The sequence below is a fragment of the Vicia villosa genome, linkage group LG7 (assembly GCF_029867415.1).
Source record: "Vicia villosa cultivar HV-30 ecotype Madison, WI linkage group LG7, Vvil1.0, whole genome shotgun sequence".
NCBI lineage: Eukaryota > Viridiplantae > Streptophyta > Magnoliopsida > Fabales > Fabaceae > Vicia > Vicia villosa.
Genome location: NC_081186.1, coordinates 24,077,371 through 24,149,459, shown reverse-complemented (window position 1 = coordinate 24,149,459; position 72,089 = coordinate 24,077,371). Strand labels below are relative to the sequence as shown.

General features: G+C 35.4%; 1 protein-coding gene and 1 pseudogene across 1 annotated transcript; one reads left to right on the top strand and one right to left on the bottom strand.

Moving 5' to 3' along the window:
• The first annotated feature begins 41,241 nt into the window (after positions 1-41,241).
• On the top strand, positions 41,242-52,772 carry LOC131620396 (probable leucine-rich repeat receptor-like serine/threonine-protein kinase At3g14840; annotated as a pseudogene).
• Positions 52,773-59,897: 7,125 nt separating this feature from the next.
• On the bottom strand, positions 59,898-62,631 carry LOC131617037 (large ribosomal subunit protein uL13c-like). The gene is made up of 4 exons (XM_058888425.1): positions 62,286-62,631; positions 61,863-62,048; positions 60,363-60,533; positions 59,898-60,262 (listed from the first exon to the last, which is right to left on the bottom strand). The coding sequence occupies exons 1-4, from the start codon at positions 62,541-62,543 to the stop codon at positions 60,146-60,148; spliced, it is 732 nt and encodes a 243-aa protein (XP_058744408.1). The 5' UTR covers positions 62,544-62,631; the 3' UTR covers positions 59,898-60,145.
• Between the last annotated feature and the right edge of the window lie 9,458 nt (positions 62,632-72,089).

The window sequence follows — 72,089 nt, the reverse complement described above, 5'->3', positions numbered from 1 at the left end:
AACCTAAAAAATAAAGGTACTACCCCAAGTCAAAAACCTGGTTCTTTAGCCCCTAAACCCCACAAGTTTAAACCGAAAAATACTAGTTCCAGCTATGATAGCAATAGCCAAAAAAACCAGAAAATCATCTTCACCTCAATTCAACCCACTGTCCTTACTACAAGTAACACCAAGCAATCCCATTTTGATGAAGCTGCGGATGAACAGTATGAAGGGCAATTGGAGCGAAAGCGGCGTAGGGAAATAATTACGCAGAGTGATGGAGAGAAGGAAGGAGCGACACAGTCTTTTTTATCGGCAAGTCCTGGCGGTCAGGTCTGCCAGGACAAATGAAGATTCTTAGTTGGAATTGTCGGGGCTTGAGCAACCCGAGAGCAATTCCGAACCTGCGACAACTTGCTCAATCGCACCATCCAGATCTCATGTTTCTATCCGAAACGCTGTCGAATAAACAGAAGTTGGAGAGTGTCCGTGTGCTCTTGAAATATGATTCTTGTTTAGCTGTTGACGTTATCGGTAGAAGCGGAGGTTTGGCGGTGTTATGGAAGAATACAGTGAAGTGTAGTGTTGTGAATTTTTCTAGGAACTTTATTAACTTCGTGGTCCAAGACGATTCGAAAGGTGAATGGCGTCTCACGTGTTACTACGGTTTTCCGGAGAGAAGTCGAAGAAGGGAAGCGTGGGATATGTTACGTAATCTTAGTTGTATGGCCGATATTCCTTGGTGTGTAATCGGTGATTTCAATGATTTACTCTCTCAAGAAGATAAAGTGGGTATTCATCAACATCCGAATTGGTTATGTGCTGGATTTCGGGAAGCGGTTAGTGACTGCAACCTCAAGGACATCCCTCTAGAGGGACATCAGTTCACATGGATTAAAATCAGGGGTACCGAGCATGCGATCGAAGAGCGTTTAGACCGTGCACTGGTGACGCAGGAGTGGCTGGATGTCTTTCCAGACGCAAAACTTGTCAACTTGTTAGCTTCTCATTCTGACCACAGTCCCATCCTTTTGCAGTGTGAGCCGGTTCGACGTAATCGTCGTTCCAACTATTCCTTTAAGTTTGAGAATGCATGGTTACAAGAAGAGGATTTGGAAGAAGTTGTTAATAAAGGATGGAAATTGGATGTTAGTGGAGATGTTATGCAGCAAATTCGTAACTGTGCATCAGAACTCTCTCATTGGAACAAGCTAAAGTACAAGCAGAAGCATAGTAATATGACAGTGCACATGGCAGCCATGGAAGCTGCCCGTCTGGTTAATGATACAGCTGCTGCGAGGTCTTTTCTCGATGCGCAGAGAGAGTATAATAAGATTCTACTTCGGGAGGAAATTTTCTGGAAGCAGCGGTCAAAAATGCATTGGTTACGGCATGGCGATTCGAACTCTAAATTCTTTCATAGATCTGCCACGGTTAGAAAGAAGTTCAATCAAATTGATATGTTACTAGATGATGCAGGTACTGTGGTTCATGGACAAGAGGGTTTGTGTAATGTGGCCAAGTCTTACTTTGAGAAGCTATTTGAGGAAAAGCGTGGTTGTTATGATTCAGTGTTGAATTGTATACAACCGGTTATATTGCAGGCTGAAAATAATAATCTGATTTCTTTAATTTCCAAAGCGGAACTGTATGAGGCTCTTCTCCAAATGCATCCTGATAAATCCCCGGGTCCCGATGGTTTCAATCCGGCCTTTTATCAGAACTTTTGGGAATTATGTGGTGATGATATTTTCCTGGCAGCGGTCACTTGGTTGGATAGAGGTTTTTTTCTGGCAGAGTTGAATGAAACAAATATTTGTCTTATTCCTAAATGTGCAAAGCCTAAAGATATGAAGGAGCTTCGTTCCATCTCTCTCTGTAACGTCGTCTATAAGATTATAGCTAAGGTTTTGGCCAACCGTTTGAAATGTGTTCTTGATAAGTGTGTTTCAGAGGAGCAATCGGCATTTATTGAAGGACGTTCTATTATGGACAATGCTATGGTGACTACGGAGATCATTCACGCCCTTAAGAGGAAAACTAGTGGTAGCATAGCCCACTTGGCTCTTAAAATCGATATCAGCAAAGCTTATGATAGAGTTGATTGGGGGTTTCTTAGAGGCATCCTCCTTTGTATGGGATTTCATGAGAAAGGGATTCATTGGCTTATGATGTGTGTGACTTCGGTTCATTATTCTGTTCTTGTTAACTCTGATAGAGTTGGACCCATTATTCCAGGAAGAGGTCTGAGACAAGGAGATCCCTTATCGCCATATCTTTTCATTCTTGTTTCTGAAGGGCTTTCGGCTCTTATTAGAGGCGCTGTCTCTCGTGGTGATCTTCACGGGGCACAGATATGCAAGGGGGCACCTAGTGTGTCCCACTTGCTTTTTGCTGACGACTGTTTTTTATTTTGTAGGGCTAATCTTGTGGAGGTGATTAATCTTATGGGAATCCTTAATATTTATGCTGAGGCGACTGGTCAGGAGATCAATTTGTCAAAATCTGAAGTTTATTTTAGTCGTAATATTAGTAGGCCAGCACAGGAGGATTTAGCCAAACTAATGGGGGTGAGGCATGTTTTGGGCACAGGAACCTACTTGGGATTACCTTCCATGATTGGTAGGAGTAAGAAGGCGACTTTCTCCTTTCTCAAGGATAGAATTTGGAAAAAAATCAACTCGTGGAGCGAAAGATCCTTATCTAGAGCGGGGAAAGAAGTTATGATCAAATTTGTGCTTCAGTCGATCCCGACCTATATTATGAGTCTTTATTTGATCCCGGATGGTGTGGTGAAGGATATTGAAAATATGCTGAATTCTTTTTGGTGGAGGGGCGGTCATCACAACAAAGGTATTAGGTGGATGTCTTGGGAGAGGATGACTAGCTTGAAAAGCGAAGGAGGGATGGGTTTTAGGGATTTCAAAGCATTTAACTTGGCAATGATTGCAAAACAAGGGTGGAACTTTTTGTCGAAACCAAATTCTCTTGTGGCTAGAATCTTCAAAGCAAGGTATTTCCCTCGTTCCACTTTTCTCGATTCAAAGATTGGCAATAATCCAAGTTATGTGTGGAGGAGCTTGTGGAAGGCAAAGGATGTGTTAAAGTTAGGTAGTCGGTGGAGTATAGGGGATGGTAGTAACATCAAAGTTATGCATGATCTGTGGCTCCGTGAGAAGGATGGTTGGTGGATTAATGGTCCTCAGAAGCAAGGCGTGTATGATCTCTTTGTAAAAGATCTTATGCGTCCCGATATGAAACAATGGGATGTGGGTAAGGTGCTACAAGTTTTTGGTAGGGAGGATGCGGACTCTATTCTTAAAATTCCATTAGTGGAGGAGGTGGTGGTAGATAGGTTGATTTGGCAAGAGGAACAAAGTGGTGAATATAGTGTGAAGTCGGGTTATAGACTATGGCGAAGGATGCAAAACAATATTCGGCCCTATGGTACTGAAGGTAATTGGAATCATCTTTGGAGTACTCTAGCGCCAACTAGGGCAAAGCACTTGTTATGGCGGATTTGTAGGGATTACCTCCCGACCCGCTCAAAACTCCAACAATTTCATGTTCAATGCCTGATCTTATGTCCTTGGTGTGAGTTAGAAGATGAAGATGATTGGCATATGTTCTTCGGTTGTCCTTCTACTAGTCAAAGTTGGCGGGCAGCGGGTTTGTCATCTATTATAGAACCCCGTATACATATTTTCCACGATGCTAAGTCACTAATTTTTGATGTTTGTAGTCGTGAGGACCGTAGGGATGCGGGTAGATTTGCGGTTTGTCTTGAGACGCTTTGGAGAAGTAGAAATAATGTGGTATGGCAAGATACTCGTGATGATCCTATGCGGATTGGTTTACAAGCCTATCACAGTTGGTACGATTGGTTTTTAGCCAGAGATAATCGGAGTTCTCTCGTTGATACTAGTAGTTCAGAGGTGTGGGTTCCGCCTATGGTTAACAGAATAAAGTGCAATGTTGACGCCGCTTTCAATACGACTTGTGGTACTTCTAATAGAGGTTGGTGCTTTAGGGATCACGTGGGGAGCTTTATCACAGGTGGAGTGGCTTGGGATGTGGGTGCTCTTTCCGTCATTGAAGCCGAAGCCACCGCTTTGAAGGAAGCAATTCAAAATGCCATCTCTTTACATTTCTCCCATGTTACCTTTGAAAGTGATTGTCAAATTGTAACAAAGGCTATTCACGCTAAGCATGTAGGTAACTCTGAATTTAGCCTTATTGTTAAAAATATTCAGAATTTGTTGCTTCTTTTTCCGAACTTTGAGGTAAAGTTCATTAAGCGCCAAGCGAATTCGGTTGCCCATACTTTAGCTAAGGCGGCCAATTCTTGGTCTAGGCGTAATTTTTTTAATATGATACCTCTTTGTATTGATCATTGTTTAAGTAATGAAAGTCGTTAAGTTTGTTTCTGTCCAAAAAAAATAATAATAATTATAAGTATAAGTATAATAATATCAATGATTAATAATCATAATAATTAGAATTAATTAACAATGATAATAAAATGGTTAGTAATAATCACAATAATAATAAAGTGTTAGTAATAATAGTAATTACAATAATGATAAAATTATTAAGATTAATAATAATAATAGTAATAATAATAATAATAATAATAATAATAATAATAATAATAAAAAGTATAGTGATATTAAAATTAATTAAGATGAAAAACTGGTTAGTAGTAATAATTATTATAATAATAAGGGTTAATGAACTTTTTGGTCCCTCTAAATATTGCAAATTTCGTTTTTAGTCCCTCCAAAAATTTTCTTTAAGAAATCGTCCCTTCAAGATTTTTCGTCTAAACTATTGGTCCCTAACGTCAAATTTGCTAGAGATTAGCTACGACTTTAGCCACCGATTAGCTACGAAATTTGACGTTAAGGACCAATAGTTCGGAAGAAAATTTTTGAAGGGACGGTTTCTTGAAGGAAAATTTTGGAGGGACTAAAAACGAAATTTGAAATATTTAAAGGGACGAAAAAGTTCATTAACCCTAATAATAATAATAAAATTAAAATTGTAAGATAAAATGAATAATGATGAAACCTAAACCATAAAACTAAATTAGGGTAAACCTAAATTTAAAGAGTCGCCAGCTGTAGCAACCTGCTTAAAAATTTACGTTTAAACGAGCCGCCACCCACATTTTAGGGAAAAGTGGGAAACCCATAAAAAAAGAACAGAGATTTGGGCAAGTAGGTTAATTAGGCAGAGATTTGGGCAAGTAGGTTAATTAGGCAAAGGGAAGGTGTTAGGCACCCTTTGCCTCCCTTGTACTCAAGGGGACCCATTTAGTCTTTAGGTTTTATAAAAGGGTTTCGACAATTGTTGACTAATAAAAAAATGCCTTTGGCCAAAAGGGCAAAAACCATGTGACCACATGTAGTGAAAAAGAGCAAGCAATTAATAGCAACTACCCTAAGTTTAGAAATTTGTTCTTTTAGCTTTTCAGGGCGAAAGGGTCTATCCATACCATGAGAGGGCAGGAAGTCTTTCAATTGGATGTGAAGGGTCATCGAAATTATCGTTCGCCATAAGACTGTCCCATACCATAAAGAGGGCCGGTAGTCTAAGGGAAGGATATAATAGTCATTTAATCTTTAGGCAACATGCGAGGATACCTTAGCAATTGGGACAATCATTTTTTATAAGGCAACCTTGAGGGAGTTTCAATAACTTTAAAGGCAACATTGCTTTAGGTATCCTCGGAATCGAGGGACTTGACTATTTAGTATACTTAGAGGCAACAAGGCAACAGGCAACAAAGGCAACAAGAGGGATTACCCTAAAGGTGTGTGTGTGACACAATCATGTGGTTAACTTCGATGACATTTATCTTGTAATTAGGTGATCTACGTTCAATTCATGGTTACCACTCCCTAAATTACTAACCACGCAATTAAAATAAAATAAAAGCAGAAATAAAATTTCCTACGCTATTACAATAAACACCTGCGGGGATGGGGGAATTAAAGCAAAAAATAAAAAATATGAATAATTAATTTAATTATCTTTATCTTGAGCCTTGATTTTCCTCGAACCTTCGATTGACTCTGATCATTTGAGAATTAAACGAAAAATAAATAAAAGTTAGTGTAGGAGGGATTCATTGACTATCCGAGGCAAACCCTATTGTAGGCAAAGAGGCAAAATAAAAATTAAGATGATAATTAAAAAAAGAGAGAGTCAAAAACTTAGCTTTTTGATTGATGGCGCGTGGCTAAAAAAATCTTTGATTAACCCTGAAAAAATTAAGAATGAAGAAAAGAAAGGTTAGTGTATTAATTGATCTAAACCCTAATTGGTAAAAGATCTACAAACCCCCTAAAAGGGTTATTTAAGAAAACTTATTGTGACCCAAAACGTTTAGGGTTTATAAATGAATCGAGGTTAATAAACCTAAAAATTAATTATTGGTTTTCAACCTAATTAATTTTAAAATTGGCTAATCCGGATTAAAATAATTTTGTGAGCCCTAAATTGATTTTAAATTAATTAATCCTAATTTTTTAAATTAATTAAACGAATTTTTAATTAATTAAAACTAAATTAAGTATTTACTAAAATCAAATATTGAAATTAATTAATAAAAACATTAATCTAAGTTTATTATGTAAAAAGGTTTTAAGTTGAAAAGAAAAGAAATAAAGTGATTATATTTTAAAACAAAACAAACAAAAACAAAATAAAGAAATTATGTAAAAATTAAAACAAAATAAAAACTAAAACTTAGCTGGATCTGGTGTGTTGAGGTCCTGAGGGACTATGGTGGTCTTGTATCCTGATCCTTTTGATTTAGCTTTGTGTGGATCCACAGGCTGATATGTGAGAGTGTATGGCGATCATACATGATGGAGCTACATGAGATCTGTAAGCATATAAACACAAAGAAAAAATATAGTATACCCTGGGATCGAACCCAGGTGTGGATACTCACACGCCTTCACACCCAACCGTCTACACCAACACGCTTTGTTGTTAGAGAAACCTGGAATGAGTATTATATCATAAAACATGGTCAACAAATTAAATGAAGTGGTATTTTCCACGCATGGGCCCCAGATGCGTTTTGACTTACCAACCAGAACATCCACCAGGGACACGTCGATGGTCAAGTTTTTCCAGAAAATACAGATCCGCCGGAGACGGCGACAACATCTTCTTCTCCGGCGGCCATCCGCCCTATCACATGCAAAAACGCGTCAAATCGAGCTACAAAAGGGCCATTCTTGATCGAAGTTTCTTACTGGATCCGAATCTCCACTTAGTTTCTCCTGAAAATGAGTGTAACTAAGAGTTTCGAAGAACACATCTTTAAAGCCCTAGCCATGGCAAGTTGTTGTTCTGGCCTCGTAACTTCACAGTAACGGTACTAAACGAACCCAAGCATTATCAGGAGCATACATATGTGCATAAAATTCATTTAAATGGCATGTACATGAAGATTTAATTTCAAAGAAACTAGAACAAACCGGTGTTGCTTGGAGATGATGGTAGGGGACGCTGCAATCCTTGAAGATGATTGGAATGTGTTCCTGGGAGTTCCTGGATGATGATGGAGTGCTTGCAATTGATTGAAACTTGCTGAAAAAGATCTTTGGTGATGCCCTAGTTTGGAAGGATTTTTCCTTCCTTGAACCCTATTCTTTTTGCTCCCAATTTTCGTCCTCCATGAAGCTGAGATTGTTGTGTCTTTATATGTGATGAATTAGGGTTGGATATATGGACACAAATCATGTGATTGATGAGAGAAATTTTGAGAAAATATTTGAATGGGATTTGCACAAAATCTTGCTATTTTGGATGCTTCTCTAATTCTTGCATTTTTTCCACGTATGCATGATGATTTGAATCTGAATAATAATTGAGATTATTCCATATCATCTTCTATTATTTAAATTTTGATTTTATTTGATTTAGTTTGATTTAATTTGAATAAAATCAAAGATAAATGAAATAATATCATAAGATAAATAATATTTGGATCTTGGGCCTCCTATAATCTTAAAATTTCGTGGGTAATCCAAAAGTCATGGCCCATTAGTCAAAAATATGAAATTTGTCAATTAAAGCTTCTTGCATTGCTCAAATTTTGCCCAACTTCGACAAGGCATATATCCCTCATTATTTATCGTATGAAGATGTTCTAGGACTTTTTGAAAAGCCCAAGATGTCCTCTAAAAGCTACTTTGGAACATATTTTTCATTTGGAAAATTTATCTTGATGATATCGCTCCTGACAAAAAATAGCTTTTTGCGATCTTCTAGAAGGACCTGTAATGTTTTGGCTCATATCTCTTATGCGGAAGCATTTATTGACCTTGGGCCCAACATCAAAGTTGTAGAGAATCAAATTTTCTTGAGAATGAGCTTCGGTTGAGGAATTTCTGAGAAAGCATGAGAAAGATATGGCTGGTCAAAGTTCTGTTGACTTTCACCTAGAAACCCTAAATTAGCAACTTTGTACTTTTGTGGATTTTTGGCCTTTTCTTGATGAACCATGATCAATCCTTGATAAAATGGTGAATGATACTTAAAAAATAAGGATGTTGACAAAAAATCAGGAGTTTTGATTGTACTTTGACCACAGTTGACTTTTAGGTCAAACCAGTCGATTGTTGATCTTTTAAGCAGTTGACTGTGCAATCTTGGGAGTTAGGGCTTGAAAATTGGCATAGGGATTCTTTGGATCATATGATAGGCCATGGGATCTTCTTGAGGTATCATAACCTGACCTTTCTTTGAGAAAGGCAAAACCCTAATCGGAGAGTTGTTGTTTAGGAGAGTGTATATTCAATCAAGTATTGAGACTTTGATATTCAAATGAGCTTTAGCATGAAAATATGGTGGGAAAATTTTGGGGTATGACAGCTGCCCCTGTTCAATCTTCTTATACCTGAGGATGTAGATTGGCTTGTGTGTCTGTCGAAATCTGAAGGTAGAAGAGGATTGAACACTAGAATACCCAGGAATTTGCCCTGGCTGAAGCATGGACTTTTGCCGGAGACGGGCTTAAAGATGCCGTCCAAGTGTTGGAAAAGATGTATGAGACGGGCTTAAAGATGCCATCTGATCTGGATAAAATAGGAAAGTCAGAATAAGTCGTACGTTAGACTATATCCGAGCTTGAAGTATTGAGAAGAAATTGTGGAATGTTAGTCGTGTCGGCACCGTTCGTAGTAGTTGAATTAGACTTTGGAAAGGATGATCGTGTCTACACTATTTGTGATGATAGATTTAGATCTTCAAAAGTTGATTGTGTCAGCACCGTTCATAGTAACTGAATTAGACTCTGGAAGGTTGATCATGTCCACACCGTTCGTGATGATGGAATTAGATATTTGAAAGTCTCTTGATTATCTCTGAACTATCTCTGGAGGATACCCGGATCAAAGTATCAGAATTAAATCTCTGTCTTGACTACCTCTGAACTATCTCTGGAGAATACCCAGAACTAAGTATCAGAATTAAATCTTTGTCTTGACTATCTCTGAACTATCTCTGGAGAATACCCGGAACTAAGTATCAGAATTAAATCTCTGTCTTGACTATCTCTGAACTATCTCTGGAGAATATCCCAAAATTAAGTGTCAGAACTAAATCTCTGTCTTGATTATCTCTGAACTATCTTTGGAAGATTTCCAAAATTAAGTGTCAGAACTAAATCTCTGTCTTGATTATCTCTGAACTATCTCTAGAGAATATCCGGAACTAAGTATCAGAATTAAATCTTGGTCTCGATTATCTCTGAACTATCTTTGGAAGATATCCAAAATTAAGTGTCAAAACTAAATCTCTGTCTTGATTATTTTTGAACTATCTTTGGAAGATATCCAAAATTAAGCGTCAGAACTAAATCTCTGTCTTGAATGAGTGTCAGAATTAAATTGTTGACATGATTATCTCTGCACTATATCTAGAAGACAATGTTCATTTGATTGTAGAAATAGACTGAAAAAGGAACATTAGTTTTATGCAATGTCGTGATGCATGTATTGTAGTGTTTATTTTTGACATGAATGAGAGTGTTATGCATATGCAATGAGGCGTATGTATGTTATGTATGAATTTACTATGATACATGATGTATGAACATGATTTATGCTATTTGGAATATCTCGATTGAGAAAATAAATCCATATGTCTTTGTGATTTTGATGTCTGATCTTGTTTTGAAGATGCTCAGCTGGGGATTTATGATTTCTGCTTGGGGATGCGAACCATTCGAATGATTGATCCTTGGTGCACCCTGAATGGGGATAAGAGAGATGAATAACCCTGTTTGACGAAGAGAAGCGTGTCGGGGAACCGGCAGTGTCGAAGATGTAAACTCCGTTGAGGAACTAAGTCTTTGTCGGGACGAGAACATTTAAAGATATCTTCTTAATGATTACTCTGTGGGGATATGACCTTGTGAACCTGGCTCCTGTGGGAAGACATGGATGTCTTAAAAGTTGTCCCCAATATTATAGTAACGGTCGTTCCTGGACTTGTATTGATTAGGACATACCACTGAGTATTGATCAAGATGTCAAACTGGACTTCCATAGATTTGCCCCTGCTAGTAGGGACTTTGGAAAGATTCGCCTCGCAAGGACCTTATGAAGTGTGTACTCTGGGTGACATGCCCCTAGTACTTAATATGATGCCTCTGACTGATCGGGAAGTAGCTTCGGACCCACTTGGGTGCATGCCCCTGATTGTTGATGCTTCTGAGATATTTTTTAAAACTTGACCTGATTATCCCAATTGATCGGGAAATAGTTCGAAACCCACTTGGGATGTATGCCTTTGATTATTTAGCATTTGAGAGATTCTTGGAATCTTGACTTGATTGCCCCAGATTGATTGGGCAAAACGTGCCATGCCCCTTGTATACATAAGAGACATTACTTCTGAAGTGATTTTGTCTATCGGGATAACTTTCAGTCATTAGTTGTACCATGTGCAAATTCTTCCTGATGCTAACATTTGAAATTATGTAGCAAAATATGTTTAATAATGAATTCATGAGATGCAGTGCATATGCCTGTCTTGAGTTTTTTTTTTTGAAAAACATTAAAACTGGAGATGTAATAGCGTGATGTTTATAAAAACGTGATATTTGTAAAAACGAAATATCAACTCAGCATTTGTGAAAAACCTTAAGGAGTCAGGATACCCTTTTGGTGACAGTATGCTTTCGAACTAACCATGCTTCAGTTAGGACTTTCAAGGGTTATAACGGGGCTTGGTTCACGGTTTAAGAAACAAAGGATAAAGGCTCAAAATTTTATTTATACCCATCCCAATCTTCGTGATGTTCTTCGACCCTATGCTCAGTTAACTTCTGTGTTTAAGCTTTTTTGAAGTCGTAACATTGATATTTGATGATGGATAAAGCAACGGGAGTTTATCTGGACAGGTAGTCATCCCTTTTTTTGTAATACTTTCTTTTTGTCGAGGATTTATGATGACCTATTTTGAAATGTTTTCTTTTGTCAAGAATTTGTAGCGACCTCTTCTTTGATTTTGTTATCCCTAACTTTTGCCTGAACTGTTTGTTTTGAGATTACAGTCAGCGGGATGTAAGTCTCCTTCGTAGGTTTTGACTAAACCTTTTTCTCTCTCTCTTCTTTTTTTTTGGATATTGACTATCTGACTTGATGATTATAGAACTCCATCATTGACTATGTAAAACAAGCTGTTATAATTGAGTTAACCGAGTAACTACCCTGCCCCGGGTTATGATTAAGGGTTCAATTGAATATGAAAGAAAACTTTTACTCCTTAGGCTCAAAGGGGTTGACGAGGGATTATCATCCTTATATCTCCACTGTTTAGGAATTGAAATAATGCCTGTACATCGTCAGCATAGTCCGTTCAAAAGCATATTGTATGAGGTTGTGGTATCATTTTCGTCATCCTCCCTCAAAAGGCTTACAGCTTAGCAGGAGTTGAATAAACACAAAACATATGCAAAGTAAAAAATACAGTTTAAAACGAATAATAGCGAAATAATTTATTCAAGACAAACATATGCAATGCACTAATGATGATTATTAAAACAGATAGTGTCTATCATAAGTCGAATGTTCAAACAAACAGGAAAGAAGTTGCAAATGAAAGTAAATCTAATGATCTAAAAAGTTCATCTTTCTATCCATCCGCAGCATTAGGAATCTTGTTGCGATTAGGCATGGGAGCAGTGATCACATTAGGAGCTGCAAGAGGGTCGAACTCAATTTCGCCTGCGTCGATCATATCTTGGATCTTATTCTTCAACGGCCAACAATTCTTTGTGTCGTGTCCAGGACTATTAGAATGATACGCGCACCTCGCATTGGGTTTGTAGCTAGGAGCAGAGGTGTTAGGATTCTTAGGAGGATCCCTCAGTGTAACCAAATTTGCCTTTAGCAAATGTTGTAAGGCTTGGGCTAGTGACACATTGATCTTCTTGAATTGACGCCTGGGTGTGTCTTGTTTGTTTTAACGACCTTGTTGAGGTGCCGGTGTGGAGATCATAACTGCCCCAATAGATTGGTCATGGTTTCTCCTTTTCTGCCCATACACAGCATTGGAATCTGACTTCCCATTGAAATGCTTCTTTGTGGCTCCTGAGGATGTAGCCACTTGAATCTTACCACTTTGAATTCCACTCTCGACACGTTCCCCAATCAGTATGAGTTCAGTGAATCCAGATGATGAACTTCCCAGTAAATGACTATAGAAAGGACCGGTCAGCGTAATCATAAACATATCGACCAATTCCCTGTCAATCAATGGAGGTTGAACTCTGCCAGCCAAATCTCTCCATTTTTTAGCATACTCTTTGAAACTTTCATTAGGGCCCATAGACATGCTTTGTAGTTGCATGCGGGTTGGTGCGAGGTCGGAATTGTATTGGTATTGCTTATAGAAAGCAACAACCAAATCTTCCCAGGTACGGATGTGGGTACCTTCTAGTTGATAGTACCATTCGAGTTGAGTTCCTGATAAGCTCTCTTGGAAAAAGTGGATCCATAGCTTCTTATCAGCAGTATGAGGTTGAATCTTCCTCACATATGATTTCAAATGCAGCTTGGGACAGGAAACTCCGTCATACTTGGCAAAGGTAGGAGTCTTGAACTTGGGAGGGATGACAACTCCAGAGATGAGTCCTAGATCTTCAAAATCCAGTCCAGGTACTTTCTGAATTTCCATGGCTTTCATACGTTCTTCCAACAGCTTATATTTGTCATCAGGATGTTCATCCTCATGGTGATAGTCTTCTTCTTCTTTAGAGGGCTTGGCAGAATCATGGTTACTTTTTGCATCAATTTTGATACTAGCATTATCATCTTGCTCATCTTCGTCACTGTCTTTAGAGGCTTCGGCATCCCTGAGTTGCAAGATCGGTCTAAGCCTTTTCCCCAGAGTTTTCTTACCCTTCTTCTTCTTTTTCTTGGTAAGGATGGTCTTTAGCTCTTCTTGCCCCTTGGACAAGTTCAGTATCAAAGCTAGGAACTGGGCATTCTGAGCTTGAAGGTCTTTGACTGATTGCTCGAGATCCATTTGTGCTGAAATAAACAGGGAGAGAAGATGAGAGACCTGTTATGGAAACCTGTTATGCGATGTTATGAATGCAAATGCAATGCTTTCAAGGATCTATAGGAAATTTAGTTAGCTACATTGGAAAATGATTTGGTCGCATCTTTATTTGAAGAACTCTGATTCTAGGATGTTCTTCCATGGGAATCAAGCTCACCATATCCAGTGGGTCATAGCCTCTGATTCGGGATACTTCTGAATTTGAAGGAGTATGGCTAGAGGAAAATAAATCCTCTTGCCCCTTGATAGGTACCAAGGCTCTAAATCGGAAGGTACGTGGCCAGAGGAAAATAAAACCTCTTGCCATTTGATAGGAATTCAGTCCTTGATAAGAGCACCTAAAATTGTGCGCCCTAAATTCCTAAGATCCTTGAAAGGGTTAGTTAAATCATGTTATGCTTATGATGTCATGATGTCATGATGTTATGCAATGCATCAGGCAAAGCGTAAGATAGTAAGGACGAGTGAGTCCCACAAGAAAAACCTGCAAGAAAACCAAAGGGTTAGTAGCAAGCACAGACAAGTCACACAAGTGTCCTTAGGTTTAAAGGCTTGCATGAAGTTCGTAGGTAAGTACCCTCCCCACTGAAGTTAAGTTGGTTTAACCTGTCCTAGAATAGTAACCGGGTTCTATGGTGCTCATATCCCTGATCTTTCTCGCGGGCATTGTCTCAACATGGCACTCGATCGGCCAGCCAAAAGCATCCCTAAAGTCCAATCTCAATGAGTGTAGCATCGAGTATCAATCGGCTTCAGTCAGGAATCCAAAGCCAGCTATCTTGCTACTTCCTATAGGCCAAAGTCAAGTTCAACTAGGGTTCTAAGGGCGAATTAATGCTTATGACACCACGCGGTAGCCAAATGTCTCCTCGATCATATTCAAGGGCCATCAGGATAAACCAAAGCGTCGCACTAACGGTGGCCACCAGTTCAACCATAACGATACATGTCGTACAACCTCCTTGGTCTAATGCCACATACCTAAGGTACACTAGATCCGGGTGTAGGATCTTTCACACCGTAGAATACCCAAAACAACCTTTAAAGATAAAGCAAACAAGTCAAACAAATTTAAAGTGATCCTAGCTCTAAGGTAACCCCTCTTTTATTCGAAAGCATCCCCAGCAGAGTCGCCAGTTCTGTAATACAGTGAACTGACTTTTTAGAAATGTTGTGGTAAGTAAGAGTCGCCACCGACTTTTATTTTATCCAATTAGGAAAGGCTAAAAGAACAGGAAATACCTTTTGAAAAGATTTTGAGTTCGGGGGGTAAGTTATACAAAGGGAAGGTGTAAGGCACCCTTTGCATCCATGGTTATCCATGGGCTCTTAATTGCTTAGCTCACTTTGTTTTCAAAATGTTTGAATTGTTTGAAAAGTAGGGTGTGAATAGAAATTTGAATAAGAACTTTAGCTTGTAAATAAGCGTAGTCTTTTTGAAAAGTTTCTTTGAAAAGAAGTGGGAAAAGATTTTGAATTTTGAATTTGAAAAAGAGCAAGCAATTAATAGCAACTACCCTAAGTTTAGAAATTTGTTATTTTAGATTTTCAGGGCGAAAGGGTCTATCCATACCATGAGAGGGCAGGAAGTCTTTCAATTAAATGTGAAGGGTCATCGAAATTATCGTTCGCCATAAGACTGTCCCATACTATAAAGAGGGCCGGTAGTCTAAGGGAAGGATATAATAGTCATTTAATCTTTAGGCAACAGGCGAGGATACCTTAGCAATTGGGACAATCATTCTTTATAAGGCAACCTTGAGGGAGTTTCAATAACTTTAAAGGCAAAATTGCTTTAGGTATCCTCGGAATCGAGGGACTTGACTATTTAGTATACTTAGAGGCAACAAGGCAACAGGCAACAAAGGCAACAAGAGGGATTACCCTAAAGGTGTGTGTGTGACACAATCATGTGGTTAACTTCGATGACATTTATCTTGTAATTAGGTGATCTACGTTCAATTCATGGTTACCACTCCCTAAATTACTAACCACGCAATTAAAATAAAATAAAAGCAGAAATAAAATTTCCTACGCTATTACAATAAACACCTGCGGGGATGGGGGAATTAAAGCAAAAAATAAAAAATATGAATAATTAATTTAATTATCTTTATCTTGAGCCTTGATTTTCCTCGAACCTTCGATTGACTCTGATCATTTGAGAATTAAACGAAAAATAAATAAAAGTTAGTGTAGGAGGGATTCATTGACTATCCGAGGCAAACCCTATTGTAGGCAAAGAGGCAAAATAAAAATTAAGATGATAATTAAAAAAAGAGAGAGTCAAAAACTTAGCTTTTTGATTGATGGCGCGTGGCTAAAAAAATCTTTGATTAACCCTGAAAAAATTAAGAATGAAGAAAAGAAAGGTTAGTGTATTAATTGATCTAAACCCTAATTGGTAAAAGATCTACAAACCCCCTAAAAGGGTTATTTAAGAAAACTTATTGTGACCCAAAACGTTTAGGGTTTATAAATGAATCGAGGTTAATAAACCTAAAAATTAATTATTGGTTTTCAACCTAATTAATTTTAAAATTGGCTAATCCGGATTAAAATAATTTTGTGAGCCCTAAATTGATTTTAAATTAATTAATCCTAATTTTTTTAAATTAATTAAACTAATTTTTAATTAATTAAAACTAAATTAAGTATTTACTAAAATCAAATATTGAAATTAATTAATAAAAACATTAATCTAAGTTTATTATGTAAAAAGGTTTTAAGTTGAAAAGAAAAGAAATAAAGTGATTATATTTTAAAACAAAACAAACAAAAACAAAATAAAGAAATTATGTAAAAATTAAAACAAAATAAAAACTAAAACTTAGATGGATCTGGTGTGTTGAGGTCCGGAGGGACTATGGTGGTCTTGTATCCTGATCCTTCTGATTTAGCTTTGTGTGGATCCACAGGCTGATATGTGAGAGTGTATGGCGATCATACATGATGGAGCTACATAAGATCTGTAAGCATATAAACACAAAGAAAAAAATATAGTATACCCTGGGATCGAACCCAGGTGTGGATACTCACACGCCTTCACACCCAACCGTCTACACCAACACGCTTTGTTGTTAGAGAAATCTGGAATGAGTATTATATAATAAAACATGGTCAACAAATTAAATGAAGTGGTATTTTCCACGCATGGGCCCCAGGTGCGTTTTGACTGACCAACCAGAACATCCACCAGGGACACGTCGATGGTCAAGTTTTTCCAGAAAATACAGATCCGTCGGAGACGGCGACAACATCTTCTTCTCTGGCGGCCATCCGCCCTATCACCTGCAAAAACACGTCAAATCGAGCTACAAAAGGGCCATACTTGATCGAAATTTCTTACTGGATCCGAATTTCCACTTAGTTTCTCCTGAAAACGAGTGTAACTAAGAGTTTCGAAGAACATATCTTTAAAGCCCTAGCCATGGCAAGTTGTTGTTCTAGCCTCGTAACTTCACAGTAACGGTACTAAACGAACCCAAGCATTATCAAGAGCATACATATGTGCATAAAATTCATTTAAATGGCATGTACATGAAGATTTAATTTCAAAGAAACTAGAACAAATCGGTGTTGCTTGGAGATGATGGTAGGGGACGCTGCAATCCTTGAAGATGATTGGAATGTGTTCCTGGGAGTTCCTGGATGATGATGGAGTGCTTGCAATTGATTGAAACTTGCTGAAAAAGATCTTTGGTGATGCCCTAGTTTGGAAGGATTTTTCCTTCCTTGAACCCTATTCTTTTTGCTCCCAATTTTCGTCCTTCATGAAGCTGAGATTGTTGTGTCTTTATATGTGATGAATTAGGGTTGGATATATGGACACAAATCATGTGATTGATGAGAGAAATTTTGAGAAAATATTTGAATGGAATTTGCACCAAATCTTGCTATTTTGGATGCTTCTCTAATTCTTACATTTTTTCCACGTATGCATGATGATTTGAATCTGAATAATAATTGAGATTATTCCCTATCATCTTCTATTATTTAAATTTTGATTTTATTTGATTTAGTTTGATTTAATTTGAATAAAATCAAAGATAAATGAAATATTATCATAAGATAAATAATATTTGGATCTTGGGCCTTCTATAATCTTAAAATTTCGTGGGTAATCCAAAAGTCATGGCCCATTAGTCAAAAATATGAAATTTGTCAATTAAAGCTTCATGCATTTTTCAAAATTTGCCCAACTTCGACAAGGCATATCTCCCTCATTATTTATCGTATGAAGATGTTCTAGAACTTTTTGGAAAGCCCAAGATGTCCTCTAAAAGCTACTTTGGAACATATTTTACATTTGGAGAATTTATCTTGATGATATCGCTCCTGACAAAAAATAGCTTTTTGCGATCTTCTAGAAGGACCTGTAATGTTTTGGCTCATATCTCTTATGCGGAAGCATTTCTTGACCTTGGGCCCAACATCAAAGTTGTAGAGAATAAAATTTCCTTGAGAATGAGCTTCGGTTGAGGAATTTCTGAGAAATCATGAGAAAGATATGGCTGGTCAAAGTTCTGTTGACTTTTACCTAGAAACCCTAAATTAGCAACTTTGTACCTTTGTGGATTTTTGGCCTTTTCTTGATGAACCATGATCAATCCTTGATAAAATGGTGAATTATACTTCAAAAATAAGGATGTTGACAAAAAATCAGGAGTTTTGACTGTACTTTGATCACAGTTGACTTTTAGGTCAAACTTTTCGACTGTTGATCTTTTAAGCAGTTGACTGTGCAATCTTGGGAGTTAGGGCTTGAAAATTGGCATAGGGATTATTTGGATCATATGATAGACCTTGGGATCTTCTTGAGGTATGATAACCTGACCTTTCTTTGAGAAAGGCAAAACCCTAATCGGAGAGCTGTTGTTTAGGAGAGTGTATATTCAATCAAGTATTGAGACTTTGATATTCAAATGAGCTTTAGCATGAAAATGTTGTGGGCAAATTTTGGGGTATGACAATCAGCATCACAATATCCTACTAAGTTGTATTCTTTAGATCTTCTGTAGACTAAACCAACATTAGTAGTACCTTTCAGATACCTCAGAATTCTCTTAATAGCTGTTAAGTGAGATTCTCTAGGATCTTATTGGAATCTTGCACACAGACAAACACTGAATAAAATATCAGGTCTAGAAGCAGTAAGATATAGAAGAGATCCAATCATACCTCTGTAGAGCTTCTGATCTACCTTCTTACTTACCTCATCCTTACCTAGGACACACGTTGGATGCATAGGAGTTTTGGCTTCTTTGCTTTCAGAAAGATTAAACTTCTTCAGAAGTTCTTTCACGTACTTGGTTTGATGAACATATGTTCCATCAGAAGTTTGATTGATTTGAATCCCAAGAAAGTACTTGAGTTCTCCCATCATGCTCATCTCAAACTCAGCCTGCATAGACTTAGCAAACTCATTTCCAAGTGTAGCATTAGAGGTTCCAAAGTTAATATCATCAACATAAATTTGACAAATTAAAATATCTTTCTTACAGGTTTTACAAAAGAGAGTAGTATCCACTTGTCCTCTAGTGAAACCATTATTCAGAAGGAAAGAACTTAATCTTTCATACCAAGCTTTAGGAGCTTGCTTCAATCCATATAATGATTTCTTTAATTTGAAAACATGTTCTGGAGACTTTGAGTCTTCAAAACCAGGAGGTTGGTGGACATAAACTTCCTCTTCTATATAACCATTTAAGAAAGCACTCTTAACATCCATCTGATATAGAGTGATGTTATGTTGAGTTGCAAAAGAAATCAATAAGCGAATAGATTCTAACCTGGCCACTAGGGCAAAGGTTTTTGTATAGTTTATGCCTTCTTGCTGACTATAGCCCTGAGCAACCAGTCTGGCTTTGTTTCTTACAACTTCTCCTTTTTCGCTTAACTTGTTTCTGAAGACCCACTTGGTTCCAATGATGTTGAATCCTTTTGGACTAGGAACAAGATCCCATACATCATTACTTGTAAACTGATTAAGTTCTTCTTGCATGGCAATTATCCAGTTGTAGCAACCTGCCCTAAAAATTAGACTTTTAGAGTCGCCACCTATTCTACCAAGGCGAATAGGAAACCTACGCAGTTAAGAGATCAGGGTAAGATACTATATTCAGGTCGAGGGAAGGTGTTAGGAACCCTCAACCCTTTCCTATGGTTTGTATTATAATGACCAAGGTTTGTGGCAAAAGATAAAGAAAGATGACAGACAGTTAATAGAATTAAAGGCTAATTATTTGAACATGATTAGAATTTGGAAGAGGGGGACTCCTTGTTGCCAAGTGCCTACGTACCTCCTTATGGAGGATCAGAGTCTACGTAGTTCGGGGGACGGGTTGTACGCCCTTTGAGTTTGAAATTTGATTTGATATGGTTTTGGAGGCCTTTGAGTAGCCTATCGTAGTTTTGAATGAGGATGAAAATCCGCAATTTGATATTGAGGTTTTGAAAGGTTTGAAAAGTGTTTTGAGGTTTGGGGGTACAACCCTGATTTAATTTTGCACTATTAACCGCAACGATCAATAGATTCGATCGCCATAGTTAACAGATTTGAAATTGTATCGTTACCAATTTTAATCAATTGATCTGATTATTACTAATAACGAATTAGGATATTTTTAATAATTTTTAGTAATTAGTTTGTATCGTTACCCCTCGTAATCGATTGATTCGATTAAAAAGAATAACGAATTAAAGTTAGAAAAAGAAAAGTTAATCATCACAACTAATACAAATAGTTGCAACCATTTAACCGAATATGATTTAATTGCATTTTAATTAAATAGCATTTTAATTAAAATTATTGTTGACCATAGCGATTAATCGATTTAATCGGCACGAACAACAAATTAGAGTTTTTAATATAAATATCATATACTAATTTATTTTAAAAAAACAATTATTAGTATATAAATAATATATTAAAAAGTATTTTAATTTAAACAAATAAATAATTAAAATTATTTAGTTTATTAGGGTTAGGATTTAGTTTGGTTAGTTTGAGGGTACATGGCATAGGCCACCAGATCCTGGGACGTTGGATCTAAGTTGTTAGTGTTTCTAAGGCTCAGATCTGAGGGAGCACTATAGACTAGTGGAACGCCAGCGCATGGGATCAAGTGGTTAATCAGGTTATTAAAAATAAAGCTGGAGGGAGGGCTCGAACCCATGGCCTTCCCCTCACATACACGCCTCTCTACCACTCCAACTAGATCAATTAGTTGTCCAACAAACGCGCTCACTACATTATGTAAAGAATCAAGAAAGCATAATGGAAACGCGCGCCAGTTTTCAAATGACCCAATAACATGGATACACCTCATCATCTTCTCCGTTAAACTCATAAAACCCTGCAACATTTGCTACGAAATTGCTGCCAAATTGTTCGTAGCAGAAATATCTACCAAAATAACGAATTGCCCACACGTATTAATAAACTTTTCGCGACCCCCCTAATGCTTTCGTCTGGACCATACGATTCTAACCATGCCCTTTATTCGTTTTAATTTTACTTCTAACCTAAAAGCCCCAAACGAAAACCCTAAAACTCCAAACGGCCTTTAATGGCAGAACATGGTTAAAACGCGCAAGCTTAAAATAACCAATCCAGAAAGGTTCACAGCATTGGCACAAACAAGAATATGCAATTAGATTTCAGTGATGATGCGTATATTGCCCAGACCAAAGAGATTTTCAGAGTGGCTTACCTTGACGAGTATGAGATAATTCTGGGGGTGTTGATGAAGCGTGATAATCCAGACACGTTCAGAATGATCCAAGGAACACGTAGCAATCCCCAAATCTCCTTGAAAGCTCCAAATTTCCCAAAACCGAAATCAAGTTCTTGGTATTTTTTTTTAGTTCTTGCGCTTATGCTCTGATCAGAACTGGCAACCCCTATTCGTGTTCCCTCTCTCCTCTACTTATAGGGTTTGAATTAGGTTAGAAAAACTCCACAAAAACCTCTTGAATCCAATCTTGCATCTTTTAGAAATTTAATTTTATTCTTTGAATGAGAACTTTCAATTTTGGCCAAATATTGTACTAATCTCTTTCCAATCAATTTGTCACGAAATTGCATTATATTTAGCCATTAATACTGATTGGAATCAATCTATATGCACCTTTTAAACAAAATATTTGATTTCCCACTTAATTAAATCATTAAAAATGAAATAAAAAATTATATTAAATCAAATAAAATGTTTGAATTTCGTGGCATATGGTTTTGGGCATGCTAATGACTTGTGGACCAAGTTTGTATCATAATACCTTAGGCCCATTTGCAAAATTTTCCAATTTGAACCTTCTTATTTCACATTTTGCCTCCAAAAATAACCCAACTTTGACCAAGCATATCTCACTCAATTTTTAAGCTATGAATGAGTTCTAAGACTTTTTGGAAACCTCAAGATGTCCTCTATAAGCCACTTTGGAAAATATTTTTCATTTGGAGCTTTTATCTTGATCATATTTTCTTTGACAAAAAACTGCTTTTGAAGGATGCCTGAAAATGACCTGTAATCTTTTGCACCATACCTCTCAAATGAAGCATTTATGGCCTTGGCTTGTGAGAGACAAAGTTGTAGAGGATCCAATTTCCTTCAAAATAGGCTTTGAGTGGGGAATTTTTGATGTTCCATGTGAAAGTTGTGGTCAGCCAAAGTTGAGTTGACTTTCTCCTAGAGAAACCCTAATTTGAACCTTTTTGTATTTGTTCATCTCTGAGTTTCTACTGATAAATCATGATCAAATTTTGATCACATGATGGATATACACCTCTACACTTGATGTTTGACCAATGATCAGAGGTTTGGACCATGCTTTGATTGTGGTTGACTTTTAGGTTTAATCAGTTGACTGGGAATCTTGGAGTTTGTTTGAGCATGTAACTTTTGGAGTTGAGCCTTGATCTTTGTCATAGAATTATCTTAGATCACGATGGACCATGGAGATCTTCATTAGAGACCTTGTTTTGCTAGTCCCCTCAGGGGAATACCAAACCCTAGCTTTAAAAGACTCTCTCTCAGGAGAATGACTGGATGAATCTCTTGAACTTTGAATCATTGTGAATGGAATATGGGAGGCAAATTTTGGGGTATGACACTAGTCTGCATCTTCTAGAGCTTGATCAACAGAAGTTGGCTCGATCAGAGAAACAAGACCTAATTGACATTCTGCATTGTTCCTAAGGAATGATCTGGTTCTGATAGGATCTTCTTTCTTTCCAAGAATAACATCTTCTGAGTGAGCAGAAGTGAGTCTGGAAGATCTTCTAATAGTTGGCTCTTCAGAAATTCTGAGATTTTCCAATGAAGCAGCAACTTGATCTTCTGACGCCTTGCTTCTGGGTTCTTCAGCTTCTGAATCACAGACTTCAATATTTGCAAAATTCTCAAACTGCTTTGGCTTTTCAAGACCAAGCTTATCATCAAATACTCTGTAGCCTTTTGAGTGTTCATAATATCCAAGAAGGAAACACTTATGTGCCTTAGAATCAAACTTACTCAGATGATCCTTAGTGTTCAGAATATAGCAAATACATCCAAAAGGATGAAAATATGAAATGTTGGGCTTTTTGTTCTTCCACAATTCATAAGGAGTCTTATTAAGAATAGGTCTTATAGATATTCTATTCTGAATATAACATGCAGTATTTATTGCTTCTGCCTAGAAGTGCTTAGCCATATTGGTCTCGTTGATCATGGTTCTGGCCATTTCTTGTAGAGTCCTATTCTTTCGCTCTGCAACTCCATTTTGCTGTGGAGTTCTAGGGCAAGAGAAACCATGGGCAATACCATTTTCTTTGAAAGAAATCTCAAAGAATTTGTTCTCAAATTCGCCACCATGATCACTTCTGACCTTTATGATTTTGCACTCTTTCTCAGATTGAATCTGAGTGCAGAAGTCAAAGAACACTGAATGAGACTCATCCTTGTGTTTCAAGAACTTTACCCATGTCCAACGGATATAATCATCTACGATGACTAATCCATATTTCTTCCCTCTGACAGATGTTGTTTTGACTGGACCAAACAGATCAATGTGCATAAGTTCTAGCGGCCTAGAGGAAGAAACAACATTCTTAGACTTGAATGCAGGTTTGGAAAACTTCCCTTTCTGACATGCTTCGCAAAGAGCATCTGATTTATATTTCAGATTTGGGAGTCCTCTGACCAAATTTAGTTTGTTAATCTGAGAAATCTTTCTCAAACTAGCATGGCCTAATCTTCTGTGCCAGACCCATTGCTCTTCGCTAACAGACATAATACAAGTTACCTTCTGATTCTTAAGATATTGAAGATCAATCTTGTAAATTTTGTTCTTTCTCTTGCCTATAAATAGGATTGAGCCATCCTTCTGACTTACAGCTTTGCAAGACTTTTGATTGAAGATTATGTCATAACCATTGTCACTTAATTGACTTATGAACAATAAGTTATGAGCTAATCCTTCTACAAGAAGTACATTAGATATGGAAGGAGAGTTACCATTACTTATGGTTCCAGAGCCAATAATCTTGCCCTTCTGATCTCCTCCAAACTTTACTTCTCCAGCGGACTTAAGCACCAGGTCTTGGAACATAGACCTTTTTCCCGTCATGTGCCGCGAGCACCCAGAGTCCAGGTACCATGACATGTTTTGCTTTTTTTTCTTTGCTACCAAGGATATCTGCAACAGAAATTATCTTCTCCTTAGATACCCACATTTTCTTGGGTCCTTTCTTGTTAGTTTTCCTCAAGTTCTGATTGAACTTGGGTTTAGCATGGTAAACAACAAGAGGTACAACATGATATTCCTTAGGTTGAGCAACATGATATTTTCTATTTTGTGTCACATCCTTCTTAGTGTGTGTAACGTGAAAGCTTTTAGCATGTGAGGTGAGCGTAATATCATGGGAGTGGCCATACTTGAATTGATCATACAATGGCTTGTATGTGATTTTCATATCATCTAATTGTTCAAGTTTGTGTGGGGTATCACCCTCATAACCTATGCCAACTCGCTTGTTTCCACTAACAACATATATCATAGAGGCAAGTTGACTTCTACCAATACCTCTAGATAAGAATTTCCTGAAACTCAAGTCATATTCTTTAAGAATATTGTTCAAGCTTGGAATAGATTTTTCTGAACTAGAAGATGACTCAGCATCTTTGGATAGTTTTAAAACTTTTTCTTTAAGTTCAGAATTTTCTAATTCAAGCTTCTTAGTTTCAGATACAAATAGCTTTCTCAGCTTTTTGTACTTGATACTAAGCTTATCCTTGATTTCAAGAATTTCAGCTAAACTGGAAGCTAGCTCATCTCTAGATAGATCAGAAAATACCTCTTCAGAGTCAGAGTCTGATTCTGGTGTAGATTCTGATTCAGCATCCACAGTAGCCATCAGCGTAATGTTTGCCTGCTCGCCTTCGGAGTCTGATTCTGATTCTGATGAATCTGAATCATCCCAAGTTGCCATAAGACCTTTCTTCTTATGAAACTTCTTCTTGGGCTTCTCCTTCTGAAGCTTTGGACACTCGCTCTTGTAATGTCCTGGCTCATTGCATTCAAAGCACGTGACCTTCTTCTTTTCATTTCTTCTGCTTCCAGAAGATTCTCCTCTTTCAGGCTTTTTGGAACTTCTGAAGTTCTTGAACTTCCTTTGCTTACTCTTCCAGAGTTGATTTACCCTTCTGGAGATCATGGACAATTCATCTTCTTCTTCTGATTCTGATTCTTCAGAATCTTCTTCTTCTGCCTGAAAAACATTAGTGCATTTTTTATTTAAAGATTTTAATGCAATAGACTTCATTAGCATCCAGCTCTATTTTATGACTCCTCAAGGCGCTGATCAGCTCTTCCAAAGAGACTTCATTCAGATTCTTTGCTATCTTGAATGCAATCACCATTGGGCCCCATCTTCTGGGCAAGCTTCTGATGATCTTCTTGACGTGATCAGCCATTGTATATCCCTTGTCAAGCACTCTTAATCTAGCAGTCAAGGTTTGAAATCTTGAGAACATTGTTTCAATGTTTTCATCATCCTCCATCTTGAAGGCTTCATACTTCTGGATTAATGCAAGAGCTTTTGTCTCTTTGACTTGGGCATTTCCTTCGTGAGTCATCTTTAATGATTCAAAGATGTCATGGGCAGTTTCCCTGTTTGGTATCTCATATTCAGAATGAGAAATAGCATTCAGCAGAATAGTCCTAGACTTATGATGATTTTTAAATTGTTTCTTTTGATCATCACTCATCTCTTGTCTTGACATATTTGCTCCACTAGCATTCACTGGATGTTTGTAACCATCCACAAGCAAGTCCCACAAATTACCATCTAAACCAAGAAAGTAACTTTCCAATCTATCTTTCTAGTATTCAAAGTTTTCACCATCAAATACTGGTGGTCTAGAATAGCCATTGTTTCTATTTCCATTGTGTTGCTCAGCAGAGCCAGATGTAGATGTATCTTTTTCACCAGCCAGTTAAGCTATGTGTTTTTCTCTTCCAGAATCTTTTCTAACACGGTTAAGTGCTTGCACCTTAGAACCGGCGCTCTGATGCCAATTGAAGGATAGAAAAACACTTAGAAAGGGGGAGTTTGAATAAGTGTGACTTTAAAAACTCTTAAGACAAAAATAATGAACACAATATTTTTATCCTGGTTCGTTGTTAACGAAACTACTCCAATCCACCCCCTTAGAGTGATTTACCTCAACTGAGGATTTAATCCACTAATCATTCTTGATTACAATGGTTTTCCACTTAGATACCCTCTAAGTCTTCTAGAGTATTCTGATCACACCTTGATCACTCTAGGAAATTCACCACTTAGAAACTTCTAAGTCTTGTAGAGTCTACTGATCACAACTTTATCACTCTAGGAACCTTTTATAAATCAATGTAAAATAAATGTTTACAAGAGTATTCAAATGCTTCTTAAAAAGCTATAATCACAAATGTGATATTTCTCTTAAGTTCTAAGCTTAAATCTCACTAAGATATTACAAAAGTAAAGTGAGGTTAAAGATGAAGTTTGAGAGCTTTTGAATTTGACAGCGTTTCTGTATTTTGTGCAAGAGTTGTGTATTCAGCTTCTCATCAGAACTTCTATTTATAGGCGTGTCATACCTCAATTTTTGACCCTAAGATCATACATCATTTGCATTTCAATCATCAATCAAGATCACAATCTTGAGGTATCATTTTGTCTTTGAGGGGAACCGTCAATCATTTATAGCCTTTTATTTGTTCTGTACTAACCAAAATCCAAAAATATATATTTTGCCTCTTTTGTTTATATTTTACAGGTAAAAGATCGGGCAAAAATCAAAACAGTGCAAGAAAATGGATTTTTGAAAATTTCACTATGGAAATCGATTTATCCATATAGGAAATCGATTTCCCTGGACGAAATTTGAAAAAAAGAGGGAAGCATGACATCATTTTGGCACCAAACACTTTTTTCTTTGATCAATTTTTTCATTTTACCAATTTTCCACCTCATCAAAATTCATTCCCTTCATTAAACCCACTTAAACCCCATTTTACCATTTTTACCATTTAAATACCAATTAAACACAAGTTAATTAACCAAAAGCAAAAAGACCAAATTGCCACTACTCTTGCTCCAATCCTATAAATAGAGGTCTCTACTCTCTCATTTCTCAAGCTTGGAAAGCCAACAAACCCCTTGCAATTTCTCTCCTCATCCCTACCAAATTCACCAAAGCTCTTTTTCTTTCATAAAGTTTGTGAGTCACATCTTGAACCTCAAAAACTTTGAGCTAAACCACCATCCATTTCACTCCTTTTTCTTAAATTGTTGAGAGATCAAGATTTGTGTTGGTGATTCTTGAAGTAGATCTAAGTTTTGTTCAAGATTTGGTAATTTTCTTCATCCTTTTTCATCTATCATAATGTGATTCTTTTGTGTTTATGTGTGATGCATCTTTGATGCTATATTGGTCCTATTTGATGGTGAATTGATGGAAAATTCGTGCTCCAATTGATATGTGATCATAAGGTGTTTGTATGTTTGCTTAAGTCAAGTTTTATGCTTCCTAATGCTGATTTTTTGAAAGCTGCGTGCAGGAAATCGATTTCCCTCTGTAGGAAATCGATTTCCACCTTGTTTTTATGCCAATTTTGAACTCTGCACTCAGGAAATCGATTTCCTACAGAGGGGAATCGATTTCCAGTGAGGCAGAATGCTTGTTTTTGCTATTTTTGACTTGTTTTGGTTCTAACTCTTCTTCTACTCCATTCTTTTGATATTTTCTTTGAATCACAGGTTAGAGGCCTAATTTCTCTCTAATTTTCAATGGACTTAGGGCGTCGATAGGATGAGAATCCAAATCCGCAAAATTAAGTGATTGAAATTACGGATGAAAGGAGCTTTTGAATGTGGTTCAATCTTCTACTTCTTTTTATTTTGATCGATGAAAGTCTTAATACCTTGAGAATTCTTATGGATTCTTGGTAAAGACTAGATTGCTCCCTATTTTTCTTTTCGTGCGGTATTGCTTTCGGGGAGTGATCTACATATCGCTTCTCTCGCATGCATTAGCACATAAAGTTTTGACCGGCCTCGTTGTAGGGTGATTTCTACATAAATCACTTGGCGATCTGCTTAACATAGCGCAATATTTCGTGTCCCGAATCAAAAAAGATCAAACATGGAAGAGAATTGTATGCGGTTGATTTATGACTTATGGAAGTTTATTGTGTAGTCGCTATGATCTTATCAAGCTTCTGATAAAGTTCCATTGAATTTAAATCCGAGAACATCCTTCACTCACCATCGATCTTTATTACTAACTTTGATAACATACTTGACAAGTTTCAAGATGGTTATCTCTAACTTCTAACAATTGACTTTAATTTCCGCAATTTATTATACCGCTCTTTACTTCTCGCTTTATTGCTTTATTTTATCATTTCATCATATTTACATTCCGCTATTTTCTCTTTGTCCATTTGGACGTTTATATTCCGCTATTTTCTCTTTGTCCATTTGGACGTTATGTTTATGTTTCCACTATTTTATTTTTGTCCACTTGGACCATACTTTACTTTTATTCTAAAACACTAATAAACAACAAAAATCTAAAAAAACGTTTAAGGATCTCTTTCGGACTATTGGTTACTATCCTGAGCATTTTGGAGATTCGGACTTATGGACTTAGTACCTCTGGGCCCTTACGATATTATTACTCTGTTGTTATTCTGTCTGTCTGGCATTGGATTGTTGTCTGTTTGTGTATGCAGGTATTTCCTTGAAAGCCTTTGATGGTTAATTCCAAGGCATTGAGATAAGGATTTCACCCGAAAACAGCCGTTACTCTGCCTGATTTTCGTCAGAATTTTAATGTGCTTAATGAAAAGTGGTGCTAAGATAATAAGTTCATCTGGATCCCCAAGTGGTAATGTGTTGGTTTGGTATTGATAGTCCAAAGGATGGGAAATCTACCTTGACCTGTAATGTCAAGTGTTGTTAGACCATTCTTTTCCTTAGCTTTTATTTTACGCACTAGGATAGCCTCTTCATCTCCTCCCCTTCTTTAATTTTCAAAATCTTCTCCCTTTTTCAAAAACCTTCTTATGTTTTCAATCTTTTCAAAACCTTTTCTTTTAAAATATCTTTTGCCCTTAGTGGCTTTTCTTCAAAAAGTTTAGACACGACTAATTGTCGAAACGAGTGGCGATACCCCACGATTTTGAAATTGATTGATATAATGAAATCTTTTCCGCGTGAGAGAGCTAGTGGCATACTCGTTGATTTCTATCCGAGTTGGAGCCCTTCTTTCATTTGCGATGCAAAGAACTCATTTATTCTCATGCTCAAGATCAATGGCTGAGTATTTCTCTCCGACGACGATAAAGTGTTTATTCATTTTAAAAACGTTTTCCCCTTTAAGCGGAACTACATTAGCTCTGACTTCTCCATTGCACTGAGGAGGTATGTAGGCACAAGGCTTAATGTCTTGCCGAGCTTATTTTAAAAATAAAACAAACTCTTTTTTTAGCACACACGACACAAATTTTCAAAAAGGTTCCTGTGGAGTACCACATATATGAGGGGTGCTTAAAACCTTCCCCTTGTATAATCAACACCCGTACCTAAGATCTCTTCTTTTTGTTTTAAAAACAAACTTTGGGTTTTCTTCGTTCTTTTCCCTTTTCCTTTGGAAACAATAAAGCGCGGTGGCCACTTTCACTGAAATATTGAGTCGAGTCAATCAATGGCTTCGATCTCAGATTTTCCCCGCTACAAGGCGTTATGAGAAGATGACCGTTGGGAGCATTTAATGTGTTGCGTGATCCGTACAACTTTAATGTTTCACTCTTTTGTCAACTACCTCGAGCCTTGTTTTTCCTGCTTTAACTGACTTTGCCTTTAATAGCTTCTAACGTTCCTTTTGTCAATCAGCGTAGCCTGTCATCTTGTACTTGCTTCTGATATGATGTTTGTAGATACAACGTTTGAATATTAGAGTCATTCAGCTTGGTGCAAAGCATCTTCTTGTCTTCTGACTTTGAAGTGCTTCTAGCATGATACCATAAGAACTTTAGTGCTTCTGCTTCTGAACTTAAGTTCTTCTGAAGCTTCATAGACCATGTTCTGATTCTGCTTGACCATCTTCTGATGTCTTGCGAGAGCATGTTCTGATGTTGCATTCTTGAACCTTCTGAGTCAGTGCTTCTTAACGCTGAATTGTGCATACTCTTTATATATTTCTTGAAATGGAAAATGCATAGGATTAAAGTACCACATTGTCTCATACAAAATTCATATATAATGTTATCATCAAAACTAAGAATATTGATCAGAACAATTCTTGTTCTAACATACTATATATATACATATTTCTAATCGCTTCAGTGTGATATAGCATTTGAATTTTAAGTGGTATACCCACTTTTCGCTATTGTTAAAACATAAAACATATATAGTCCTTTTTTTTTCAATGTTGTAGCTATGGTGGTATAAGAAACATATATCACTTATTTTTCTATGTTCTCGCTATAGTATCCATATATATATATATATATATATATATATATATATATATATATATATATATATATATATATATATATATATATATATATATATATATATATACCAATTACTAATTCTAAATCATAGAACCATGGAAATTTAGGGGTTTCACTCTAAACATGTCAAAACTTAAAAATTGAAGAACAAAATTCCTAATCATGTTAATCTACTCAAAAACCCAATTATACTAGCCCATAATAATAGGGATTCTCCCCCTTATCTCTTCAATTTATAGAACCCTAGGTTGTTCTTGTTCTTCCCCTTTCTTCCTCTTTTCCTCTTTTCTTTCTATGTTTTCTCTGCCTCTTTCTCTTTGCTATCCGTGAAATAAGAAAATGAAAAGGAAATGTGACACTCCCTCACTTCTAACCCTTACCAAGTATACCTAATGGGTCTAAATATAACACCCCCTATTTACTTCCAACATCAATAAATGAGCCCAATATAATATATACTATTTATTATTTCTATTTAGTCCACTTAAATTAAATAACACCAATAATTAAATAGACACAAATATACACACCAAGTTAATTAATATAATCAACTATTATCTCAATTAACTAATTAAATATAATTAACATCAATACACTCATAATCAATTAATTAAATTAATTATTATATCACATAACAATTAGAAAAATAATTAACACACCAAATAATTGAATAAATAATTAACACACCAATTAATTAAATAAATAATTAACACACCAAATAATTAAATAAATAATAGTAAAATAAATACTAATAAAAATCAGACTATTACACAGAATAATATCTTAGAGAAAAATTTAGTACTCTAATGATTTATGTCTAGTGTGTAGCTTTTGCTAATAGGTACTAACTCTGAAGAAAATGCGTGTTACGTCATCAGGCTCTAAACGCAACACAATCTGACTCTAGAAGAAACCAACATGTTTAAAGATCTAGTCAAGTTCTAGAATGCTTCTATAATAACAGTTCTGATGAACATTAGTGATAGAGCTTCTGAACGAGACTCTCATGAAATAGCTTTTGGGGTCTCCTCTAGCTATGAGATTCTGTTGTCCAAGTTCTGAAGATTTTTAAGACAAGGTTCTAGAAGAACAAGTTCTAAAGATTCTGAAGATAAAGCTTCTAAATACCAAGTGCTGAAGTTCTAAAGATAAGATTATGGATTAACAAGTTCTGAAAACTTTGAAGATTTAAGCTCTAAATATTTGAAGACCAAGTGCTGAAGACTCTGAAGACAAGGTTCTTCTTAAAAAAATCCAAAGATTCTGAAGACTTAGGTTCTAAAGTCTCAAAAGACCAAGTGTAAAAGACTCTAAAGAGAAGGTTCTATTTGAACAAGTTCCGAAGACTCTGAAGACTTAGGTTCTAGTAACCCAATGTTTCGATCCTTCTTAATATGCTTCAACATCTTTTATCAGAAGCCCCTGAAGATTAGAAGATAAAGTTAAAATTTAGAATCATGTGAGGAAATAATAAGTGGTATATACTCTTCCACTACCTATATAGGGTGGCGATAGGTCAGTACTACTGTACATTATTATCTACCACTCCCTCGTTGATCATTGGAACAATACAGCTGTAATTAAGTATTCCAATTCCACCCTTCAACAAACTTCTTTTCTTGAGCTATAAAATGAAGACTTGGAAGATTGAAGAAGCTGACAGAGTAGAACATTTATCAATATTACAAAACTTATGCTAAAACGCTGCTAAAATCACTCTGATCATTTCTTTGTATAGTTTTGTAAGCAAGTGAACTTTTGTTCGTTAACTTGCAGCAAGTGAGATTTTGTTTGATACTTTCTTAACACTTTTATGTTATTCGATTGTATTTCAAATTTGTGTAATATGCTTTTAAGATGCAACTCTGTAAACACAAAACTTTGTATTCAACGAGTGAAGTTGAAAGTTCCTTGAGAGACTAGGGCTGTAGTCAGAATTCTCAAGAAGACATTGACAATCAGTCTTTGTGGTTTGCAACAACTGACAATTAGTCTTTTTTGGGGTTTGCAATATTGATAGTTAGTATTTATTGTGGTTCTGTAATCAGTTTGATTATAATGGATTAAGTCCTTGTTGATAAGGCGAAATCACATTGGCAGGAGTAACTTCGTTAACAGTGAAACAGGATAAAAATAATTGTGTTATTTATTTTTGTTCTTGTGTTCTTCCATTTTGATTTGTGATTTGGGAAGTAATTGATTTTAAACCTTGAAACCCAATTCAAACCCCCCTTTCTTGTGTTTCACGCACCTTTAGTATCTACCTCGTAGGTTGCCTTTAAGTAGACTTCATCGTCTTTGTTAGAAGAGGATTCTTTTTCAGTTCTCCCCAAGTTTGATGTTTCTCCTCCTTTTATTATTTCAAATATTTCATTTGAAGATACCTCTTCTTCAAAAAAAATCAAACATGAGGTTTCTTCATTCGATGTGGAATCTTTCGAAGATCATTCAACTATTAAGTGCTTTCAAAGGATTCCACTGGAGTTGTATGATTGGAGCAAGATGAAGTTGGTGATTCTTCATTTTCTAAGCTCGAATCTTTATCTTTGAGTAATTGATTAACTCCTTCAATTTTTCTAGAATTTACTTCTTATTTGCATTTTTCTGAAATTCAGGAAGGTTCTCGTCTTTCAATTTAAGTATTGGATTAGATTTCCAATTATTAGCTCTTAGATATTGATTAGTAACAAAAGTTCTAATACAGCTTCCATTATTTCTACGTTTTGAAAAACATTTAAGAGTAACTTCTTCATTTTCTTCACCTCGTGTGTTCATTTCCTCTTGCTTGATACTTGTAGAAACTCTATATATCATTCCTAGAGTATCCCACATTTTCTTGGTGGTTTTGCAATGATGAACATAAACAAAATTATTATCATCTAGAAACATTGTTATAAAGATTTTAGTTTTGAAATTTATTTCAAAATTTCTCTTTTCTACTGCGGTCCAAAGGGAGTGAGGTTTATCTTCTACTTTTCTCTTTACTTGGTCAGTAAGGATAAACAGACCATTGATTATATTTTCCCATGATTCATGATTTATACTTTTAAGAAAAAATAAAAAACTAGCTTGTGATATCTCAAACATACTACTATTAAAGAGTGGTGGTGTGTTTAAAAAGGATCATCTTAAATGTGTGTTGGAAGTCATCTTCCTCTTGAGACAATCAGTCCTTAGACAGTAGTTAGGTTCTGATGCCAGTTATTGGACATGTGATTCCACACATAAGAGAGGGTGAATTGTGTGTTTTCGATAAACTTGGTGTTAAAAAAAATTCGGATGAAAATCAGAGTTTGAAAACATTTTTTTGAAAATGTTTATAAATAAGCAGCGGAAAATAAATTTGCACCCATTAATTGATCTTGAGAGTATCCAATTAAACTTAATAGCTTTTAATTTGTAATACTCGTGAACCCCCTTATACAAGGAAAATGTAGTTTATGGCTAACTTTCAACCAAACATCAAAAATAGGAGTGAAGCACTGAGTCTTCCTGTAGCAACCTGCCCTAAAAATTAAACTTTAGAGTCGCCACCTATTCTGAAGGGCGAATAGGAAACCCTACGCAGATATGAGATTCGGGGTAAGTTATTATAATCAGGTCGAGGGAAGGTGTTAGGCACCATCAACCCTTTCCTAAGGTTTGCATCTTAAGATAAAGGTTTATGGCTAAATATTGAGGTTTATAGCTAAGGAATAGGGAGAAAAGTGATATTTGAACTGAATGGAGGTTTTAGGGAGGGGGACTCGCCTTGGTTATCCAAGTGCCTACGTATCTCCTTATGGAGAATCAGAGTCAACGTAGTTCGGGGAAGGGTTGTACGCCTTTAGAATTAGAATTTGATTTGATATGGTTTTGGAGGCTTTTTGAGTGGCCTATCGTAGTTTTGAATAAGGATGAAAATCCATAGTTTGATTTGAAGTGTTTTGAATATTTTAGATTTTGAGAAGTGTTTTAGGATTTAGGCGTACAACCCTGATTTTAATTTGTACTATTAACCGCAATGATCAATAGATTCGATCACCATAGTTAAAAGATTGGTAGTGGTATCGTTACCAATTTTAATTGATGGATTCAATTATCACTGATAACGAATAAAAGTATTTTTTAGGAATCTTAGTAATTTAATTTGTGCCATTATCCCTCGTAATCGATTGATTCGATTAAAAAGAACAATGAATTGAAGGGAGACATGCTAATCATCGCAACCAATAAGATGGTTGAAACCCTTTAGCAAAATAAAATGCATTTTTATTTCAATTGATTAAATAATAAAACGATCGATTATTACCCATCGCGACCAATAGATTTAGTCGAAACGAATAATAAATTAAATCCTATTGTTTTGGCTAAAAAACCAATGGGATTGGACAAACCCTAATGCCTTGGTCACAATCTTCTAGGGTTGTGATTTTATAATTAAAACTAATTAAGTAAATTAGTCGATATACCGAATAATCGGGAGATAATATTTCTACGTAATAATGTTATTAAACTAATCCTAATTCTATACCTAATCCTAATTAAAATACATGAATTGAATTAAAATATAATTAGTTAAACCTAACCTAAATAACTAAATAATAATAATAATGTTATATAGAAAAACCTGGTTTTAATTCTGTAAGGTGAGCTATTGCAGGTGCAGCGTACACTCCCCAGTTTTGGTGCGTCAGATCTGAATGAAGGGAGATCCAGTGGCGGATGTTGGAGGTGCAGCGTATGCGTGTGGGTGAGAGCAGCGCTGGATCCGTAAACTTGCCTTAGCAAAGAAAATAAGGAAAATATGTGTGGGACGCTGGGATCGAACCCAGGTCCCTTCAGTTCCAAGACGCTATCCAAGCCAAAAGCGCTGCGTTCATTTGATGTTAAAAACATTATTCCATATTATAATATACAACAATAAAACGAATGAATAAGAAATAAAAAACAACGCGCGCTCGGTTGGATTTGAAATAACCCAATCAACTGCTGACACCGCTTCGTCTTCCTCACCCCCATCGTCGTTTTAGACATGGCTACAGTGACGGTGGTGCTACCGTCGCTACATGCTCTGCAATCCTCAAAACGCAAGATAACAACAATAAATAAGAAAAGAGACCATGGTCCCGTCTGAAATCCACGCCTGAGTATGATGGTACCACTGTTTTCGTTCGATTCGGCCTAGAATGGAAAACCCCAATTCGAGGTCCTAAAACCTAACAATGGTGAACCTCTACACCTGCACGTAAACACCAATTAAACAGCCCAGAACGCTTACAAACATCATTATGATTGCAAATATATAATCGTAATCAATTTATGATGCATATACAGTGAGAATCGACTCAAAATTTCTTGGCCAAAACCGTGACCCTGTCCTCGTGATTCTGGGCGGTAGGGAGGACTTGTGATGATCCAAACAGCTTCAATCAACACCCAGGAAGCTAATTCAAACCTGCAAAAGTCCTGAATTATTTTGTAACTTCGAAATTGAATCTCCCTTTTTTGAGTTTTGGATGAGTCCGGTTTTCTTTTCTTGGAGGCCAGCAAAAAAATCTCCCCTAATAACATGAACGAAATTTTCATATATAGGGGTCCTCTATTAGGTCAAAACTTATGCACAAATATATTGCATTCAATGTAGAAGATATTTGATTTCCAATCTTTTTTTAGATTTGCATCTAAAGCTTCCACTTTTATATCAATCTTCTCCCAATCATATATTTTGATTTTAACCTTTATTTATGAATATCTTGGACCTCACGAATGCTGGATAATAAGCCTTGCGTTTAGTGATTTGATTTTGCATTTTATTTTAATTAAAATCGAATTAAATTGAATTAATCCAAAAATAATTAAAATAAAATAAAATAGGATGTATCATTGGGCTTGAGAGGTTCTTGGATACTTTAGAAATAATTTTGAATCAAAGAAATATAGGCCCATGGGTCAAAAAATGCAATTTCCATCATTTAGGGTTTCAAGCTTTTCTCAAAGATTAGCCAACTTCTAGCAAACGCATCTCTCTCAATTTTTATCACATGGAAGAGTTCTAAGACTTTTTGGAAAGCTTAAAGAGTCCTCTAAATGACCCTTTCGGTTTCGTCTCAATTGAAGCTTCTATGCTCATGTTATGAGCTTTGACCAAAAAGGTGTTTTTTTGTTGACTTTTGGGAGGACCTCTAATCTCCTTGACCATATCTCTCAAATGAAGCATTTCTGGCCTTAGCTTGTGAGAGACAAAATTGTAAAGAATCAAATTTCCTTCAAAATATGCTTTGGTTGGGAAATTTCTGATGCTCCATGTGGAATTTATGGCCGGTCAAAGTTGAGTTGACTTTCTCCTAAAGAAACCCTAATTTGAACCTTTTTGCATTCGTTCATTTCTGAGTTTCTATTGATAGATTATGATCAACCTTTGATCAAATGATGGATATAACCTCACATACTTGATGTTGACCAAAAATCTTGAAGTTTTGACTGTACTTTGACTATAGTTGACTTTTAGGTCAACATAGTCGATTATTGATCATCTGAGCCTTTGAATGGGAAAGCCTTGGGATTGAAGTTTGATGGAGATACTTTGATATATGAGAGAGTGACCTGAATAAGCCTTTGAAACTTGAGCCATTGAAGATGCATAGAGGAACCTTTGATTGAATATAAGAGGGCAAATTTTGGGGTATGACACTTCCTTCTAAACTGTAGATTGATGTTGTTAGTCCTCTTTCCACAAAAATATCTTGGACTTGTTTGTCTTCAAGCTTCTAAACAAAGAATTTACCACAGACTAAACTTCTTCTTTAGGAAAATGTTTTCTTGAGTCAACTTGTCCATCTTGTAAACACAAGACTCTAATTCTTACAAAAAATGGCTTTGCCGCTAGAACTTGGAGAATATGTTCGAACATTAGTAGGGAAACCGAGGGTTATCGAGCATATTTTAGCACGAGCTTCTTCACTGAGAGGGGTGACCATGAAGAATATATATATCTTTGAAGTGTTTCTTGTAACATCCCATAATTTCAGTTTATTAATTTAATTTGGATTTAAATTGAATAATTGGAATTTTAGTATTTTAATCGGATTTAATTGGAAAGTGATGGAGTAAAGCTATTGGGCTTATGGTGTGATGTTAGTAAAATAGAGGTGCTAATTAGTTAGGCCTTTTACTAAGTTATGGTTAATTTATTTTATTTTATTTTTCATAAAATAAGAAAAAGGAACCATTTGGGGAAAAAGGAAGAACATGTGAAAAGGGCAAGAGAAGAGAAAGAGGCAAGAACGTGGAACCAGAAGGAAAGCATTCAAGAGATTCATCGAGGTAAGGGGGGACTCTTCCTTTTAGTATCTCTTATGTGGTCTTAGGTAATAGGTAGATTGATGTATGGTTTGATTCAATTAGACATTGGGGTTGTTAGGTTAGGTTGTTATAATTGGATTGAATTGATGATAATTGTGTGAACTATTTGGTTAATAATGCGTTTAAATGATGTTTTATGGTGTATAATTGAATATATGATAATTGTATGCCGGTATGTGAGGTCTGAAATCGTTTTTGGGTGAAAAGGGTGCGAAATCGCAGGGTCTGTCGCAGACTTGGGGTTTGCTGAAATCGCAGGTCCGCTGAGCGGAGGGGGGTCCGCTGAGCGGAGGTCCCAACGTAGGTTGCTTCTGTTGGACATCGCTAGTGGTCCGCTGAGCGGAGGTCTGAAGGATTCGCTTCTGTCTTGCTTCGCTGAGCGAACCTTGCTGTGTATGAATATTTCTAAAACTTTAAAATAACGTATCTTTTGATCCGTGTATCATTTCTTAGTGCCGTTTTGAGCGTTGTGCAAGTAATTAAATGTTTTATATGACGAATGGTGAATATGGGCGGTGGCCGACTTTATTTCTTTAAAACTCGATTTAATTACTTGATGAGAATTGAACATTGTGTGCATATGAGATAGGTGTGACAATGTGTTTGATGTGATGATGAATTGGTTGTGATTATTATTATGACTGTGATGAATGCATGACTATTTGAATGATGTTGAAAACATGTACATACTTATTCGGTGATGTGGTGTTGAGGTGAATTGTTCATCGTGATTCGGTGATGTTTTTAAGTATGTTATGTGTGTTTCATCCATTCATATGCATTTGATGTTGGATCCCGGTGATGTTTGGATCATTGGTGGACATATTTCCCATTGTGCGGAAATTGTGTCGGTGGGCCGTATCTCGATGAGGCGTAGATCGGTTAGGTGGATTGATTCCACGGTTTATTGGTACCACATGCATAGTGTCAGTTGTGTCATATGCATTTTGTCATAACATGATTGTATGGATTTATGTGTTATGTATTGTAATCCATTATTGTGTGAATCTGAATATGTATAATTGGGTGAACGGTATACTATGATGCTTGTTATTTATGAATTGCATAATATTTACTAATTGAGAATGAGACTCACCCTTACATGTTGTCATTTTCAGATTAAGGAGTAGCGGCATTAGTGCTTGGTGAGGATGACTCGTAGAGTTTATCCGTTGTTTTGGGTCGTGTCGGTCATGCTCTGATCTTGTAACACTGGGGGACGATAGTTATAGAGATTTATGAGAATTATCTATTTTATTTGGTGTTGGACTATGTTTCCATTTGGTTATGTTGATGATGTTTCTTATTCCGCTGTGATAAACATAATTGTGTTTTTTTGGTAAATCGTTTCCTAATAAAGCATGACTTGACCATGATTGGTTTATTTATTTTAAATAATTGTGACACCCTTGTGTGTATGTTTTTACTCTGATTATTTGTTTAAATTGCTGCGGGGTTAGAAGAGTGTTACATTTCACACTATTCGAATAAACGTCAAACATCTTGGCACATTGCTTAAGATATATCAAACCCTGGCCATTTAAACAACCAACCGAGCTCTATTAAGCTTTAAAAAGGTTGAAAAAGAACGTCAAGGTTGGCACACCCTTTTTTCTTTCTCATGAATAAGTACTCCCTAGTCAGACGAAAGACCTACCTCGATGAAAGCTCGATCCAAACTACCCTCAGAGGCGGTGTCCAAAGTTTTCTAATCCGCCCACACTCACGAATTGTCCCCCATTGTCTTATGAAGCATAGTAGTTGGAAATTTCATTATGAAGAATAATGTCAACGTTACTGAGGAAAAGACAAATATGAAAAATGATACTCTAATCAAACATACCAAAAAAAATTTTTCAAACATCAGAAATATCATAAATATCATAAATCCTCATTCTAAAAACCCTAACAGATAAGGAAGCAAAAAAAAAAGAAGAAAAATGTAGACTTTGCCTTAAAAGAATAGTGTCAATCACATATGCGCTTAAAATACCATCGGAAGAGATATAACAGACAAACCTAATCTGAAAATTAATGCATAAAAGCTCACAAGAAAATGTGAAGTTGGCAATACAAAGAAGAAGAGGTTTTGAGTTTGCAAATGGCAAAAAGGGAAAAACAACGCTTCATGAACCTTTTTATATATGTATGCCTCAGCCACATGAGACCGAACAATCCACTACATTGAAAAATGTGAAACACACTACCAACACCAAAATTTCATTGAAGATTGTTCAAAGTACTCGAGTACCTTGAGGAAGAGAAAACATCATTGTTCACTAGCATAGGGGCATTCGTCAAAGACTCCAAGCGAAAAGTTCCCTTTTACAAGAGAAGACATTTAATAAACCTGCTCCCAATGATAGTGATGTTCCATCAAGGCTCTTTATCTCCTTAGGACTCCAAGCAAAGCAGGGACAAGGGTCTGAGGACATTTGTTGTGTATTGTTCGCAAGGCCTAATGCGAAAGGTACAAAGGTAAAGCAAATGAAGCGAACGTGAGGAACAAGTGTTCCTCCATTCTCGCCTAAAGTAGACAACCCACCCCTAAGACATCGCCCATCATTTAGATGAATCTGACGACTATCGGCATAGCACACCACACTCCTTGCAAACGTTTTAAATTGTTCTCACTATATAAGAGAGAAAACACGCCATTCTCAGATATTCAAATATATCCACTCTCACACATTACTTATTATTCTCTTACTAACTTGAACATTGAAGTGTTAACCTTACATGTCGCCTCCTCTCAATCGCCCTAGAAGCACAAGTACACCGCTCAAAAGTGTTACCTTACCATTTCAATGACCGTTTCTAATTTTAAACTGAACAAAAATCTATTAAATTTTTATAGAGTTAGTTACATCAAAATAAACTCGATCATCAATCTGAAGCTCAAATTATGTTCTTTAGGAATTCTTAGTTGATATGTTTAGTGGTTGCAATCATAATATAAAGTTATTTGTAACTTATAACTATTGAGAAATCAAAATGTTAAGCAACTTATAAGGCAAAGGATTGTCTCTAGTGGAATTCTCACTGGATTTTGTCCGTGCTAGATCGCATCCCTTAAAATTCAATCATTTCTTTCTTTTTATATTTTTAATATAATATTTCAATGGATGGGATTTCACATGAGGCTAAAGTCATGCGAGAGAACCCAAATCCAGCTTATAACTGTTGGTTGATGTTGAAGGTCATCTACGTCGGCTGACAAGAAGCAAAATGATAAGTGTTGGTCATACACCAACCAATCACGTGAGCTGAACATTTCCCAGCATTTATTAGTAAACAATACACTCGTTCGTCCATTTTTCGGATGTTCTTATTCTCATTACTAACATGACTTTGTTTTTCTTCTTCCCTCTCTTTTTACTCCTTCCTTTCTTTTTTGATTCATTTTCTCTAGGAGCCACTCTTCAGCAAGATGAAGGTACGTACATATCCCATATCATGTATTATCCATATCGCATGTTTTTATTGTTATAATCTTTTGTATAAATATTTCAGTGAAAGCTCTGATAGACATAGGTAAAACACTTGGGAAGAAAGATTGGGACTTCAGTGTAGATCCATGTAGTGGAAGGAACAACTGGATATCGTCAACTCAATTACACGGTTCTGAAAATGCTGTTACCTGCAATTGTTCTTTTCAAAACAACACTCTCTGCCATGTTGTTAGCGTGTAAGCATACTCTTCCCCTTCTCTTATCTATTCTTTTAACGTGTTGTGCTGTCCGCAATAATGCTAGAGAGAGAACCAAGAATGGTTTTGGATAAATCTATGGGCCAAGGGTGTGTGTAGTTGAGTGTAGTTCAAAAATACATGAATATTTTCGTTACTATTAAATTTAAAATTTAATTGAAATGCATTAGTAATTAATCTCTTAGATTTATAATTAGATTTATTTCAAATTAGAATCACGGTTGGAGAAGACCCCATGCAATAATTGCAGCATTAATACGAATTAAGGTTAATTATTTTCTTGTATTGACTTTGGGTTGTCCGTTTTAGAGTCTCTACCCACCTATATTTTATTTTATTTTTTCCATTTTATTTATATTCAATTAGTCTTTTTTTTTTTTTTATTTATATGGATAAAACTTAGGTACAATTTTATAGATGTGGTTCTTACTATTTTTCAATAAAAATATGACAAGTGTATAATTTTCACTTACACGTATGTAAATTTCTCCTATTTTCACTCACTAAATCATATTTAAGTATATTTGTCATATTTTTATTAGAAAATAGTAAGAATCACACCTAAAGAATTGTACATAAGTTTTGTCATATATATATATATATATATATATATATATATATATATATATATATATATATATATATATATATATATATAATATTGATTTAGTGTCTTCAAGAAGGATATTATATTATATTTTGTAGATATTTAAATCTATTCTATAATACTCTTAGGCATCCAATGAAATTTCGTTTTTTACATTGATCTACAAATACATTTACGGAACAAATCTACGTAAAAAGAAAATCTTTCAGAGATACACCGAAAATAAGCCTTGGAAAAAATATTAAACCGCCCTAAATCTAATGTGAAAAATCGATTTAATTGGATGTGGAAAAAACACGGAACGGAGATGGGATACCAATACTCGCTTCGATCTATTAAATTTATTTTATTACTTTTATTTTTAATAATTTTACTATTCATTTATTTCTTTAATTTTAAGATTGCAAGTATAAAGAAAGAATTAGAGTTTAGTTTTTAAAATCTAAAAACTATTTTATTAATTAATTTTAAAAAAATAGCTTTAAAGAAAAAAATAAAAGAAAACATGTATCATAATCTTATTTTATAAAATTATTTTAAAGTTGCATAATATTAATGGCTTGTTTGAATGAGTTTTACTTTTTAAAAAATATTTTGCAAATTAATTTTAACAAATAGTTTTGAAGTGAAAAAACAAAAAAAAAAAATCGGTCATCTTATTTTTTAAATTTGAATATTATAAATTTGTCTTTAACGAAAAATGTATTATTTTTTATTTTATTTTATTTATTTATTTTTTGGTAATAAAGATAGTCTAAGCCCAATTTTCTTTCTTATTTTCTCTTTCAAATTTTCAAAATTAAAAACTAAAAATCAAAACCTCTAAAGTTAAATTTGTTTTTAAAACTCTTAAATAGAAAATGGTTTTCAAAACTAATTGTGTAAAATTAGGGTCTGTTTGGTAAAAATAGCGGTTGACTGATAAGCTAGCTGATAGCTTATGGCTGATGACTGATGGTTTATAGCTTATAACGGATGGTTGAGACTGATAGCTTATAAGCTAATTAAAGTGTTTGGTAAAATTAGCGTTTCAATTAACTTATAAATGTAAAATGACATAAAAGATATTTAATATATAATTATTTTATTTTAAATTAAAATAAATTATAATGGTTAAAAATGAATTTTAATTAAAATAATAAGGATAAAAAAAGAAGAAAAAATAATAAGCTATAAGACATAAGCTAAAACGCTATTTGAAATAGCGTCTAAAAAATAAGCTATAAGCTAGTAAAATAAGCTATAAGTTCATGATGAAAAGACCGTTATCAACGAGTCTAAATTATCATATGAGCTTATAAAACATAAGACATAAGTTCGAAAATAAGTCTTACGAAACAGAGCCTTAGGCTACCAAACAAGTTTTATTGTTTTTAAATTTTAAAAAACTAAAAATTATTTTATAAAACCAAATCAAATAGACCCTTAATATTTATTTAAAAAAATATATAGTTTAATTGAAAATACCAACTATTATGATTATTATTAAATGATAAAATATTTAGTTTAATTATTAGTTTTTGTTGCTTAGCATCTAAATAAAACTACAGTAGTTTCGGTAGTTGGGTGTGAAGCAGGGCGGAAAAACTGGTTCCTCGTTAGCAGTAAGGATGGGTGGTCAATTGTTACCTCCGAATGGATTTAGGACAAGGACAGAAGTGGTACAAGGAAGTAGGGGTGGAGTTGATAATGCTTAAACTTGCCCCTGCCCGCCTCGTTGCCTTATCAATTCTATATCATATCTTAATCAGATATCGCTCTCCTATATACTTGAGTCAACATAAACTTTCCGCCCATTTTCTATTTCAGCCCGGTTTTGTGGTTATGGATAAACTATTAATTGTGACGAGTTTCTCTTGTTTCGGGTTGAATCCAATTCACTCAAGAACCCAACTCAAAAATCAGACATGTACACAGTCTCTCAAGCATGAGCCTTGAAAGGATTACATGTTTTCCTAAGGCATACTAAGAAACCATACATATATGCATCCTCTCTAGCATGTGCCGTGCCGTGTAAGGGAAAAATGTTTTTCAAGGCATGCCAAGGAGCCAGACATGTCCTTAACCCTTTAAACATGATTCATGTAAAGGTGAAATGCTTTTCTAAGACATACAAGAAACTAGATATATACACCACCCTGAAGCATAAGTTATTTAGTGGCGAAATGTTTTTCTAAAGCATACTAAAAAACCAGATATATATACACAATCCCTCAGTCATAAGTCATGTAAGAGCAAAATATTTTCCGAGACCGTTCAATCTTTATTTGATGTGCTTCAAAGGATGCTCTTTTTCGGACGAGCTTGCACTATTTTTCATGTGTGACAGTCTCAAGTTGTGGCCGGCCAATGATTGTTCCACTTCACTTACGTGTGATGATGACCAAACTCATCGGAAATAGGAGCCACTCATGACTTATCCCTCTTTCCTGCAACTCTAGTATGGAAAACATGGGCTATGGCCCGATTAAATTTAGCGAGACAAAGAGAAAAGCGGTTCATCTGTTGGAGCGGTTTGCCATCATGGGGTTGCGAGATTTACTTAGGCTTGAGGGAGATCATCCCGCACTTATGAGTTTTCTATGTAAGACGCCTTACTCATTGTTTTCTACTCCCTCCGTCTCATAATAAGTGTCTCATTTGCATTTTTTTCTTGTCTCAAATTAATTGTCCATTTACAATTCCAATGCATCAATCATTATTATTTTTCCACTATTATACCCCTATTTATTAACTTTCACGTTATTCAACTACTATTAATAGGGGTATTCTAGTAAATGACATTAACTTTTTTATTAAAACCAACACATCCAATCATTTTCTTAAAAATCGCGCATTGCTCAAATAAGACATTTATTATGGACGGAGGGAGTAATTGATTCTTAACTGTATTTTTTGTTTCATTTTTGCAAAGAAGATCCCCTTGTTGCTACAGAAAAAGAAAGTTATGATTGCGAAAGCAAAGGCTCGCTGTGGCGAGGTGGAACCAGAGTGATCCCTCGGCCTTCTAGGAACAGGCGTCCAAGAAAAGGAAATCGAGCCCTGAGGGATAAGTCATCAAGGTCGTCCCCATATCCACTGTTTTTCCCTCTCCTCCTAAGAACACAAGGTCGCCTCCCACTAAGAGGAATAGGGTGGATTTGATAAAGGGCCCATTGATGTGGATGTCATTGCCTCCATAGTGTTGAGATATAAGTGTGAGTTGAAAGTCTCACAGAGGTTGAGCACTTTATAAATGAGAGGACCCATATACCCAATGACTTAAGGTTTTGGGTGAATCTTTGGTGTCTCGGCCAAGAAGGTTATGTTGACCCTTATCTGGCGAAATCTGATTAAGATACAATAAAGAACACATTACGTATTAGTTCATAAAAAATTTCTAATATTATCTATCCAGTAAATGTGTATCTTTGTAATTTATTTTTTTATTACAGTTAGTAAAAAAAAACTTTTTTACATTGAATGTGCTTAAATTAACTAAACTAGTTCTTTTTAATTTTTGCCTTTAACAAAATTAATGGTGTAATGCTCTTACAGTGTTCTGAAAGCACAAAACCTTTCTGGTACTCTTCCACCTGATCTTGTAAGGTTGCCTTTTCTCCAAGAAATGTATGTCACACTCAAAAAACTTACACTATCATTTTTTAATTATAAGGTTTTTGTTAACTAATCGTATTGATGATTTCTTTTTGTTTTTGGTACAGTGACCTAACCCTCAACTATCTTAATGGTACAATTCCTAAAGAATGGGCCACATTAAGTCTTGTAAACATGTAATACATATGGTTCTTCTCTGCTTGTTCTTTAATTTTTCCAAATCATGTATGTGTGCTTATCATGACTAATCTTACAATTTTTCTTTTGGTTAAGTTCCTTCTATGGAAATCGTCTATCTGGTCCAATTCCAAAAGAGTTTGGAGACATCACCACTCTCAAAAGCTTGTAAGTTTCTTGTTTAAGAACTTGTTCGGTTTCAATTATTATAAATTTTGAGAAACTTTATTTTCAATGGATAGGGTATTGGAATTCAACCAACTATCGGGAAATCTTCCTCCAGAACTTGGGAGTCTTAGCCAGATTGAAAGACTGTAAGCCTTTCATATGTTTTCTTAAGACTGTGCCAAATAAGACACGCTGATTTTGTTATCTTTAATAGCAGTCATTGACATTGGATGCATTTTATTCGCCTTCGATTTATTCTTTCGTGTTGCTTTAGGCTTCTTTCCTCCAACAATTTCACTGGAGTGTTACCTGCAACATTTGCTAAGCTCACTGCATTGAAGCAATTGTAAGTATTTTACTTTCATTATTGCAAGATTTCATTTCTATGTAGCACCAACACTTTAGGTTGAAAGCATGTCTACGCGTCTCACACGTGTCGGTGGATAACACTTATATGACCAAGGTTGTCAAGATCTCGATCTATATCTTAAAATCATACGCTTTTGCAATCTCATTCACCCCCAACAATCATGATCTTAAGTAGAATCGTGTGTTATAGCCAAATTGTAAAAGAAAAAAAATCCTAAGACCATTGATTATGTGTGATCTTGGCCAATTCCGGCCACGATCGGCCATTTTCCGGCCACAATCATTACAAGCCCAGAAGGATGACAAGACGCCAAGGCTCAACAATTACTGTTCGGTGGAGGCCATTTTCTCTAGAATATACTTGCCTACCAAAATATCATGTAAACAAACTTCAAATATATAGTATTATTTTTCGTTTTATTAATATCTTACATTTTTTGTTACGATCGTAGGTTTTACGATCTTGCTACCCCTTCTCGAGCTTACAAAAATAATAGAATAGAATCTTCCCATTTTAGTAACTATCTTATGTTTTACAATCTTACTATCCCCCCCCTATCTTATACAATATCCCGATCTTGACAACCTTACATATGACACCGATCCATGTGGTTACAACTCCCTCACTTTCGTTTTCTCAAATTATTTCCAATGCCTGAGTGTGATTGTTGGTGTTTGTATCTATGATAGTGCTTTATAGCAGCAAGGTTAGCTATTCCATGTTCATAATTACCGCTACTTGTTTAATGCAGTCGAATTGGCGACAGTCAATTTTCTGGAGCAATACCCAACTTTATACAGAGTTGGAAGAATCTTGAGATGCTGTGTGATTCTCTTTCTCTTCTCTTGTCACAAATCTTAGGTTCTTTAGTATTGTCATTTTATTTGAGACTATTTTCCCTCATAAATGTTTTTCACAGTGTGATCCGAGGGAGTGGTTTGAGTGGACCAATTCCTTCTGGAATTTCACTTTTGAAAAACCTCACTGACTTGTAAGTATGACGCATCCATACATGCTACTCAAACAAATGATCTGAAGATTTCTTTTTAATTGTAATTAACTATGCTTAAAATGTGATGTCTAGGACTGTTACTGACTTGAATGGGTCTGATTCATCTTTTCCACAACTTGAAAATATGTCAAACCTATCAAAATTGTAAGTTAATTACTCTCAATATATTTAATAAAACAAATTAAGGAGAAATTGTGGCGTAGTATTTATATATGGTCTACTTGGTTTCAGAGTATTGAGAAGTTGCAATATCATTGGAGCAGTGCCTGAATATCTTGGAAAGTTAACTAATCTGAAAGTGATGTAAGTGCTGTTATACTTCTTTCCATTTTTGTTTGATTGATCGAATGATAACTTTCAGTTTTTCTTTCAGGCTTTTTAAACACGTTTAAGAAGAAAGAAAACGCAAACATAAGAACTTGTATTCTATATCTTTGCTTTTTTATACCGTTGATTTGATAAAGGACTATGACATGCTTCTTTTGTTCGCAGCAGAATAGGGAACTATTCTTTATGTTAAATTATATATTTACTCTTTCTCCGAAAAGAACTTATTCTGAATATCCTTTTCAGAGATCTCAGCAACAACAAATTAAGTGGACAAATCCCCATGAGCCTAGGGGGTCTAGAGCACATATACTTGCTGTAAGAATTTTGCTGCTGCTTCTGCTATCATAACTTAAAAATGCAGATGAAAAATAGGGAAGATTAGCTAGTGTAGGTGGAACGATACTTTTTATTCTAGACACCGGAAATTGAAATAAAAATTAGGGTTAAATATGTTAGTTGTCCTCCTAAATATCTCAAATTTTGTTTTTAGTCCCTCAAAATATTTCCTTCAAAGTATGATCCTCCTAAAATTTTTCATTCAAACTTTTGGTCCCTCCTGCAAGTTAGCTACGGTTTTTACAACTTAGCGACAAAATTAGCGATTGTTTATTACTTAGCGACTGAATTAGCGACAGTTTTAGCGACAGTTTTAGTATTAGGTACTAAAAGTGTAGATAAAAATTTTTAGGAGGGCTATTCTTGGAAGCAAATATTTTGAGGGACTAAAAACCAAATTTGAGATATTTTGGAGGACCACAAACATATTTAACCCTATAAACTAATGCTGCCAAAATCTGGTTAGTTGATATGAGTCATTTTGGAACTGTTCAATAATTGGGATAATGTTTATTATCTTATCAAATACTTTTCTTGTTAAACAATAACTTGAATTCTATTTATTAACTTTTTGATGTTAATTTAACTAGATTTTTATCTGGGAATCAGCTGTCTGGATCGCTGCCTGATTGGATAGTTAAACCAGACTTTGTGTAAGTTGTCTCTTATGCTACTTGATAAAATAGAAATTTCTTTGTTTTTATCACTTTTAAGAACTTTTTTTTTGTTGACAACTTTAGCTTTAGCTTTAGCTTTAGCTTCATGTGTATGCACACCTCTCATATTTTTCAGGAGGTTAGCATCATCTTCTAAGATTCTGACAGATATTGTATATCTATTTGCAGAGATCTGTCGTATAACAACTTCACTATAACAAACTATGAGCAGCAGACTTGTCAACAAGGAAGTGTGTAAGAGTCTTAGCATTGTGTTTTTTCACTTTCCTTTTAATTTCATGGTTTTCTTGTTTTGTATATTTATGAAACGACCTGAGCATCAGTCAATTTCCTTATGCCTCAGAAACTTGTTTGCTTCTTCTTTGACGGGAAACAGCTTGTAAGTTTTTTTTTTTGTTTCTCGTGATAAATAATGACCTATTTAGTTGTATATAACTTGTATATGTTACTGAATGCTAACTTGTCCTCCCCCATCCTTTTATAATTTTCTCAGAGGAAATGTTTCATGTTTGGAAAACTATCATTGTCCTAAAAGTAAGTTTACTTTTCATGGATTTCTAATGTACTGTTGGCCATTATTTTTATGCTAAGTGCAAGAAAAAATACCAAATATCCTTATATAGTACTGATTGATAACCTATTTCTTGTTTTACAAGCTTGGTACTCTCTCTACATAAACTGTGGCGGAAAGAGTGTAACATTTGATGGAAAGAAGACGTATGATGATGATTCAACTGAGATGGAATCAGCAAGGTATCGTCAAATTGGAACAAACTGGGCACTTATAACTGCTGGTCACTTTTTTGATAGTGGACGCCCTGACTACTACATATGGTCTAATGCAACAAAGCTTGCCGTCGAAAATGATACTGAACTGTACATGGATGCACGCGTTTCTCCAAATTCTCTTACTTATTATGGATTCTGCATTGGAAATGGAAACTACACTGTGAATCTCCATTTTGCTGAAATAATGTTCAGTGATGATGAAACATTTAGCAGCATCGGAAGACGTGTATTTGACATCTACATTCAGGTGCGTGTATTTTTATTTTACTACCCGTACTAATCACATGATACAAACCAAATTTTCTTAAAAATAATTGATACAATAAAATTCAGTTCATTCAATACTGTGCATTTGAAGGATTTATATATGGCAGAGAAAGTTGGTAGTGAAGGATTTCGATATTGCAAAAGAGGCAGGTGGTGTTGGCAAGGCAGTCATTAAAACTTTTACTGCTGGTGTGACTAGAAATGCATTGGAAATCCGCTTAAATTGGGCTGGGAAAGGAACAACTACTATCCCATTTGGATCAGTATATGGGCCTCTTATATCAGCTATATCAGTTGATCCTGGTTAGTTGTATTTTTCAAGATTTCATATTGTCTTCAATCACCGTTGTTGTTCATATAAAATCTATAATGCACCTATTAATTATGCAGATTTTACTCCCCGGTCGGAAAATAATAGACGCGTACCTGTCGGAGCTGTGGTTGCCATTGTGTTTGCAGTAGCAATTGTTATCATCTTTGTAATTGGCATAATGTGGTGGAAGGGCTGTTTAACACAGAAATGTTTAGGGGCAAGAGGTAATCATTGAGAAACTACTTCAACTATCCTAATTACCATCCTTTTGAATAAAATTCAGGAAATTTTGTGCAGAATAATAGGATTTAGCACACGAGGGATATGAAATATCAAATTAAGTCACCTTTCTTCCTGCGTAAACACTTACTAACTTTCCTTGAAGAAAGTAATAGGACTTAGATGATGAACTCAGTGATACCATAAATTTTTAATTACTGCTGCTTTTCCAAATATATCTCTGATATTGTTTGGTTTTATTGTCAGAGCAAAAGGGTCTTGCTTCACAAAGTGGTTTATTCAGCTTACAGAAAATCAAAGCAGCAACAAACAACTTTGATGAATCCTTTAAGATTGGAGAAGGAGGATTTGGTCCTGTTTACAAGGTATATTTTGCACAAGTTGATATTATTATTCAATCAACATGTGATATTATGACCACAGTGATAAATTGTAGTTTTTGTTTATCATAAGTTTTACTGTTCCTCATAATGCAGGGTGTCCTACAAGATGGCACAATAGTAGCGATTAAGCAGCTATCTTCTAAGTCAACTCAAGGATCTCGTGAATTTATTAACGAGATAGGCATGATTTCTACTTTACAACACCCTAATCTCGTTAAGCTCTATGGCTTCTGTATGGAAGATGATCAGTTATTGTTGATATATGAATACATGGAAAACAATAGCCTTGCTCATGCTTTATTTGGTAATTATATAAAAACTGTCAATGTAATCTTGAACATTTAACATATATGTTGATGGATAAAATGATATTGCTGTCTAATTTCTATCAGCCAAGAAAGAGGACTTAGAAAATCGTCAATTGAGATTGGAATGGAAAACAAGGAAGAGAATTTGTATTGGTATAGCTAAAGGTTTAGCTTACCTGCATGGAGAGTCGAAAATAAAGATCATTCATAGGGACATCAAGGCCTCTAATGTGTTGCTAGATAAAGACCTCAACCCCAAGATATCTGATTTTGGTTTGGCAAGGCTCAATGAAGACGACAAAACCCACATGAACACCAGAGTAGCGGGCACTTAGTGAGTTCCCGTATTTGATTCTCTCTGGTTATGATCTTTATTGAGTTTCCATACTTTGAAGAAGCCAAAAAGTAGACTTGCTAATGATATTTATATACACGTTTGCGCGCGTGTGTAAATATTGTGTTTGATTTACTCGCAGCGGATACATGGCTCCTGAGTATGCTATGCATGGTTATTTGACGGACAAAGCAGATGTTTATAGTTTTGGAATTGTTGTGTTGGAAATTGTTAGTGGAACCAACAATACCGTTAGTCATCCTCAGGAGGAATGCTTCTCTCTTCTAGATTGGGTAACTTATGTTCTTTTGCTCTCCTGCTCTCCTTCATTCATGTCAATCTTGTTGTCCCTGAGAATATCTGACATTGTCAATATTAGACTATGTAAAAATAGATTTAATATCAAGCTATTATGGATGACCGAGTAACCACACCTTTATTTAAAACTTTGAATTGTACATTAACAGGTGCACCTCTTGAAGGAAAAAGATAATATATTGGAGTTCGTTGATCAGAGATTGCGCGAAGACTTCAAGAAAGAGGATGTAACGACGATTATCAATGTGGCTCTTTTATGCACTAGTTATTCTCCGTCGCTTAGGCCCTCCATGTCTTCAGTAGTAAGCATGCTTGAAGGAAGAATAAATGTTCAAGAAGTGGTGGTAGAATCAACTGAGGTATTGGATGATAAGAAATATAAGGCGATGCAACAATACTACAAACAAAAAGGAGAAAGTAGCACAAGTGAGGCTCAAAGCATCGCAACAGATGAATCTAATGCCTTGATTTATGATACAGATTCTTCTTACTGGAAACCAAGAAATTAGGAAAACTATGCAGCTTGCATATTTTATTTTGAAAGAAAAATAGAACTTGTGTAATATTTTTTAAAGGAAAACGAATCCTTAAGTGAAAAACTATGTATGTATGTTTGTGTATGGCACTATGGTGGTGAAAATTGAATCGAAAGTAAAATGATTTATTGTTTGAATACATTTATAACTAGATGTTGACTCCCGTGGGGGTACGAGATGAAGTTTTTATGATTGTGATGTCTAATTTTGTAATATGGTAGAATTAGTGTATATTACAACTTGAAATTATTTTCAGATCTACCATAATCACAACCAACAACCAAAATGTGTTATTCTCAGATCCACCATATTTTTAAACAAAATGTAGTCGGGAGATACATCTTCGTATGGGTACTTCGTGTATTCGGAGATACATTTTCGAAATGTCCTTTGAAATTTTTTAAAAGCGTGGTAAATACAAAGGAGGGAATTTTTCGGAGATTCATCTTCGAAATTCTCACTAAATCATATTAGAGCAACACCATTGTTCATTTGATTTTTGTGAGGCCAATTTATATTAACTTATATAGACGTAAAATTTAGTTATATTAAAGTTAAAGGAGAATAAAAATTCATACATAGATCAAAAAAGTCAAAGTAATTCATACCTAACATTTTTACGAAAATACCAAAAAAAAATGCATCCCAAAACAAATTACTAGGTATGTCTAACCGTCTGCCTCCTCCTACGACTGTACTACACGATATTCCGCAACTCAGAAACCATGCTCTCCACTAGGGACAATTGGTGACTGTCATCCTTAAAGAGTCTTGACTCTATGGTTGCTCTACTCATCTCTGCAATATGCCAACATACCGCCGTTACGCTCCCTGCCTACTCATCCCGAACCTCAAGTATCTCATGGGGAGGTCTCGAAATAATATATAAGTAGCCAAACAGGTGCATCAATCGCTTAGGTAGATAGGGATGCATAAGAGATGATCCACATCCCAGCCAGCCGGAGTATAAGGAAATGACGTCAAACACACGTGTCTGGCGGTGATTCTCGTATGGGCAGAAGAAAATGTCATATGGTACCATACAGTCAAGAGAAATTTTGAATGGCTCGACCGCACCATTCCCCCATATGAATCAAATGTGATAGCACGAGGCCAGTCCATTGTGTTTTTAGGCGCAGCTTCAAACCCGGTGATGCGAGAGAAGTGAGAGATGATACATCCTTGAAAATTAATAACAAGAAATGAGTACAAGTATTAATAACATGAATAACAAATCAATTATGAAAATATTAGTAACAAGAAATTACCGTAAGCAGCTTGTAGCACCCCGTCATCTGCTTTGTCTTCTAAAGAAAACTCTCATCAAACTTAGAGTACACGTAAACCAAACAGACAACCCCTAGTTGTACTCGTGAATCGCAATCAGGTCTGTGAAGTACTTGAGATAGACCACATCAACATATGTGACAATTTTTTCACAAACATTGATGTTCCTCAATGCGCAATGTTGATGGTACTCAACCTGTTCATCATCACCAACGGCGTCGAAAGCCCCCTTCACATAATTATAAAGTTGCTCCAAAAAGTTAAACTGTGCATGAGCACCTCTAGTGTGAGATGCGCTCTACCAGGGTTAGCCCCCAACAGGGTTACCATCAGATTGACCCCTTCCTCTCGTCCGATCCTCCTGTGGTCCAGTAATTTCCCACTGATGGAAAGATGCAGGAGGCCTGAGACGCCATCCAAAGTGATGAAAATCTCTCCTATAGGTAGGTGAAAAGATGACATCTCTGAGTGCCACCTGTTGTACCCCAAAATTTGCCCACACTTTTCAAAAAAAAAGTTTCGAAACTATTTCAAAATTGAATATTTATAAAATCTTGGGTTCATTTACATTGACATCCTGAATTTTATAAATATTCGATTTGAAGTCTATTTTAAAATATAATAATTTATTCTTAAGTTATTTATATTTTAATAAATAGAAAAATGTTGGCCGATGCTTCATACACTTTCAATTGGCTTTTATTTTGAATAAATAATATAGCACAATTGGTAAGGAAGTAAGTTTGCAAGTATAAGGTCCCGGGTTCGAATCCCACTTCTAACACTTTTTCCTCTTTTTTGTTTCTAACCATAGATTTAATTTAATTTTCATTTATATTGAAATAATAAAATCACAAAAATAAGATTTTAATCATTTAATTTTAATTATTGTTTTTTTAATTAAGCCTTCTTTTAAAAATATTCTTTTTTTTACTTATATTCAAAATCACAAAAAAAGTAAGTTTTTTTATCATTTAATTCTCGTTTTTTTAGAACATTCATTTTTTTTTTACTAGGAGTAAATTTTTTGTTTTTTTAGTACTTTTTTTATTTAGTGTTAATATTATTATTATTACTATTATAATTGAAAAAATAAAAATAAATTTCAAACAAGGGAGTGTGGCGCCTATTTTTTGGGACCTTTTAGAAACCAAATCAAACTCATCAAAGACCAATAATTTTATTATTTCATTTTTATAATTATTATTTATATTTATTATGGTTTTTTTATTCAATAAAAGGCTAAATAAATTAAATAATAAATAAAAAATGAATAAATGGAAGGGAATATGGTTTGAATTGTTTTAAAGGTTCAAGATTTCATGGAAACATACCAAAACCGTGCAAAACACATTGGGAAAGATATTCTCTTGATTTTGGAAAGTTTTTGAAAAAATTATGGAAATAATCTTCCCTTTGATGGCCATGAATCACTTGCTTCTTTCCATCCTTCCACTTTTATTCCCTCTATAATTAGAGCAGACAAGCCAAAAAAAAAAGGGGACACGAATTGATAGCCTCCAAGACTCACACTCAAAGTTCCAAAAAACTCAAAAAGTTTTGAATTTTTGGTATTCACATTGGCGGTCGTGTTTAAATCAAACCAACAATATAGTTCTCTCTCTAAGGTAATTTAGAATGAATATGAACTAATACTTGACTGCATATCACGTAAAAAAACCACATCATGTTCGTTCATATTTTATTCAAGTTTCTTGGATTTTCGTTTGCTATGTTTCATTGATTTTCGACATGATTTGATGCTTTTAATATGTTTGAAATAATGTTTAGAACAGGTCTGATGTGTCTCATGAGAGTTTTGATCCCTGAATAGAGATGCACCATGGTTAGGGCACCATGCTTGAATGCATTCGTATCACGTGTTCCCAGCCGTTTTAGACTGAAACGATCCCATATTCGAACTCAGGGGTTTATTCTAGGTGGATCTGGGCTGTCACGTTTTTTTTATAACTCGTTTTTTGCAGGTTTAAAATTGTCAAAAAAATCGCTTTGAAATCCGCAGGTAAAATCCTAGATAATCCCGCAATTGAATCCGCAGGTGTAGAGGTAGGGGATGATGACCAGTACCTTGGACTTGTTGACTGTTGCGTTGGCATGAGAGGGAAATCCCATTCGCCAGTCAGCCTGCGAGTGGGCCAGCGTGGTTATTGGTGTTTGAAATTTTGACTATGCACAGATGTAACATATTTATTCGTTCAGGTCCAATAGATTAACAGCAAACGCATTCAGAGCAGATGGCAAGGGGAGGAAACCAATGAGGTCTATGGCAAGGGTTCAACACCCAGCTACCTCATTTCTTTTTTTTTTTTTTATTTTTTGTACTCATTTGTTTTGTTTATTTCCTTTTAATTATTTCACTAATTAACCAATTAACCACTAAACTAATTAATCACTTCAAATTAATCTAAATACTTAGGATCTAATTAACCTATCTATTTTCACTTAATACTTTCTTTTTTTTAAAAAAAATAAATAAATAAAATACACTCGATTTTCTTCTCTCACCTCAAAATCTCGTGTATGGTGCATGTTTGTTTTATTTTACTGTTTTCTTATTCAGATACTAGAATGTACATAGGTAAAATGTAAATATCATAGTGAAAATCTTTACTTTCCTGCACCTTAAAATTTCTGTATTATAATTATTATACTGCCTAGATGTATGTTTAAATTAGGGTGTGTATGGCAAGCTTGAATTAAACGATAGCTCACTAAAAAATACAAGATAAACTATAAATTGAATCCAACACACTTGCACGCACCCACCCTTAGGGTACGCCCCTCTTCGGTTGCCTTCGATTAAAAGGTCGCGTCCCTCGAAATGTAGAGGTACCTATTAGCAAAAGTCCCTCGATTAAAAATCATTGTAAAGATCATAAGCCCCTCGATGACCCACGATGTTGCCTCGGTAATATGATCTAGTCCCTCGAACGGTTGCCTACGAAACAATGATTGTCCCTCCTAATATTGCTAAAGGTACCTCTACCTGTTGCCTTCAAACGACCTCGATGACCCTTCGATGACCCGCACGTCCGATATAACAAGGATTTCCTACTTCTATATAGTATGGATGATCCTGGGAATCGTAAAAAGCATAGAAAAAGACTAATTTAGGGTAGTGCTTCTTAATATGCCTAGCTCAATAAAAAACATCTTTTCAATACTTTTTTCAAAAAAACTAAGGCTACGCATTTACGCTAAAGTCCTTATGCCCTTTTTCAATTCAAAACAAACAAACATGAGCTAAGCAGATTAAGAGCCCGTAGATAACTACAGATGAAAAGGGTGCTTACACCTTCCCTTTTCATAACTTACCCCCCGAGCCCGTTTTCTTTCAAAAAGGTCTTTTTCTGTACTTTTTACCTTTCCTAAAATTGGACAAAATAAAAGTCGGTGGCGACTCTTGCTCACCGCAACATCGTTGCATATAAAAATAAAAGTCAGTTCACCGAGTTACACCACCTATTTGCAAAATTCACCTTCATACCATGGTTTATGGTCACGTATATGGCAACGCCAGTATCTTTCTGTCGTAGTTAATCGATTTCAAACAATCACACTCCTGTAAAAAGAAAACATAAGTATCAATATGCATTTAATTAGTTGAAACATATGTATATGTATTTCTAAAGAAAAGAAATATAACTCTTCATTTCGAACATGCCTAGCAGCATGCTATGTATAATTATAAAATAAGGAGGTGTCATATAGACCTCTTGGATAACTTTTTAATGGGCATCCTAATCGGCTTCCTCCCGAACTTCAGGGTTAACAAGAGGCCTCAGGATCCTCAGGTTCTTCTACATCATATGCCTAAGATGCCTGAAAGAGTCGGACACAAGAACAAGGTGGTCGGGGCTGCGAAGTAGATGCAACATCCAATGCGTTGTAGTAACTCGTGGCCTCGTGGTCCTTGCAGCGGCCTTCTCATGTCATACCGACGCGATTTGAAACACACGCCCGACCCTAATGCGACCTTCGTTGTTGTCAGCCATTGCACCAACGTTATAAGCAGAGACAGTTATAAACAACTTGTCCGAAGAAATTCATAAATCCCACAAAACACCTTAATTTTTTCCGACTATAATCCGAAGATGCATCTCCGAAACTAGTTAAGAGCAAATCTGGAGATGCATTTACGGACAAACCTTCGATGGTCTCTCGTGGAAGAAACTCATTTTCTACCCTAACAGTTCCAAAAAAGCTCATTGCATGTTATTCTAACATACCAAGTTCATTTACACTACTACCTAAAGTGCCTAATACATATAATGTATCCTAAAAACTAACTTAAAAACCAAAACACAAAAAGAAAATAAAATTTGAAAAACTTACCAAAATTGAATTGATTGGTGAAAAGGAGATGTTTCGATGTTATGAGATGATGGAAGTGAAGAGAAAGAGCTACACTGATGCTTCAATGCTCCAATGTAATGGTTGGGAGAGGGAGAGGTGAAAAGTTTTTCTTAGAGCTTTTTAAAAAATGAAGGAGGAATACGGAATGGTTGTGACGCGGGTTGTGAAAGAAAAGCGTATGGAGATACATCTCCGGACCACCAATGCGTTTTTGAATAAATGGTGTTTACAGAGATGCATCTTCGAACATACCTTTTCACATACGGAGATGTATTTTTGAATTAAATTTTAATGTAAAAGGTTTTTTTTTCAATTTGGTCTAAGAAATGGTGAAAATATGTGCTTCTAGAGAAGTATCTCCGAACACTAGGGACATTATGGACCTTTCACGGTGGTGTGGGAGAACCCATAAGGATGGAAAGAGCATCCCTTATTTTTTAGAATTTAACCTGTCACCCCAAAATTTGAACCTGATACCCCCAATATTTTTATAATGCCAAAATTGCCCCTGATAAAAAAAAGAACAAAATGGCCTAACAAAATTTCTAGTAGGAGTTTAAAAATTTCTAGTAATTATAGTGAAATTTTCGGAAACATACATTTCGAAAATTCTGGTAAAAAAATACAAGAGTTTTTACCGGAAATTTTAAAATTTCCGGTAAAAACACACATTTTGAAATTGCTGGTAAAAAACCTATATTTTTTCAAAACATCTAGTATAACTTTAAAATTTTCGGTATAGTTTTAAAGTTTCTGGTAAAAGTTCATACTTTTTGAAATTTGATAACTTTAGGTAAGGGTATAATGGTAAAATCATGCAATATGAAAGGGAGGATTGCTATGCTTACCTCTAAAACCTACACCGTAACCTTACACCATTTAAAATACACACCTTTTGTCTCTTAGTTTGTATAAGAAAAGGAAAAAAAAATAAAAAATTATAAAAATACAAAAATCGTATGTAGCTACGGTGTCAGTGTCAGTGTCACTTTTGAATGTATGCATATCATTTCTCTATGAAAGGTGTCAGATATAAGTGAGAGAGTGGCAAGTTAATTCCTTCTTTTTTTCCGATGAGTCTTGCAATGTTTGTTATTGAACCAAGTAAAGGCCACAACTGCTATTGGAAGATGGATGAGATGATTTGAGTCAGTCCAATTGAAAAAGTCTTCCAAGGCTCTACAAAAGGATTCAAGATGCCACCCCTTGAATTATATCTGGCACCCTCGAATTCAATGAAAAGACCATTATAATCCTACTCAAATTTTCTACCATTTTCACAAATTTACATTTTCAAATTGCAAATTTCAAATATTTTGGACGATACCGAAATTTTGAATATCATCCTAGAAATTTCACGTTCATATAGGAAATTGCTAGAAAAAATTTAGTGGAATATCGAAAATTTTAGAATTTTCAATAGAATTTCCCAAAAATTTGAAAATTTGCCATAGTTCAAATTTTTTGAAAAATTCCAAAAAATTTCAAATGAACTAAATATTCGGTAGAGAATGATAAATTTTAAAATTTCCAAAAAAAAATTGTAACATACCAAAAATTTCAAATCAACTACCATAAATTTTGTTGATACCGAAAATTTTACCAATAAAATATACTTGTCCGATAGTTTACATCTCTTTATCTTTAAAAAAGTTTTTCAAAAATAAAATTAACAAATATATGTTATTTTTTTCTTCAAATCTGTTTTTACTATTTCATTCAAAAAAATATGAACCTTTATAATTTCAAAAGCTTGAATGTTTTTTACTCCCAAAACAATGCAAATAATAATAATAATAATAATAATTTGATAAGGTGATGTTACTCCCAGTTTAGCATCTGTCAAAAAATGTTATATGCCTTGTTCACATTCAAAGGTACAAAAGGAAAATCCTTACAGTTTGACAATAGACATTGGATACACCTACAGACAATATAAACATCAAATGAAATACATTCAAGTAGCAGCTAATGCAAGACGCTCCATGTTCAGTTAAATAGATAAGAATGGTTTGTCATATCCAACATCTTTGACTTTATCTCTGCAACTGTATTCTCTTATCCCTAATTGGCAAATCAATCGGCTGCTGCGCCTCATGTGGATGATCTGGGCCGCTATAAACCTTCAGCCGTGTGAATAGAGTCCTGCCAAGCTGCATATTCAAAACTATTGATTAATGTAGATTCAACTATATATGCAAAAATATTATTAATATAAGGAAGCCTCCTTAGAATATGCATTGTAGAACTTACCCTCCCTTTTGGAAGCATGCCACGAACAGCATGTTCAATAATTCTTTCAGGAATTCTTTTCTGCAGCTGATCAAATGTCTCAATTGTCATACCACCAGGTCGACCTGAGTGCCTCCGATAAAGCTTTTGTGTCCTCTTTTTCCCACTTACAGCAACCTTTTCTGCATTTATCTACACAACCCCAATTACAATTACAATTTACAATTACAATAATAATAGAGTCCTTGTAAGAAAACAAAAAGTAATTGGCAATATTCCTAGCATAAACTTCAAGGGAAGGGTAGAGCTGCTAAACATTGATATTCATGTCTTTCATGGGAATTTGTTTGACGAGAATAAAAGACTTACTGAAAAAATAAAAAGTTACATTAACTAAAGAGTAGACATCATTAATTAAATATAGTGAAAGCAAGTTCTATTTGCTTATATTTAAGACCAAAAAATGAGTACTTTTTTGCTCGAGATTAAGAGCTGCTTCATCAAGACTTTTCAGGACATGCCATAAATCAATGCATTAACTACAGATTCACTAAGTTGAGTACATACAGAAATATGAAATGTGATTCAAATTTCTGTCAGATGTGACATTATTATAGAAAAATGCAAAGAATGTGCTAGTAAACCACACATTAAGAATATTTAGGATAGCAAGAGGAAGAGTTGTATAAAGATATTAGAATCAAGGTTGTCAAGATCGAGATCTTGCATAAGATCGGGAAAGGGTAGCAAGATCATAAAACATTAGATTGTAACTAAGATAGGAAGATCCTACCCAATTATTCTTGTAAGATCGAGAAGGGGTAGAATCACAAGGAATCTTCAATAATAGTAATTGTCCAAACAGAAATTAAATTAAATGCAATAGAGGGGGCAGGTATAAACATAGAATGTGACAAGGCTTTTGAGCATAAGGAGAGGCATCACATCCCCTTGAATTTGCAAATGGGGTTAATCACTCTTTTCTTTCCAAATAAATACTAATTTCTATCGTAAGGATAATGACAATTTGAGGAAATGTGACACCCATGGACCCTCTATGCCAATTCATGGTGATCTAACACAAAAAGTAAATACTAAAATGCAAAAAGTACCGTTCAATTATAAGTAAATTTAAACAAAATCCTTTGATTTTCAACTCAATTTGATGACTCCTTCAACTTACAAAATAGTGCATCTTGCATAGAGGCTTGTTAACTATCTACTCTCTTTTCCATCCATTTAAAACCAAAAGAAAAGTAAACAAGAAAGATATCCAAGTAGCAAATGACTTTGTTAAGAAATAGAGTTTGGGTCTAACTCGTCCCTACAAAATCGGCTTGTAGGGTGAGCATTGCCCCCACTTATAAACACATGTCCAGACCATATATTGGCCAACGTTGAACTCTTAACATACTTCTACATCACATAAACTACTTAGTAGAAGTAGTAAACCATAAAAACATCACTACCATTTCCAATTGCAAATAAAAAGACAAATAATTTATGCAGAACAATACATACCACAATTACAAATGCACCCATGTCAACACTGGGTGTAAAAGTCCCTAGATTTTTGCCTCGAATGTAATTGGCAATTGTTGATGCTAGTCTTCCTAGAATTTTATCTTCAGCATCAACAATATACCATGTTTTTTCTGTGTTGACATGGTCCGAAGCTTTTGGATACCACGTCGTGTTCCAAATGTCCTGCAATCATTAGTTTGTTCAGTTAGTGATTTCAAACTCATAACAACAACCAAACCTTATCCCACTAAGTGGACTGGCTACATGGATCAACTTCCACTGTAATGTTTCTATCCAAATAGTTAAACTTTAAAATTACATATTCAGAGTCAATTTACTAAGTTGAACACTGAACTATAAAGATTTAAAGAAATTTCAACTTTCAAAAAAAGAGAGATAGAAAGGGGGTTATCGTTTTACCGGGCCTTGGAATCGGGGCTCAGGTTCAACAGTGATGAATCGTGGATCTTGTTCTACCACGGAAGTATCCAGTTGAGAACGAACAACGAAAGATGTAGAGAAATGGGTGCTACGAATTGAAGAAGAAGATGATGATAATGAAAGGGTTGGAAGAGGCAATTGGGAGCCAACAAAGGAAGATTTAGCGGTTGCGTTTTTGTGAGAAGTGAATGAAGATGAAGGGAAGGAGACCGATGGTGAACCACACAGTAAAGCCATTGTTGCTCTCTCGCGCTGTGTTATGCGCTGTGTCTATCTTGTTATCCTTTTGTTGGGAGAGATAATGTAGAAGAAGGAGAGTGAGATAAGAGAACTTTTGTTACGATATTACGGTACCAGTCTACTAGTTTTGGTTTTTTTTTTACCATTTATTTTTTCTTTTACTAATAAATTTTTTGTTTTTATTCAATTTTAAAAATTTAAAAAAATCATGGAATACATTGTTTTGTTATATATATATATATATATATATATATATATATATATATATATATATATATATATATATATATATATATATATATATATATATATATATATATATATATATATATATATATAAGGGCATATCTAGTGAGAATGAATAAGAACCATTAGATTGAAAAAGAAATGGTTGAGATTAAATTGTGATCTTTAATAAATCACGTGTCATTAAGAGGAAAGATAAATTATTAATCAAATTTTAAAAAATATATTTTGATCTCAACCATTAAATATAGGGTTAAATAGCATTCACCCCCTGCCATATAGACGTGTTTTGATTTACCCCTTAAAAAAAAATTTTAAAGCAGACCTTATCAAAGATAGATTCCATGAATGCAGCCTTGGTTAGTTTTTTTTGGAGAAGATTCTAGGAATATTTCCTACGTGGACAATTTGGAACAGCTGGCTGTGTAAATGCTTGTCACATAGGATCCTTTTATAAATAGGAAACGTTGACATCAGACTTTGTCTTTCTCACTTCACCCCCTAGAAAACCTAGGGTTTGTTTCAGTTCAAAATAGTAACAGAGATGACGAAGAGGACAACGAAGAAGACGAAGGCGTCTAGGAAGACATAGACATCCATGAAAGCGAAGCATTCTAAGCAAGCGAACAAAGTCCACGAAACTAGTCAATTGAATCCTTCAGTGCAACCTGACATTCGTGAAGAAGAAACCGAAGCATCAGAAGCTGCGAAGGTAAGTTCTGCATCTTTAATGTGTGATGTTACTTCAAAATAAGTTATTTCAAACGAATCCTTAAATGTCTTGCATTTTTCTACATTTTTCTTCTTCAGAATAAGCAACTCTTCAATGTTGTGCTCCACCATGGAGGGGAATTTGTTAGCATAAATGATGGGGTTATGATCTGTAGGGGTGGTGTCACTACTTTAGTTACTAACATCCACATCTCTATGTTTACAATGGTTAGTGTTCATAGGATGTTGACTGGGTGGGGCTACAAGGAAGGTTCATATAGAGCATGGACCAAGGTTGTTGAAATTGATCCAAATTTTTTCCAGATAAAGAGGGACGATGATTGTTATGACTTTGCAGCATATGCTAGTGCCAATGAGGTTGATGGGGAAATGTTTTTGAAGCATGATGTAATAGATGTGTCTGTGTCAGTGAGAATTCCTAGGTGTGTGAATGAGGTAGTTCAGATGATTAATGTTGATGAAGATGGGGTTGAAGGGTTGGGGGACAGTGAAGATGAACGAGCCACTGCTTTGCTTGATGGGTTTGAAGATATTGATGTCACCATACCTGTTAATGAAGCACCATCACTAACTGGATTTATGAGAGCTTCTAAAAAGACAAAATTGGAAGATGATGATGTGTATGTCAGTGATGACCTGGATAGCTCTGATCCTGATATGTCAGATGATGAGAAGATGCCAAATTTTGAAAAGTTTAGGAAAGAGCATTTCAACAAGAATTATAAATTTCAGTGGCGTATAAAATTCAATTCACTTGATGACTTTAGAGAGGCAATACGTGAGTGGTCGGTTTTGAATGGTAGGGAAATTACCTTTGTGAAAAATGAGAGCTACAGGGTAAGGGTAGAATGTAGGGCCAAATGTGGTTTTTTAGTACTTTGCTCTAAAGTGGGCCACAAACACACTTATGCTATAAAAACCATAGTGGACAAACATACATGTGCTAGGGTTTTAGAAAATAGATCTGCAAGCTCTAGTTGGGTGGCTAAGGATGTGGTAAAGAAGATGCAAACATCTGACAATGTAAGGATCTGTGATATAATACAAGATATGAGGCAAAATTTCTCTGTTGGAATTATTGTGGGTAGGGCATGGAAGGCTAAGCTTATAGCAAAGAGGATTATAGAAGGTGATGCAGACAAACAATATGCTAACTTGAGAAGGTATGCTACTGAGTTACATAGAGTTAATCCAGGAAACAATTTGAGCATCACTGTTAGCAGGCCTAATCCTTCTATACAATCCAGATTTGGATCTTTCTATTTTTGCTTTGATGGTTGCAAAAAAGGTTTTATTAATGGTTGTAGACCATTTGTTGGAGTGGATGGTTGTCATCTGAAAACCAAATATGGGGGCCAATTACTTATTGCTGTAGGTAGGGACCCCAATGACCAATACTTCCCTCTAGCATTTGGGGTGGTTGAGACAAAAACTAGGGATAGTTGGAAGTGGTTTATTGACTTGCTTTTGGGAGACATTGGACAAGACAGGAGATTTGTGTTTATCTCGGATCAACAGAAGGTTAGTCTTATTTATATGTCATTTGTACATGAATATGCTGTTTGTTTCTTTGTCTTGTGTAAAGTTAAACTGTTTTTAATTTCAGGTTTAGTTTTTGTTTTTGAAGAAATGAGTGACAGGATAGAGCATAGGCTCTGTCTAAGGCACTTGTATGCGGATTTCAAAAAAAAATGGTGGTGGCTCTTTGATTAGGGATCTCATGATGGGTGCTGCAAAGGCAACATATTATCAGGGTTGGTTGACCAAGATGAATCAGTTGAAGCAAGTTGACTTAAAGGCATGGGCTTGGCTGATGGGTGTTAATCCAAAAAGTTGGTGTAAGCATGCTTTTACATTTTATCCAAAGTGTGATGTTCTCATGAATAATATTGCTGAGTCATTCAATGCAACAATTCTAGCTGCTAGGGACAAGCCAATTTTGACAATGTCAGAGTGGATTAGAAAATACTTAATGAATAGGTGCTCCACTTCTGCATTGAAACTTGAAAAATGGCCTCATAAGGTGATGCCAATCCCTAGGAAAAGGCTAGATAATGAGGTTGTGATGAGTGGCCAATGGCTGCCTACATGGGCAATGAATGAACAATTTCAAGTAACACACTCATTTAACACTCAGGAATTTATAGTTGACATTGCAAAAAGGTCATGTACCTATAATTTCTGGGAATTGGTTGGCATCCCCTGCAGGCATGCTGTTGCAGCATTAGGTTTTAGGCAACAAAACCCTGAGGACTTTGTTGATGACTGTTATTCTAGGGACAAGTATAAGCTTTGTTATGGTTTTCCTATTAGTCCAATTAATGGCCAAGAAATGTGGCCTGAAGTAGAATCAGAAGAGATACTGTCATACCCCAATTTTTGACCCTAAGATCATACCTCATTTGCATATCAATCATCAATCAAGAAGTTTTAACTTAGAGTTCTACCAGTGATGTTGTGCTCAATCCATCTGCAAGGGAATCATCGAGCACCCATGTTTTAGTCTTGTATATATTGTTCTACTAACCAAAATACCAAAAATATTGCCTTGTGCTTTTGTATGTTTGTATTTTGTAGGTATCAAGTCAAACTACCCATCAAAAGGAGCATTTTTCAACAATGGCACTGTGCAAATCGATTTGCATAAGGTGTAAATCGATTTACACAACTGATTATGCACCAGATTTTGCTTCTGCCATCAGTGCAAATCGATTTGCATAAGACAGCAATCGATTTGCATAACTGATTTTTCCCCAGATTTTGCCTTTTTCAGCAATGTAAATAGATTTGCATAAAGTGTAAATCGATTGCACCAGCACGAATTTGGAAAAATGAAGGCAAATTTCAGCTTTTGAAAGTGTTGACATCATTTGCAAGCATGGGAAGCATGACTTAGTTCTCACATTGGATTTCCTACATCATTTTATCATGAGCCCTCATGTGATTGCATCAAGACCATTGGATTTCATTTTTGGCTCCAAAACCTTTCTCCAAGCCTAATTCTATTTTCCAATCCTAACTCCAAGCCACAAAAATTCCCAAGCCTAGCTCCTATAAATTGAGGCATTCCCCTCTTCATTTTGCAAGCTTTGATAGCCAAAAAACTTATTGCAAATTCATTTCTCAAAGCTTTGATAGCCAAAAAACTTATTGCAAATTCATTTCTCAAAGCTTTGATAGCCAAGAAAACTCTTGCTCTTTCTCTCCTCACCTCTTCCAAACCCCTCACTCAAAGCTCTTGTTTCTTCCACAAATTAGTGAGTCACATCTTAAACCTCACTAATTTAGAGCTAAACCTCAACATAAACACTACTTTTCTTCATCAATTGTGAGAGATCAAGGCTTGTGGTTGTGTGTTCTTGAAGAAGATACAAAGTTTGTGAAATATTTGGTAAAATTCTAGATCCAATCCATAATTCAAGATGTGATCCATTGTTGTTTATGCTTGATGCACCTTTGGTGCTATATTGATGAGATTTGCTTGCTTGCTTGATACATTTTCGTGCACAAATTGATCCAAGATCACAAGGTGTTTGGTTTTATGTTTAAACAAGTTTTCTTCTCTTTATTTGCTGTTTTTTTTGAAAACTGTGTTGTGCAGATTTACATCTTGTGCAAATCGATTTACACAACTGAAAACTGCGCAGATTTTGAAAACAGAGTTATGCAAATCGATTTACACTGGGCAGAATGCTGATTTTTGTGGTTTTTGACTTGTTTTGGTTCTAACTCATCTTCTACTCCATTCTTTTGATATTTTCTTTGAATCACAAGTTAGAGGCCTAATTTCTCTCTAATTTCAATGGACTTAGGGCGTCGATAGGATGAGAATCCAAATCCGCAAAATTATGTGATTGAAATTATGGATGAAAGGAGCTTTTAATGTGGTTCCATCTTTTGTTTCTCTTTATTTTGATCGATGAAAGTCTTAATACCTTGAGGATTCTTATGGATTCTTGGTAAAGACTCGATCACTCACCATTTTTCTTTTCGTGCGGTATTGCTTTCGGAGAGTGATCTACATATCGCTTCTCTCGCATGCATTAGCACATAAAGTTTTGACCGGCCTCGTTGTAGGGTGATTTCTACATAAATCACTTGGCGATCTGCTTAACATAGCGCAATATTTCGTGTCCCGAATCAAAAGGATCAAATATGGAAGAGAATTGTATGCGGTTGATTTAAGACTTATGGAGGTTTATCGTGTAGTCGCTATGATTTTATCAAGCTTCTGATAAATTTCTATTGAATTTAAATCCGAGTACATCCTTCACTCACCATCGATCTTCATTACTAACTTTGATAACATACTTGACAAGTTTCAAGATGGTTATCTTTAACATCTAACAATTGACTTTAATTTCCGCAATTTACTATACCGCTCTTTATATTTCTCGCTTTATCGCTTTATTTTATCATTACATCATATTTACATTCCGCCATTTTCTCTTTGTCCATTTGGACGTTTATAATTCCGCTATTTTCCTTTTGTCCATTTGGACATATGTTTATGTTTCCGCCATTTCCTTTTTGTCCACTTGGACCATACTTTACTTTTATGCTAAAACACTAATAAATAACAAAAATCTAAAAAACACCTAAGGCTCTCTTTTGGACTATTGGTTACTATCCCGAGCATTATGGAGATTTGGACTTATGGACCTAGCACCTCTGGACCCTCATGATGTTGTTACTTTACTGTTATTCTGTCTGTCTGGCATTGGATTGTTGTTTGTTTGTATGTGCAGGTATTTCCTTGAAAGCCCTTGATGGTTAATTCTAAGGCATTGATATAAGGATTTTACCCGAAAACAGCCGTTACTCTGCCCGATTTTCGTCAGAATTTTAATGTGCTTAATGCAAAGTGGTGCTAAGATAATAATTTCATCTGGATCCCCAAGTGGTAATGTGATGGTTTAGTATTGATATTCCAAAGGATGGGAAATCTACCTTGACTCATAATGTCAAGTGTTGGCTTCTTATTTCGGTTAGACCGTTTCTTTCCTTAGCTTTTATTTTACGCAATAGGATAGCCTCTTCATCTCCTCCCCTTCTTAAATTTTCAAAGTCTTCTCTCTTTTTACAAAACCTTTTTATATTTGCAATCTTTTCAAAACCTTTTCTCTTAAAATATCTTTTGCCCTTAGTGGCCTTTTCCTCTTTTCTTCAAAAGTTTAGACACTGTTAATTGTCGAAACGAGTGGTTATACCCCACGATTTTGAAATTGATTGATATAATGAGATCTTTTCCGCGTGAGAGAGCTAGTGGCATACTCGTCGATTTTATCCGAGTTGGAGCCCTTCTTTCATTAGCGATGCAGAGAACTCATTTGTTCTCATGCTCAAAATTTACGGCTGAGTATTTCTCTCCGAAGACGATAAAGTGTTTATTCGTTTTAAAATGTTTTCACAAAAAGCGGAACTACATTAGCTCTGACTTCTCCATTGCACCGAGGAGGTATGTAGGCCCAAGGCTTAACGCTTTGCCGAGCTTATTTTAAAATAAAATAAATCGTTTTCTAGCACACACACGACACAGATTTTCAAAAAGGTTCCTGTGGAGTACCACAGATATGAGGGGTGCTTAAAACCTTCCCCTCATATAAGCAACACCCGTACCTAAGATCTCTTCTTTTTGTTTTAAAAAACAAACTTTGGGTTTTTTCGTTCTTTTCCCTTTTCCTTTGGAAACAATAAAGCGCGGTGGCGATTTCAAACGAAATATTGATTCGAGTCAATCCTATGGCTTCGATATCAGAATTTCCCCGCTACAGATACTACCCCCAATGTTCAAAAATGGACCTGGGAGACCTAGAAAGTTAAGGATCAGAGAGACTGGTGAAGAAGGTGCAAGAAGAAGATTACCAGGTGTTTCATATAGATGCACTAAATGTGACAAGTTTGGTCATAATGTCCAATCATGCAAAAGTACAACTCAAGATCCAAATGGACTCAAAAGGAAGGTTTGTTTGTTGTTTTCAGTCATAAGATTTCCTCTTTTTTAGGGTATATGTTATTCATCTGACACTAATATAATGTACTCAGTTTTGTTAGAAAAAAGTAAAGACACAGCCAACTCCAACACCAGCTGGTGAAGATGACACAAATCCAACACCATCTACTGAGGATCATGTTAATCCAACTGATGCAGGTGGTACAAGTCAAATTGACCCTACTCAACCAAATGATGCTACTGAGGACATATACTTGACATCTCTGATGACATTATTTCAACACTACCTGACATCTCCACTTCTGCAGTAGAGTGCACAAGCAAAACATTGAAGAAGAAGGGGAAAGAACTGGAGCCAATGAAAAAGAGGTCAAGTGAGAGGATAAAGATCAACTGGTTTAAAAAACCTAAACCATTCAATGGCCTTGGTTCCAACTCAGAGCAACCAATGCAACTGACTGATGAAGAAGAAGGTGGCACTTTGACACAAGAGGGAACTGGAAGTCAACCTGCCAAGAAGAAACTTAAGAAGAAGTAGTCTGAAATATGTTTAACTTATGTATTTTTTGTATTGGCTAGATCTTATGTAATGACTAGTCTTTATTTTGTGTTCTTTTGGAATGGCATGTGGCCTTATTTTGTGTTCTGACTGATGATGACAGTTTTCTGTTTTTTTGAAATGGCATGTGGCCTTTTGGAATGTGGCCTTGTGTACTAATGATGACAAACTTAAAGCAATAAGTGAATGACATAAGAAGAAACAAGTTTTGGAAAGTTTGAACACATCAGGTCGACCTAGACCACTGCACAAACTCTATGGAGGATTCTTGTCCATTTAGGTCGACCTACCTTCAACCCAGGTCGACGTAAACTGAAGAATCAAATTGTCTTTCAAGTTTGCCTCATTTAGGTCGACTCAGCAACCCACCTAGGTCGACCTAGAACCTCCTCAGGTTGACATATTTGAAGAATAATTAACTGACTTTTGAATCTGCTCCATTTAGGTCGACCCAGACATCAAGTAGGTCGACCTATCGCGCCAAAAATGTTTGAAAATTTGCTCTGTCTTCAGCCAATCTTGCTAGTACCTCTAGATACGTAAGCCAAGCGTCTAACAAAATTAATATTTATTATGAAACAGTCATTATTATAAGCATTGTGTATCAATTCATGGAATCAAAAGTTAGAAAACAAACTAAGGAACTAAGCCTTTGACATAACATTTGTCTTGAATCAATCTTACAAACAGTTCCTTTTACATTACTTAAGAAGCAAAACTTAGGAAACAAACTAAGGTAAACTAAACAATCTTACACATAAAACCTTCTACATAACTCTATCCATAGTCATTATGTAACAGCCTGAATTTTATTATTTGGCTAATTAAATAAGGATTTATTTACTTAATTTGGACGAAGTTTAATAATTAATTAGATCGTCGGTGTTATTGAGAAACATGTTCGAATTATTAAGTGAAGTTGGAATTTATTCGGTTAATCGAAGAATTAATAAAATGGAGTATGTAGAGAAATAATATTAGAAATAATATTATTATTGGATTTTATTTATTTGAGATAATGTCGGATTTAATTGGATTAATCAGAAAATAATATTAAGGGTAATAATATTATTTGTTGGAGCATAATTATTTATTTGACTACCCTATTTTATCAATTGGGCCTAATTAGTTAGGAAATGGAATTATTTGGGTAAGCCCAATATGAGTAATATAGTAAGGGTTGGAAGAGTAGAGGTATCATAATTTTCATTTGCAAAAGAAGAGGAGAAAGGAGACTAAGAGAAGAAGAAAGGGGAAGAGCAACAAGGGGCAAAAGCTAGGGTTTGAAGCACATTGAAGAGGTAAGGGGGAGAATACCTAATCATTATGGGTTAGTATATTGGGGGATAATGGGTAGATTGACATGTTAGGATTTATTGATTTTAATCCATGAAAATACTATGGTGATGATTTAATTAGTTATACTAGAAATTAATTCCTTTTGGTGTGGAAGGCATACTCTTGCGGTAGGGATATGCGGGTATTTAGAAACCTGTCTCATTCAGTACTATCAGTGGTAGTGAAGGATCTTTATATTTCTAAATTCAGCAGAACATATTCTGATTTCCGGGTTTCTGTCAATTGGAATAATAGCTGATGACTTGGGAGCTGCGAGTGATACTATTTAAATTCTGTCAAAATGCTACTCTTTTTTTTATTTCTTCGCTTTCAAATTTCAATAGAGCTTTTTATATTAATGAAGTTGTTTCTTTATGGTGTCACATAATTGCTTACAACTATTTCACTAATTTGAAGTTAAGTAACTCAGCATATATCCTATCAATTTGAACTTAAGTCAACTAACTGTATAGGAATAATATTTTATGAAACTTGTCAATATATTTTGTTCTAGTAGTATGCAATGCCCAATCAAATTTAGGATGTGTATAGAGGTTTTGTTAAATCTTATGGTAGGATAACTGTGGCAGGTGATTGTTATGACGACTTAATGTAGTGTGTTCATATACTATAACATGTATCTCATGTTTCCATATTGTCCCATGGTACTTCCTGTAGTGCATTTTAAATGGAGAATAAACTAGCATATTCTTTC

What these genes read in the sequence shown, in the direction of transcription:
- LOC131617037 (XM_058888425.1), bottom strand. Translation starts at nt 62,543, where the DNA reads ATGGCTTTACTGTGTGGTTCACCATCGGTCTCCTTCCCTTCATCTTCA. An exon ending in AGCCCCGATTCCAAGGCCCG is followed by an intron (nt 62,049 to 62,285) that starts GTAAAACGATAA and finishes TAATGATTGCAG; the next exon opens with GACATTTGGAACACGACGTG. An exon ending in TGGGTGCATTTGTAATTGTG is followed by an intron (nt 60,534 to 61,862) that starts GTATGTATTGTT and finishes GGGGTTGTGTAG; the next exon opens with ATAAATGCAGAAAAGGTTGC.